The sequence below is a fragment of the Seriola dumerili genome, unplaced genomic scaffold, assembly GCF_002260705.1.
Source record: "Seriola dumerili isolate Sdu_G_001 unplaced genomic scaffold, Sdu_1.0 BDQW01000665.1, whole genome shotgun sequence".
Lineage (NCBI taxonomy): Eukaryota > Metazoa > Chordata > Actinopteri > Carangiformes > Carangidae > Seriola > Seriola dumerili.
Window position 1 is genome coordinate 1,129,762 of NW_019174920.1, and position 72,078 is coordinate 1,201,839.

Below are 72,078 nucleotides of genomic sequence, written 5' to 3' on the forward strand. Positions count from 1 at the left end.
TCAAATTAGCAAGCAAGAATGGGAGTCCAGTCAAGTATGAGATTTGTCGAGAACATTAATTTAAGCAGACAGGAGGAAAGTGCAAGCAGACTAGGACTTAGATGAACCATGGAGATTATGAAGTCTATACTCGCTATGGTGCAAGACCAGATTTAGGGGCTGCAACAGACAGAAAGAGGTTGAAAGAGCACACAGTTAAGTTAAGTCCACGGCAAAGGGAAATGGAGAAATTAGTTAAGGAAAGAAGACAATTAAGAAAGCAGTGGAAAAAGGGCTACAGAGAAGAGGGGGAGATTAATGTGTCAAGAAAGCATTTGAGAGCAGGCTAGCAGTACTTAGAAGGGCTGTGTGAAAAAGAGGAACAAGAAGAGTGAAGAGATGCAAGACAGGCGCGTTTAACAGGGACCCTTCAAGTTTGTTTAAAGATTGTTTAACCAGGAAAAGGGAGGGCAGCTTAAGGCAAACAAAGTTAGAAGCTGAGAAAGTATCAAGAAACACGTATATTCAGATTTTGAAGCGCAGGATGGAGTAGTAGGCCTTTCCACCCGACATGCCACCATTAGGAAAGATAGATCATGAGATGGATGTGTTAGAACCACCCAGTGGAAGGAGGTTGACGGAGTAGTCAGGTGTGCAAAGGCTTTCTCTCGGCCCAGGGGCCAGAATGGAGTCCCCTACCGGGTTTATAATAAGCGCACCTATATCCTAAAGTTTTTTTGGAGGCAATTAAGAATAGTTTTGGAGAAACAGGTTATTCCTAGAGCATGACGATAGGGCAGCGAGGTGTTTTTATTCCAAAGGATAAGAATCCTTCAGACCTGAGTCTAGTTTCGAATGATTTCTCTCGCTAAAATGTAGAAGGAAGATCTTCTTTCAGCATAGTCGCCACCGGACGATTCCAGCTAGTTACTAGAATAGGAATAGCCTAATAGAGTACTGCAGTACAGAAGGCATGCAATACCAGGTTTTGCTAGGTGTGTTAGAGCACACTAGATATGATTGGCATCAGATTCAGGCACCAAGCGAGCAGAGAAAAGAGACTTGCATGTCATCATTATTTGTATTTAGCAAATCGCGTTTGGTTGCAGTGCCACATAGCCTTATTTGGGAGGCATTTGATCTATTTTAGAGTGCCTTGGAGTAGTGGTTAATTTAGTAAAGTCCGTTATTTCCGAAGATATTAGACTAGTGCTTAAGTACAGCAGGTTTTACAACAGGGTGGCAGAGGCTAGAAGATAGGCATTATGGCAAGGGTGCACGATTTTCTCCATTGCACTTCACAATGGGCGATGGAGGGTAATCATTAGAGCTTCTAAGTGGCGTTGTAGGTGAGGGCTGTCGGAACAGTGACAGGATGGGATGCCCTTACACCAATTAGGGCCTACATGGATGACATGACGTTTGGATAACTACAACGGTGCCATGTGATGAAAAGAGTACTTGAGAGACTTAATAAAAAACTTAAAGTGGCTAGTATGAAAATCTAAGCCTAGTAAGTCTAGAAGTATCTCAGATAAGTAGAGCGGAATGTTAAGTGATAGGAAGTTGTGTAAAAGACGAAGAGGAAATCTCCAATAATTACGGGGAAAGAATCATAGTAAAGAGTCTAGGTAGGGTGACAAGGCAGACTTGAATGACGGAGAACAGGAGTGCAGTTTCGGAAAGATTGTTGCGCCTGAGGGACTTGGATAGAATAAATAAATCAGGGCTTCCAGAAAGTTGAAGTTGTTGGTGTTTGCAGTTCGGTTATTTTCCCAGGTTGATGTGGCCGCTGTCTGTATATGAGATTCCATTTATCTGCTGCAGAAAAAATGGAAAGATTAGTTAGCTTTTACATTAGGAAGTGCTAGTGTTCCTAGATGTTTAAGTACGGCGTGGCCACTGTATGAAAGCATACTTCAGCTCCCAGTAACTAGTCTAGTGGAGGAGTTTAAATGTACTAGGGTTAGACAGAGCTCCTGTTATCTGGAGTAAAGATTGTGGTAGTGTTAAGGTGGTTCCCAACCCAATCAAGGAAGAAAATGGAATCGCAAGAATTGCAGTGCAGAGGCGGAAGGCAACGCTCAGGCATACAGAGATTGTAGGGTAATTCGCCAAATAGGCCGGGAGGCTTGGGCTTGGCCCAGGCAAAACCGGTGTGGAGATAGAGCAGTCCCAAAGAGAAAGAGAAAGTTAGTTGTGGAGCAGGTTCGTAGACGGAGGAAATATTAAGGGTGCAAAGAGCAGTGGCCGAGGCAAGCAGGGACAGTGGTTGAATTTGGGAAGGTGTAGACAAGAAAAAGCTGTAGCTGGAAAGAGCTGTGGAGTATCGGAGGGAAAGTAGGACATTAGATTCTTGATAGGGGGCAACATATGATCGTATTGCCCAACTCCCCAGACCAATAAAAACTCCTGGGTAAATGGCAGACCCGCTATGTTAATTGTGTTCACCGTACTGCAACTTTAAAGCACATTTTGTCAGGCTGTAAGGTTAGTCGTCGCAAGGCCGGTATACGGCGACATAACCATGGTTTTTAAAAAGCTTCAGCTGCAGGAATTGAAGATTTACAGAGGCAAGGCCACATTTAGGAGGCCTATAAATAAAAGAGAGTTGCAATCAAGTTTGTTCAAGAGGGAGAGAAAGTTGGTAAGACAACAAGGAGGGCAAGGCAGCTTAGACGATGACTTGTCTGATTGGAAATGAGGGTAGATTTAGGAGGAAAACTGTGTTCCCAGGAAATAGCCAGTACAAAGCTAAGGCCTGACATAGTCCTTGTGGTCTAGGAGTAGAATGAGAGTATATTTCTGATAGGCTGACGTGTCCGTTTTAAGTGGGGGGTGATGGCGTGTAGTGAGCCTCTTTATACCATGCGGTAGTGGTCCAGGTTGAGTCTGGCCTGTGATTGTTTGTTTGTATTCATTTTGATGGTTATGTGGTGTGTCTGTTGATGTTGTGAGTGATTTTGTTTTCTTTAATGGTTGTGTATGGTGAGTAATGTTGTACTGTCTGGAAGATGTGGGGAAGTAGGGGAGGTATGAGCACAGCCTAAATCCGGCGGGGGAGAGTTAGTGGCCCACAAGAGGCACTCTTCCCTGACTCTACCTTCCTCATTCAAATTGGCCGCCACTTTCTGGGTGTAAAAAAAAAAAATCTAGTGCTACACATAACAGAACTAGAACTGCTGTTTAGGGAGTTTTTGTTGGCCTGAATCTGCTAGTGTGGTTTTGTCCGAGTTGATGAATAGTGTTGTTTGTGGTAGCATAGGCAAGATAAAGTGAGAAAATATTGTGGTGTGAGGAGAGTACGCGATGTGCTGGCATTAGGCAGTGACATCTGAGACACCAGTGAATCACTGTCTAGCCTCCTGGCAGGTGTCGTGGGACAACTAGACGAAACACTGGTGAAAAGGAGGTTCCCACCGTGATGACCCCAAAGACTGTTAGTTATCACTGCTCATTAGTCTGTATAGCTAAATTAATAGTTATCATAGGACTTAGGATGTTAAGCTTAGGGAGCTATTCACTGAGTCTTCCATTTTCTGTACACAAAGTTTCTTGTGTTTAAAAATCAAACAACTGAAAGAACTGTGTGTAAAGTCTTTTAACACACTTTGTGCCCAAGTTGCAGGGCATCAAAGGTAATTGACAACTTGGCTACCAAATGTTTCTTGGATTGGAGTGTCGTAAGGATGGATAAGGTGAGCAGTGCTAGACCAGTTGAAGCTAAAAATAGACATCTTTTTAGAATGACACCTAAGTGAAGATTATATCTTATAGGACTAAAGTTATGTGTAATAGAGGACGTGGCCTCTTTGAGTGACAGTGCGGTGAGTGTATGCTTGCCACAAAACCGGCATGAACCAAAGTTTCACACTCCGTACATGACCCTCCTCTTGCCCACTTTGAGATTAGCTGGGAGTGTTAGGAGTGGAGTCAGACTACTGCCAAGATGGTGATGGTGCAGCAACTCACTCTGAGCTTCAAAAACCGCTCATCAGAAACCTGTTGTTGCATCATGGAGGTACATCCATCTTTATTTACAGTCTATGGTTCTGTCCCATAAAGCGTTCTGATGCCTGTTTGCATTCATCTTGCAATTTACTGTCCACTTGTGGCAGCAGGCATGTGAAAAAAATGTTCCTTTCACAAGCTCACTGTGCCATGAATGTGCATGTCATTGCCAACACACCACATTTTTGTTAATGCTGTGTGTAAGATTATAATTTAGATGAATATAGATTTAAAAATATCTGCTCTGAAATATTTTGGGTAATTTCCTGTTTCCATTGGAGAAAGGTGAGCGGGCATCCCAAACCATGTATTTTATCACCCTCCCCCTTGATTAAGAGTCCCTCCACAGCGAGTGTTCTGATGTCTGTGGTTTGAAGACTAAACTTTGGGCACGTGTGTGTCACAGGTGGTTATATCTGTACACACAGTTCTGTCTATATTGATAATAAACCTGCTCACATTAAAAGCTGAGCTTTAATTAATGTAGAATCGAATGTTTTATTTAAACATTTAAAGAAAACAAGAAAAACATGTAACTGTCCAAATAATTATGTTTAGTCTGTAAATCTACAAGTTACCTTTCCAAATTCAGACTCTGCTCATCCACACAGGTGTTTTCAATTTACTTTGATTAATTAGCTCCCCCAGTCAGGTGTGCTAGTAAGTTGGCGGAGCTACGCTGGCAGTATCATGATGTCACCAAACTCTAGGTAGTAATAAAGAATGATAAGGGTCTTTGTCCCTCTGAGCAGGGGAGGGAGCTGCAGGTCAGTCACATGAATGAAGGTGTATGGATGGACTGAGGGTAAGTGAGACACATACACATTAAAATATGAATGCCACATCATGATTTCAACTACCAAACAGTATATTAATAAATGGATAATTAGCGTGTGCTCCACCTCGACCAGCTACACTCATTAGTAAGTACTCTGCACAAAGAGCTTTTTCTATCTGGTGATACCTACAAGTACATTTTATTGATAAAAGTCAAATTTGAATGCAGGACTTTTACGTGGAACAGAATATTCTACTTTTCATTCAGTAATGCATCTGAATGCTTCCTCCCTCCACTGGCTATAACAGGGAACCAGTGCAGAGAACTGGTTGCGGACACGGGGGCTCCAGTCACCTGATGGTCTCTTTAGTGAAGATGGAGCGGCCGCTGGCCATGTTTGGTGAGAACTACAGTTTCTCATCATGTCTGTTTCCTGTTAGACCACGAGACAGTCCAGGAGTATGAGGGAAGAGGTGAGGGAGTCACTCCTGTCATTGTAAGGAGGCTTTGATCTTAAACTGAGGACTGAGTGGTTCTGGAGTTCTGGAGGAAATATGCAGACAGTCACTCCTGGTTTCTGAAGATTGAGAGATCCGGTTGGTTTATGTAGTCTTTATTATATCTCAAACCACTCACCCACACTTTTACACATATTCTTTTTATGACTCTGCACTGGCGACAGCTAGGCTGAAGCCATATTGTTTTTCAGGTTGTCCATAAGTGGACCTCACAGGACTCACAAAATACTTTTATAGCCTATAACTCAAGACTTACTCAAGCAATTATCACAAAGTTTCACACAAATGATTGATATTTTATTTGACTCTGGATAAACATTATGTACCTGAAAACTAGTCTGAGTGGAGCAGACAACCAGGAGGGAGGTGATCATAAAGGTCTGTCAAGATGAAAGTATGAGCAGAGTTTAGAGGAGGGAGGGAAGAATAAACTATTGATTAAAACAGCTGCACTGGTCAGTTTCATTGTTTAGAAATAATGATTCAGAGTGATGCCCCATTAATACTGTAACCATCTCTGTATGAAAGCACTGGTTCAGACACTGAGAGCGCAGCAGTGCAGTGACATCTGTGATATGAAGCAGCTCGTACAGACTTAGCAGGAGTCTGTCTGATTCACTGTGAAATGAGCAGAGAGTCACAGAACCAGGTGTTCACAGTGTGAGTGAGAGGCTGCAGCTGAGTTGTTCATACACGTCTGTTAGCGAGGGCTGCTGCATCTACAACCAGAGACAAAGAAAAAAAACATGGCTCCTCGATTCATGTTTCACTCACTGTCTCTGCGTTCAGGTCTGAACTTGTGCCTTTTAATGAATACCTGTGGAACAGTATCACAAAGCTACACACACACACACACACACACACACACACACACACACACACACACACACACACACACACACATATACACATACACATACTTTCATATATATATATATATATATATATATACATACATACATGTCTACACACTCACATATATAAACATATATATATACATATATGTATATATGTATATATATACATGTCTACCACACAGTGTGTAGACATTGTCATTCTGGTTCTTGTGTAGCAGTGTCATCTGTTATAAGTGGTGCCCACAGTGAGGAAAGGCATGTGGAGCATGTGGAAGAAAGTTAATTTTCTGCAGCGCTGCTCCGAGCAAACCCAGGTAACATTGACACAGGCACATTCATTCAGGAAGTATAAAGTGTGCCAAGGGTTACATACCTGCTGTTTGCTTCACCTGCAGCTAATCCTGAGACTAGTGAGCAGAAAGAGTCACTGCATCTCACTCCTCCGTTAACTGTCACAAAACATCTGGAGGATAGTTCAGTTTGTCTGCTTCACTGTGAAGTAACAGAGATCCAGAGGTGAGACCAGAATCAGGGCTTGGTTTCATATACAAAACCTTGGATCATTACTAAAAAAATGTGTTGATCTATATGAAGTACTCTGACTTTGAATCAGAGCTCTTAGTCAGTGAAGGAATTTTCTTTAATTTTCTAAAATGTGATAGGCCATACACTGTTCATCACAGTGGCTCCAGTGATTCCTACTTGGGCCCTGAGAGCTCAACACACTGCAATTTATGAAAACACATGCAACCAGACAAAACACAAATTCAGAAAATACCTTTATCAGTATGACAACATATATGCTGAAATACTGACATCACAACCAAGTGTCACACAAATGCATTGTGTTGTGAGTATGTTGTACAGTATGTTGTCTTAAAATGTAGCTATAGAGCTAATGCTATAATGATACTACAGTATAATAGCTGATTGAAGGATATGAATTTGAATGGTAAGGCAGCAGTGGTGGAGGAAGTATTCAGATCTTTACTGAGGTAAAAGTGCTGATACTACACTACAAGTCCAGATACTGCTTTCAGACCCTGACTGAGCCTGAGTAAAACTATTATCAGCAAATGCACATAATTTCCCAATGAAGAAAGATTCAAAGTCAGTGCTCACCTTGAAGCCAGGACACTAAAACCTACAGAACAAGCCAGGAATCTTGGTGTAGTTATGGACTCGGACCTAAACAGCCACATAAAGACCATTAAAATCAGCCTTTTACTATATATCTAAAAAAAACTTTGCAAGAATGAAAGGATTTCTGTCTAAGCAGGACACAGAAAAACTTATTCCTGCATTTCTTTTCAGCAGGCTGGACTATTGTAATGGTGTCTTCACAGGTCTCAGCTGCAGCTCATCCATAGTCCTCACTATAAGAGGAGCATGTCACACCGCTCCTTAAATCACAAGTCTGGCTTCCTGTGTGTCAAAGATAGATATCAGAATCCTACTACTAGTCTATATGTAACAGAGTTAAAAATGCACTTTATTGATTATTATTTCCAATTCATGTTTGCGAATTTCATTTATCATTTAATGATTATTTTTGAGTATTTGTGAATTTTACCTCAATGATTTATTTTTATTTACTGTTATTTTATTAATTTTTCCTGTGGAAATTACCTGCTTGCACCCTGCCTTTTCCGTACCTCCTCTGACTGTGAGGACGTGGTTAGAAAAATTCCTTCTAACAACAATGTGTAGAATGTAATTTTACTCTAGTGGTGACATTTTAAAATCATTGCTAATGTTTGTCTAACTCCACCTGTTGTTAAGACCATGATTAGTTTCATGAACCATGAGCGAGTGTGGTCCCAGACTCCCAAACATCCATCAGTGTCTGTTCACCACACATGCATTTGATTGTGTGGTTAAGCTTGTTTATGTGACTAGCTCCAAAATATCTGGATGTTTTTGCAAATTTAGGATATAGATGTGGCACTTTGTAAAATGTGATCACATATTGGGTTTAGACAGGTCTGTGTCATCACAAAGCTGCGGGCCTCACTGATCTGCATGATACTGATCAGACTGTAGGATCGTGCAGAGCAGCAGGTGTCAGAGGTTCTATCTCATGGTATCAGTCACTCATACAGTAATAATACTGACAGTATACTGTATGTGACACATGTTGATTATTAGACGTGTTGATACTGGAGCATGTGATCACCTCCTCTGTACCACTGTCCTCTTCAGATCTTCAGAACCAGTTTCCTTTGCGCAGAAGCTTTGTTCAAACAATTCAAACATGACAATGTGATTAAAAATGTCTTATTGCTCTGTACAGTATATACAGTTGTTGTCTTGTTTAGCCACTGTTATACAATAATGCCGTTATCTGTGTGTAATTGAATGTGACTGTTTGAATTGGTTGTTGTTGTAACAGAGAAGTGCCAGTCACACAGAGGAGTCCTGATACAGTCTCAGCTCATGTGTTCAGGGAACGCTGTCAAACTGCATTCCTGTCAAAGTGTTGAGCAGAAATGTTTCATTTCTCACTGTTTCAACCTGCAACACACACACATACACACACACACACATATTTTATTCACTGAAGGTAAATACCGTGCAGTTTAATGTGACAAAGGAACCAGTTCATCTGTGCTCAGTGTCGTTACATTCCAAACACTGCACATTGATTACATAACACAGAACTGGAGAATCATAAATCTGTCTTCATCACATCTGCACAAGTACGTACAAATCAATCATGTTCAAGATCTAATCACAAATCCATTTTAAACTCTACATGTGACATCATAACAAAGGTTTATAACATCTGTTTACAACAGATGTACAGATGTTTATGACAGTAAAATGTAACCCATTTATGTAATTCATTTCAAATGCATCCTTCTTTTCCTGGACAATGAAGGATGCATCCTTCATGGTCCAACCTATCCCAAGATTCATTGTGTGCCAGTAATGACACCAAACAACAGTGACAGAGAGCCTGAGGACTGCATGTTAAATGTAAGTATTGTGTTTCAGCTCAGTTCAACAGCTAACAGTACAACTGTTAAAACCAAGGACCTTAAAACCTCAAGTCTTTGTAAAAAACAGCAACAGGAGCTGCAATTTGCAATGCAACAGTAAGGGCACAGCTGGTGCTTGCCCTGTAGTCCAGACCATCTCATTTCTGTTCAGCCTTCACGGTCTACAATGGCCACAAAGGACCACACCTTTGTAGACCATGTCCTCTGAAGGATGTGGAACCTAATTTGCGACACAGATGTCATTGACTGTCCCTCCACTTCCCTGTCATTTCCCTTCTGTCTGTGCTACAATTGAGGCTGAAAGTTCTGTTTACAACCATGAAAAGTAGGAAGGCTACAAAAGTAAACTAAGTGATGTATTCTGTCTGTCGACCTATATCACAGTGCAGCAGCCATCACTAGCCATGTTTCGATTGCAGTTTTGCACAAAATAGCAGCATTTTTTATTTTTAGAAACGTAACAGAACACAATAGTGAATGTTCTGTGTTTCCATTGAGTGATGTTATGTGAATAAAGTTGGGTTTTCTCCCCTCGTGATATCGTTTTAATTAAACATGGCGACAGATTTCCAGCAGTCTGCCTCTCAGTTAGGACTGGCTCCATGGGCCATGAATGTGAAAAAGTGTTTCAATTCCAATTTTGTGAAATATTACTTTGTGGAATAGTCTGAAAAACCACTTCATGTGAGCGTATAATTTTTTTTCAAAATTCACGTTCCCATTACTAGTTTTCTAGTTCGCAGTTTCAAAGTGCACATTAACACATACAGAATGACCTGAGTGGTCTATCTTTACACCCTCCATCACATGTTCTGGTCCTGCACAATGTTGTTGCAACTCAGCCCTGACCCTGAAACTGCAGTCTGTGGTGTGGGCCCTGGTGAGATGATGGTATCTGGCGTCCACTTAGACGCCATAGCCTCTTCATCTCTACTGGTCCTATGCCTTATTTTACTTCTCAAGAAACCAGCGACCCCTCCGACACACAGATGCTGGGTTGGGCGGATGATGGTGCATTTAAAGCCTGAGAGGTTGAAATGCTCAACCAGGGGATCAACCCAGGGATTTATAGAGTCTAGGAACCGTTTTACTGTGGCTTGGAGTTCCGTGCTAGAAACACTGATACAGGAGTATGACTTAACCATGGCTTAAAGTTCTCCAGCACTCTGGCGGGGGCTGGGGCCATTTTAGATTCAAAAATAGATAATTATATGTCTATGGAAAATATTCTTGCGTATTTTTTTGACTGTCTATATATCAAATTCAATTGCCTATATATATATATATATATATACACACAGCCATAATATATACACACAGCCATAAGGAACCCTATATTTTGTATTAATCAAGTGGACCTACTTTATTAATAAAAACCTTTGGTTACACTTTGGCTCAGTGAAGTGTCAGCTCAATAATGCATGTGACCGTGCTACTTTGAAAAAGCACTGCAATAAACAGGCTATTCATTTTGTTTTCATATCATCATCAATCTTTTGGACTAATTTGGAAATGGTTTGACAACAGTAGGCCTGTTTTGCCACATACACTGTTAAGAGACCAACGGAGGCTGAAAAGTTTGAAAGATAATCGTATTGGATAGGCTATTCTTTATAGCTGTGAAAGTTGTGCTTGGACTTGGATGCAATTACCAGACTACAGCTTCTGAGGAAATGGGTGAGTAGATAATGCATTTTTCTTCCATTTGGGGCTTTCAAGTTAACGAGAGGATTCACATTGAGAAACAATTAGATTAGGTGTTCTTGTCTTTCTGAAACAGGTCACAACATGGGCCACAGCCGTTGTCCGTGTGGCTTGCAGCCTACACTAACCCCTGCAAACATTTCAGACACAGAAATTTTTCTTACTTAAGATTGTCAAATCAGTTAAGCCCTGCTTAACTGATTTGACAATCTCCGTAAAATGTGCAACAGCTTGTATTTTCTATGTTATTACTGTCTTTATATCTTGTGGATGCCGTGTGTCTCGTCGATAATTTGTATTATTTCTTCTTGTAATTAAAAAGCCAATAAAAACATTTGGATGATGAAAATGGGCAAAAAAGTGATTTAAGGTGAACAGATAAACATTACATAAAAAATTATCTACAGATTTTAATAGTGACAGAGGAGGTGCCACATCCTATCAAATAGATGCCGGTTCCGGTCTGGGAGGTCCCGGATCCTGTTCCTGCAGGATTAAGTCCTGTTTGTGGCGTCCTGCATTGTTCTACAAATGTTTTTCACAAGATTGTGAAAAGGTCAAATCAATAAACATCATAAAGTAGAGAACTGGGGTTAAGACAAAATCCCCTCAGACCTTCACCTGTCCTCCCAGAGTGTTAGAGGACAGGTGAAGACACATGTGTCAGGCTGAGGAAGTCACTGAGGCCACTGCTCCTTGAGCAATAGTAAGTCAGGCTGGTTAAACTATGTCTGGTATCTGAATCAGCTCAGGTATTCTGTCCCACAGCAGCATTGAGCAATAACTAATGTAATAAAATTCCCTTCATACACATCCGTCTTTTTCACAACAGCAAACATGGTGGAGATGGTAATAGCCTCCATGACATCACCCAAAGGTTTCTGAGGAGTGGTTTTGAAGCTCAGAGTGAGCTGCTCTACCGTCATCATCTTGGCAGTGTCTGACTCTGCCCTCAATTCTCCATTACTTAATAAAATGTAAACAGGTGAGTTATGTAAATTGCAGAGGGGTAAAAATATAGTATCATTAAACAGATATACTCAAGGACAAGTACCTCAAATTTGTACAGGAGTTGAGTAAATGTACTCAGTTACAATTTCTCACCATTGCTGCACCTCTAACGTGGAGAGCCAGAAAGTATATTACCTTTAAAAATATCTGAACTGGTTTGTTGTGTTTATTTTATATTTCTGTAATATGTCTAATGAATTATAGTGACAGTCAGGGGAGGATGACAGAACATCACTCAGGGGTGGGGACTCCTCCACAAAGGGTTGTAGATGCTATTTTTGGGGGTAAATTTGTGGACTTTATCACCCTAGGGGAGTTTAAAATCAACACTTCAGATGTATACTGTAGACAGCTGAGCATTTTATCTGCTGATTTCACTATTTATAGATACAGTAAACAATTTGATCTGATATGTTTGTTACTCACATAGATGCAAGTCTTCACACCCCCTCGATGCTTTCACATGTTATGTTGCAGCCTTATGATGAAACATTTGAATTCATTCTTCACTGAATACCCCTTAATGACAAAGTGAAAACAAAACCTGAAGTATCACACTGACATAAGTATTCAGACACTTTCCCCAGTACTCTGTTGAAGCACCTTTGGCAGGTGGGTCTGACGTGAGGAGCTTTGAACATCTGGATTTTGGGATTTTCTGCCGTTCTTCTCAACAGATCCTCTCAGGTTCTCGAGTTGATGATGTCAGTGGACAGACATTTTCAGGTCTCTGCAGATGTTGGATTGGGTTCAGTCAGGACATTTCAACAATTTTAATTTGAGGCTGCAACATAACAAAATGTAAAAAAGCGGGGCATCCTTGTGGCCGGGTGGTGAGGGCATATACCATATGGGCATACCAAGGAGCCCTGAGAGGCAGGTCCCTGGACCCTTTGCTGCATGACTCCCCCATATTCCCTGTCTCTCTCCGCTTTCCCTATTAAGTAAAGGCATAAGAAAAACAAAAATAACAAAAATTTGAAAAAAAAAATGACACTAGAATTAGGGCCTTATGGTTCTCTTCCTCCTCCACTCAGACTGGTTTCAGGTTACCTCCTTGTTTATTCAGAGTCAAAACATGAACCATTTGTGTGAAATTTTGTCATATTACTGTGAAGTCTTGAGTAACGGCTAAAAAGTGTTTTGTGAGGTCACACTGACCTTGACCTTTGATCACCAAAATCTAATCAGTTCATCTTGGAGTCCAAGTGAATGTTTGTGCCAAATTTGAAGAAGTTCTGTCAAGGTGTTACTGAGATTTCGTGTCCATGAGAATGGGACAGACAGACAACCTGAAAACAATATGCCTCCAACTGATGGTAGGAGCAATAAAAAGTGAAGGGGTCTGAAAACTTTCTGAATGCTCAATAAAACCTGCGGCAGGATTATAAGAACAAATCTGATGAGAGATTTGCTACAACCTGACACTATAATTACTAATTTCTTTAACAGAGTTGATTCAGTTCAAACCCTCAGCAGTGAAGAGCCGCTGCCGGTTTGTTGTGTCTTCAGTCTCACCACCACATTCTTCAGCTTCATGCAGGTAGAAGGTTTTCAGTAAACACACAAGTATGCATTGTTTATTTTTACAGCCGTCTTACTATGTGACACATTCTTTAACTGATTAACTGCTGTGCTGAAGCAACAGACAACAGCTGTGATGCAAACACTCAGCATGTGTGTAGTGAAGGAAACTCAAAACCTCAGCCAGGATCCACTCAAATCAAAAGACAGTTGCTTTATTTAAACATATACATTAAAACATATACAGAAACAAGTAGATGAGAAATCATTGACATACATGTTGTATTTAAAAGCCCCACCCCCACCCCGACCCAACACCCACCACCACAGAGCGCTCAGCACTCAAACATTCAAAGCATCATCAGAAGCTGGTGATTAGGTGAGAGTCTGTCTGAGCTGAGCTGGTCAGCAGGTTTTCTTTGACTGGAGACATGGGCTTTGTCTTTCCCTCCTTACAGGAAGTCATCTTCCGACTGTCTCTGAAAAACACAAGCAGCACGGTGTCACAACTGTTCCATCACAAACTACAGACACTGATCAACACAGACATGATGCAACAACATCAGATAGTTTAAATGTTCCTTTCCTTCTCTGACAGTGTGTTTCGATGATGTGAATCTGCTGCGATCAATGTGTTAAACAGCTATTATCATGAAATTGACTGGTTGATTGATTGATTTTTCCATGAGAATATACTGAACTCAGTGATACTCAGTGATCACGACAGATAACATTTTTAAATGAAATAAATATTTATTGGTACCACTTTTTACACAGTATTCATAAGCTGTATAAATGCATGACAGATCATTTACTTTATAGATCATTTATAAGTTATTGATTAGAAAAACGTCTGGGTTGGAAGGATGTGAAAATCTCTGATAACTGAGAGATTGATAGTGAATACTGTACGTTGGTACTGTGAGAGAGGGTCTCACTGTCTGATAAAACCACATAGTCTGAAGATATAAATATTAATTATATATATATATACACACGCACTGTATATTAATAATATATATGAATAATATTATATATTATAATACATATTTTCTTTTAATTAAAAGATTAAAAGTCAACAGCAACATTTAGTGACAAATCAGTGACTGTTAATCAAACCCATTACTCATACTGTGATTGTCAAATCACATCTTAATAAGTAAGTAATGGATTAAACAGTGTGTGCGTGTGTGTATCTGCTCTAATATAAACTATTAGCATGTCTCACTGACTGGATTAGCAGCCACAACAGTAATCAAGTAGGTCCAAGGCCAAGAAGCACATCAGTAACTAAAGAGACAAACAAATCCACTGTAGTTTCTCTACTCTACTGCCTGGGTCTGGTCCTGGATGAGACTCTATCAGAGTGCAGGTTAGCATTAGCATCTCAGTCCTGCTCTGTGCTGGGTGGGGGAATCATTACACTCCAGCCAAACTTCACATTGGAGACATTACATTTAATAAAAATACATGAGTTAGTGCTGGAAACAAACTGTTTGAAAATATCAGCAACAGAACAGAACTCTAACCAGGAACCAGGGTTGTATTAGAATGACATAAGAGTCATTGTTCCTAATCAGAACTAACTACACTGCAAGAATAGTGTTATTTTATTTTTTATATGCTTTCTACATGAATTCTTCTACTGCTGAGGATGCTGACTTAAGCTGGGGACATATTTGTGCATATCTGAGATTGCAACTGATTGCAGCATTTTACTGGGTTCTTGGTTTTAAATAAGGAAACATTTATAAAAATAAATCAATAAATAAATTTAAAAAAAAAAAATCAGCTTGAGATGATGTTATGAATGATGTTAGCTTAAAGTTATAATTTTCAGCTCTATTTTTGAACCAGATGAAGGATTTTCGTCATCGGACGTCTGGATCTGAAGTTATCAGAGAAACAAGCTGAGGAAATGTGCGACAGCTCAGCTCCCAGCTGCTGGAGACGTCCTGTCCTGTGTCACTGAATAGCGTCAGTGAATCTCTGGTTTTTAAAGGTAAACTGCTTTATACAGTTGTGTTCAAAATAATAGCAGTCCCACATCACTAGCAAGATAAATCACTGTTTTTGTTAGAATTTCAACTTCTACGCTGCAAGTAAGTTTCTAGAAGGTTTAGTAAAGGTATAGAAAACCAACAGACCCAACAGGCATGATGTGCATGCTGCTGATTCTGTAAAACTGAATCATTTACTGAAAGGGGCGTGTTCAAAAAATAGCAGTGCCGAGTTCAATTAGTGAGGTCATTGATTCTGTGAAAAAAATAGGCGTTAAACAGGTGGCCCTTATTTAAGGATCAAGGCAACTGATGCTGCATTTGCTGGCTGTGCATTTGTCCTTGAAAAACAGAGGAAAATGGGTTGTTCAAGACACTGTTCAGAAGAAGAGCGTTCTTTGATTAAGAAATTAATAAAAGAGGGGAAAAACCTATAAAGAAGTGCAGAAAATGATAGGCTGTTCAGCTAAAATGATATCAGACGCTTTAAAATGGCAGCCAAAACCAGAAAGGCGAGGAAGAAAAAGAAAAACGACTATTCGAATGGATCGGAGAATAACCAAAATGGCAAAGGCTCAGCCAATGATCAGCTCCAGGAGGATCAAAGAAGATCTAAGATTGCCTGTGAGTACTGTAACAATCAGACGACGTCTATGTGAAGCCAAGCTACCAGCAAGAAGCCCCCGCAAAGTCCTATTGTTAAAAAACATACATGTGCTGAAGCGGTTACAATTTGCCAAAGAACACATTGACTGGCCTAAAAAGAAATGGTGTAATATTTTGTGGACTGATGAGAGTAAGATTGTTCTTTTTGGGTCTAAGGGCCACAGACAGTTTGTCAGACGTCCTGCAAACACTGACTTCAAGCCACAGTACACAGTGAAGACGGTGAAGCATGGTGGTGCAAGCATCATGATATGGGGATGTTTCTCGTACTATGGTGTTGGTCCTATTTATCGCATACCAGGGATCATGGCTCAGTTTGAGTACATCAGAATACTGGAAGAAGTCATGTTGCCATATGCTGAAGAGGAAATGCCCTTGAAATGGGTGTTTCAACAAGACAATGACCCCAAACACACCAGCAAGCGAGCAAAATCATGGTTCCAGACAAACAGAATTCAAGTAATGGAGTGGCCAATACAATCCCCGGACCTTAATCCCATAGAAAACTTGTGGGCTGACATAAAAAATGCTGTTCATGAGGCAAAACCAAGAAATGCAGAGGAATTGTGGAACATAGTACAATTGTCCTGGGCTGCAATACCTGTTGACCGGTGCCAGAAGTTGGTCGACTCCATATACCACAGATGTGAAGCAGTTATCAGAAACCGTGGTTATGCAACTAAATATTAGTTTATGATTCTCAGGAAAGTTGAATCTTCAAGCATTTCTTGGTTTATACAGTACATTTTTGAGTTTGTAAAGAAAGATGTCAACACTGCTATTTTTTTGAACATTATATTTCTTGACTTTCTGTAAAATATTATCAAATTCAATTACTTTTTCCAATTTTCTTGCTTTGAAATAGAATGTGCAGTGTCCCCAATGCATTTGTGTTCATTAAAATACAATTTATTTGAAGAATTTTGAGGTTTACTCACCTTTTTAAACACACTGCTATTATTATGAACATATCTGTAGGTGTTTCTACTGGTTTTAATCCCCTGGTGTGTTCGTTATGGAGAGGAGATCACTGTGAATTATTCAGCTACCAGTTAAAACCTCCTGACGTCTGGTTCATAAGTTATTAAAGAATCAAAGGTAAGCAGTCTCAGTTTCCAACTATACGTCATGTGTCCACCGTCCAGCGTCGGTGAATCAATGATTTTTTAAAAGTTATCTTTAGGGCGTTGTTGCCTTTACCTACCTCTGTGGATAATTCATCTGCTGGTAAAAACCTGCTGAACATCTGCTATCAGAGAAACAATCACAATAAAGCTTAGCATCAGTCTCAGCTCCAACTCTTCCCTGAGTCTCTGTCCTCCGTACAGCGTCGCTCAAACACTGACTTTAAAAGTCAAACTGCTTTATTCAGTGTTTTTAATTGTTAGAATCACCGGGTCTGTTTGATTTCCTGAACCACTGACACTGAAGGAATCCAAACCGGGAGGAGCTTACGGTAATGGTGATGAAGACAACAACTCCCATGATCCCACGCCATTTCATGACGACACCCAATGCAGTCTTTTGTTATTGTTTTGATTAGAGAGCCCTAGAGGCAGAAGTTACAGTTACAGTGCGTTTTACTGGCTAACTTCAGGTGAGAAAATCAACAGCTGTCACCTGCGAAGCTGCTTTTCCACTTCTGTGTTATCATGGTAAGCTGCATCTGTGGAAAGACTGACAGGTGAACAGTTACAGGAGGGTGGGGCTTAGTGAATAAGCAATTAGTCGTTAGGAAATGGATTTTGGTCCAGATGCTTTGTGACTCTAGTGGTCAAAGGTCAAACAGTTCATTGACCTGAGGAACAGAAGCAGTGTCATCCTGACAGAGAGACTGTTCACACCCAAACTGTGTTCTCATTAATGGCCTTTCATAACTGCACTATGAAGAATTAGTACATTTATGAAGTCATTAATTACTACTTGTAAACCCTTTATAAAGGGTGATTTTTATCTATTTTGAATTTCTGAGATATTCCAAATCGAGTTCACCAGCTGATCTCACTTGTTCACTAGCCGTTACATCACACAGCCCCACATACCTATTAATGTTCATTTCAGCCTTTACAGCAGATGATACTCTGATTTAATCCACTTTTAATAACAACTCCTTATTGAAATGAGCTGTTCTAATCCAGTCGACTGTTTATTGGTCGTATTTATTTATGGTCTTATGATTCTCAGGTCATTCAAGTGCTCAGTCAGACAGAGGGAGAAAGATATTAATGAAGATGAAAAATTAAACATCCAGCATGTCTGGGTCCTAGTGTTGTTTTTGGCGGCCTGTTTTAATTTTAGTTTTAGTCTAGTCTTTGTGTCAAGCTGTCATTTTAGTTTTTATTAGTTTTAGTCACGTTCATACTCTTTTTAGTCTAGTCAAGTTTTAGTCGACTAAAAGTCTGAGCATTTTAGTCTTATTTTAGTCAGAATCATCCATGACTATTTTAGTCTAGTTTTAGTCGACGAAAACTGATGACATTTTAGTCTAGTTTTAGTCAACGAAAATTTTATTTTAGTCTCTTTCTAGTAATGCAATTCTATTTAACCCAGTATAGTATAAGTACCTAGTAGTATGGACAAAACCAAAATTTTCTTTTAGCCAAACCCATTTCACAGTTCAAACAAGGTTACCTTATTATTATATTATTGTTACCTTATAGACTCAAGAATACATCCATTCCAGACACACAAGACGCTCTGATTTGAATTTACAACATATTTATTTTACCAACCAAACGTGTTTTCCTGTGGTTTTGTGGCCGCATTTCTCCCCATCTTTTTCCACAACACATTCTGGGTTTTTTTCCACCTCTATGTAATGAAAGTGTGTCCAAATGTCATTTCGTCTTTTTCTTCCAAAGAAGAACCCCGACTGGCTGCCGGCCATCGGTCCTTTTCTCTGTCGCGTTATGATTCTGAAATTGTCGTTCAACCGCAGCTGCAACTTCTAAATGCCGCCCGCGAGTGGGGATTGAGGAAGTGACGTCGCATGCGTCGGCGCAGTGCGACCTGATGATGTGAGACACAGGAAACAGAAATACTGCAAAATAATAATAACTCGACTAAACGAGTCGAAATGACGTTATAACATTTCATCTCGTCTCGTTTTAGTCAACGAAAATGAAGAGACATTTTAGCAGAGTTTTTATTTTGTAAACCAAATTTAGTCTCGTTTTTATTCGTCAACAATATTGCATTATATATTTAATTATAGTTATCGTCACATGACCAGCATTTACGTTGCGTCTCGTCTCGTTTTCGTCACGTGATAAAGGTTCGTTGACGAAGATATTTAGTCATAATTTTCGTTGACGAAAGCAACACTACTGGGTCCCTCATCCACAGATTAACACATCCATGATGAACAGAGGACTGAATTCTTAAAACTTCCATTATGTTCCATGATATTTACCAGCCACAGTCCTTTGAAAGCAGATTTTAAGACTCATGTAGACAAAGTGATTAGAGTTGCACTTCAGTAACTGGAGGGTTTCTCTTACTTTCTGAAGCTGAAGTTCTTCCAGAGGCTGCTGATGGTGGTCTGGACACCAGGGTTGTTCTCATTATTGGCAGAAGAGATCTTCTTCCCAGAGCCCAGAGACTTCTTCCTCAGTCCACTGGCCCGGGCTGGGCCCAACATCTGCACCTTTGCTGCTTGACCCGGGCTAATGGACTTCAGCTTTGACAGACCTGAGACCTGGAGGCAGACAGACCACGTACAGAGGACAAGATGAAAACACGGAGGAAAACACAAACTGCTGAACTGCTGTAAAAGGCATCATCATTTCTGAATTGTGAGTTTAATAATCCACTGCCATTCTAGCCGCTGTGTGTGTGTTGCAGGGGCTTTAGAGGCCTCAACACGGACTCCCACAATCCTCTAGTGAGTTGGTATACAGAAATATTTTAGAGACTTGGTTATTGGTTAATTATTGAGATTCAGCTGCATTAAAAAGTATTTGTGATGGGAGAGAGAACAGGGGGTTTACCTACCTGAGACTCTCTCACTCCCTCTATTTATTTGTATATACTGCAAGTTTAAAATCACTGTCATTAAATATTAATTTAATCTGATTTTTTTTTTGCTGTCTTTACTGGGGAGCAGACAGTACACAGACAGACAGGGTGCTGCTGTGATGTGGGATGAGTCTTAACCGTTTGGTTATCAAAACAGCACATTAAATATAACTTTTAACACAATGACAAGTAAATACAAGTATTTAAATACACTCAACGGCCACTTTATTAGGTATACCTTTTCTACTGCTCGTTAACGCAAATATCTAATACACCATGGCAGAAACTCAGTGTATTTAGGCAAGTACACATGGTCAAGACGATCTGCTGAAGAACAAACCGAGCAGCAGAATGGGGAAGAAAGGTGATTTAAGTCACTTTGAACGTGGCATGGTTGTTGGCATAGTATTTCCAGTTAACCAGTACGTCAGAAATTGCTGATCTACTGTGATTTTCACACACAACCATCTCTAACGTTTACAGAGAACGGTCTGAAAAAGAGAAAATATCCAGTAAGCAGCAGTTCTCTGGCCTCTGCCTTGTTAACGCCAGAGGTCATAGGAGAATGTTACAACTGAGGTATGCAGGAGAGCATCTCTGAACACACAACAAACCTTGAAGCAGATGGGCTACAGCAGCAGAAGACCATCACTGGGTGCCACTCCTGTCAGCTAAGAACAGGAAACTGAGGCTACAATTCACACAGGCTCACCAAAACTGGACAATAGAAGATTGCCTGGTCTGATGAGTCTTGATTTCTGCTGTGACATTTGGATGGTAGGGTCAGAATTTGGCGTAAACAAAATGAAAGCTTGGATCCATCCTGCCTTGTATCAATGGTTCAGGCTGGTGGTGGTGTAATGGTGTGGGGGATATTTTTCACACTTTGGGCCCCTTATTACCTTATGGCTACTTCCCACAGGATAACACACCATGTCACGAAGCTCAAATCATCTCAAACATTTCTTGAACATGACAATGAGTTCACTGTACTCAAATGGCCTCCATAGTCACCAGTTCGCGATCCAATAAATCACCTTTGGGATGTGGTAGAACAGGAGAATCACATCATGGATGTGCAGTTGACGAATCTGCAGCAGCTGCGCAATACTATCATGTCAATATGGACCAAAACCTCTGAGGAATGTTTCCAGCACCTTGTTGAATCTATGCCACAAAGAATTAAGGCAGTTCTGAAGGCAAAAGGGGGTCCAACCCAGTACTAGCAAGGTGTACCTAATAAAGTGGCCAGTGAGTGTACATTCACAAGTGAATTTCATGAATCAGGGATACGCTGAAAAAAAAAAAAAGACCTGCCATGTAAAACTAGTACAGCAGTGTAGAGACTCCTGAGTGAGAAGATGCAGGACATGAGTTGTAATTTAATGATACTATTGTATTTTACATTTCAGGTATAAGAGATGCTGCCACTAACCAGCAGTTCAAGGTTTCATTTGTCACATGACAAGGTTCAATGAACAGTAAGGAAAGCTCAGCAGTATGGCAAAAAAATTTCAATATTCAATATCATCGGCCAAGCCTAATAATAATAACAATGATAATAATATTCCAAATAAATGGAAAATCTAGTAAAATGTCTTTGTTTTCGGACGCTGGTAATTTAAAACAGCCAAAGCAATGGTTACCATTGGCTATATGAGAAGCCTGCATGAATTCATGAATTTTGCACTTTATCATTTTGTCCGCGTTCTTTATTCTTTCTTTGCCATGTGCTCCAAGAAACATTCTTTTAGTCCACACACGCGATCTTTTATTTTTATAAGCCAAGTCAAGACCAACTGAACCAAAACAACAGGAGTGCCTCAGAGTAATTTTTGTAACTTAATCATCACGTTTAATTTTTGAAGATTTTGACAACTTTAGAGTGATCTGGTCAACGCCAGTCTCCTCTAAAGTTATCTAGCCAAAGCGAAGTGCCTTAGACTTTATTTCGCATCAACCCACAGGAGACACCGGCAGATAAGACATCTGCGCACGACCGCCTGCAGAGAGGCCTACATGAAGCCAAGAATGCCCGAGACAGAAAGTCTCCTGGCAAACTCCACCAGAGCTGAAGCGCTGAGACACTGGCAGTTGTTGTCCTGTTGTTTTCTTTTGAAGTAGAGACTGGAGATCCATTGAATTCAGAGGTCACACCTTCTGATATGAGATTGATCGCGTTAATCAATGAAGTAATTCATTGTTGTCCTCCCCAAGGACTGGTGCCCCCTTTCAACGAGAGCAAATTCTAAATTGTGGTGTTCACGCTACACTAATGGATGGATGGTTTATATTATATATATTATACCTCATTACCACCTTATATCCAATGCTAAAAACCCATACTAATGAAATTCTTTAGTTGTTTGAAGCTCTACAAGGCAGGCTGACACAACACTCCTTCACTGTCCAATAGTAAAGAAGCAAAAATGTTGGATGTAACTGAAATACAAACTCACATTTGCTCTCAGAGTGCTGGGTTTCTTAGCTGGGTGTGTGGGACTCTGCTCTGGCTCTGAATCGCTGGGTGAATTCATTTCCTGACGAAACAAAGGAAACACACTTAAAAACACCAAACCAAGCCCCCAAAATAGCTTTCTGCACACATATTCATGAAACTCTGATGATGATGCATGTGTTGAGGCTGACCCAACCACAGGGGATATAGAGACATTTATAACGCTAATGGAGATTTGTATGTACGTACAGAAACTGCATCCTCCTGGTGGGAGGAGTGGAAACTTTCGGTGCGGACTTGCTCTTTGTGGCAGGATGCAAGGTATGGCTGGGACTGGGAGCCATAGGCACTATCCTGGGACGGAGGGGAGTCTGGGAGGTTGTACTTCTCCTCTGGGTCTCTGTCAGTGGAGGATGGACATGAGGATGATTCCTCTCCAGAGGGACTGTGGGTCTTTGCAGAAGAGGAAAAACTCTCCTTCTTATACTCAAAGTGCTGCAGGGCGGCGAGGCCTGAGTTGCCCTGAGGTGTTTTTGATTGTTCACTGTAAGAGGAGCTACCGGACCAGTGGAACAGCCTGAGGCCTTGACTGGCTGAACTGGGGGACGGAGTTCTAGGTGATGGAGATGGGATGGGGGGGTCCACAGATGGAACACTGGGACCATCACTGTCATCAGTCTGGGTGTTGGGAGAGGACTGGGACTGCATGGGGCTGACAGCTGTGGGCTCCACACTGTGATGTGAATCCTCCTGAGCAGAATGCTTAGGGCTCACACTGACTGTTGAACTGGAACTGAAGAATCTACATGTGGGAATAAACACAACCACATTAGGATAACATACAAAGGTAGCCTTAATGCTAACTAAAGCTGAATGACTGTGACAAAAATGATCACAGTATCATTTTTGCAGATGTTGTAATCACAAGTACAGAACGGGTTCAACATTTTGTGAAATACACCAATGTTAAACAAGAAGATGAATACCAGGAGATCCACTGTTACTCAACACATAGAAGAGTCAGATTCATCCAAAACAGAGGACAGAGGTTTGGTGGCAGGTTTGTTCAAGCCTTTAGATTCACTTTAAAACCATTGACACGACAGGTGTGCAATTATTGGAACTGATGATGTCACAGGTCTACACCGTTTGTGAGATTCAACAGCAACTAGAATCATCTCCTCGTGGTTGTCTGCCTCCGCCACTCAGAATAGTTTCAGATTACATTCCTGTTTATCCAGAATCATATAAAATATTAACATTTGACCACCATAATCTAATTAGTTCATCCTTGAGTCCAAGTGAATGTTTGTGCCAAATTTAAAGAAATTCTGTCAAGGTGTTACTGAGATATCACATCCACGAGAATGGGACAGACAGACGGACAATCCGAAAACAATAGGCTCTGGAGGCATAACAAACAATGCTAAGGATATTATGCAGACAACTTACAACCACTATCTGCTGAGAGTTCAGGCCTCTTTAAGCAGAAGTATGTCCCAGTATTTACTTTACATATTGAGTGCCTGTCTTCTACATGAGTTGCCTCCAGCTTGACTCCAAGTATCATACCCAGCCTATATAATAATATCCCTGCCTATATAATCAGCATTACATCCAGGAGAAGATGCATCTGTCTCACATCTTTGTTCAGCATAAAGCTGGAGTCAGGCTGTGATTAGCCTACCTCAGCATAAAGACTGGAAGCAGAGGGAAACAGCTAGCCTGCCTCTGCCCAAAGTTAAAAATTATGCCACCACACCTACATCTGTATAATTAACAGCAACCTGTGGCTTTAGGGGTAGTTACGACATGCTGGGACTATTTCTTGACAAACAGTAGTGTATCCATCCACCAAATACTTCTGTGCTGCATCTCTGGCTACAGGTTTTGGCTCTTGCACAGGCACGGTGATATCAAACCTGGCAACCTCCCTGTCTGAGATAGTTCCAACATGTAACTCTTAAAAGCACAAATTGTGGCTTTTACCATTTATAGGTTAAACAGATGAGCTACAATTTGAAGCCACATTCACATCAGCATTTAAAAATCTGTTCATTTTACTGTCGTTGCAGGACAACGTCGATCCACACAAGTCTTCTGAGAAAAGTTCAGCCTATGGAAACTTTGCCCTGTTGACCAATAACAAACTGCTATCATGGCCTGTTGGCTGTGTTAGACCACTCACTTTTATATAAACACAGTTCTGCCTGAGTATAAACTGCTCAATGAAAAAGGCCTGGTTTGTATTTATGAGACAGGAATCGAGGGTATGAACAGGTGTCTGTAACCATGCTAGCTCACTAACTAACAGCAACATAGCTAACTTGGAGAGCTATTGTGACTGAAGAGCTATAGCATGTGCTGGCTAGAATGTTAGCGTTTAATAGGCAAGTAACTGTTAGCATGTTCTGGTGTGACCAGGGCCTTAAAGATTGCAGAATCTTTTGTATTTCATTTGGTCAAATCAGCTTTTATCCCATTCTCCTAGTCTTTATGCTGAGCTGAGCTAACCACACCCTGGCTAACCCCAAGGCTAACCACATCCCGACTCCATACTTAAAGCACTGGCATGAGATTGTCAATCTTCCAATCTCACTCTCAGAAAGAAAGTGACAGATTATTTCGTCAAATCTAAAGCTATTTCCTTGAGTTAACTAGATGGTTTTACTCTGTTTTTGAACCATCACACGTCCCATTTTTTATGAGGATCATTTGTCAGATCAGTTGCTACATTTTCTCATTTAGACTTTTTCTGTCCTCATTTATATCATTCAAATAACAAGTAATTACTACTGTATTACCTGAGGTCCACCTACAACCTCCTTAAGAGGATGTTTTAAATCACAATAACTTCAAATTTCAGATGATTCATTTTTAGATGTTAAAACACTTCTTTCTCTGATCCTCCATTTACCAACTTACCTCCACCACACAAACTCAATAAATTATCTTGAGCCCAAATAATCAAATTAAGTAATAGTTTATTACTGTGAAAAGTGAACCCCAATCAGTGACACATTCAAATGCATTTAAAGGCATGCAATTCTGTGTTCTATGTGCATACGGTAGTACAGTTAAATTTGTTTACCCTAAAGCACTCTAAGTACTAAGTAACTTGTGTCTCTAGAATGGTGGGTAATGATTTAACTAAGGTCACCTGCTGCGTGTGGCCTGGCCATCCCCCTCAGCCTCCTGGTTCCTCCTCTGCAGCAGGGTAGCGAAACGGTTGCGTGGCAGGGAGGGACAGGTTAAGGTGGGCTTGTCAGGCTGCTGGTCTGACCGAGATCGTTTCTGACTGGAGGAGGAGTACTGCTGCAGCATATCCTGGTCTGAGATACTGGAGTCTATGGGAGGAAAAACAAGTTCAACTGTGATAAAAAATAAAAAAAAAATGCTTAAAACTGTACATCATATGAATAATCAACACACACATAATCAAAGAAACAATCTGTATTCATTATCAATGCATTATTTTTTACTTTTGTAAAATATCTTTTTTTTCTTTGTTATAAAAGGTTTTACACTGTTACTTTTTACTAGTATTTCTCCTTTTTGTATTATCCTCCTAGTACTTTGCTGCCACAGTGACTCAGTTTCCTTAAAGGATCAGTTACAGCACCAGCATATTTAATTAAAACAAACACTCCTGAGTTAGTTGAACCCATAATGACCAAAGCAATCTAGTTACATAAGACCAGACAAATAAGCAGATCTTTTTTATGTGTAGATGCTCTATAAAATAAAAACAATATTCAAGAAACATCTCCGGGATGCACTCTGGGACGCATCATCATTGTTGTGAACCCGAGGTCATCAGGCGTTTCGGGTCTTACAACATAGGCGACCCAGTCGGGGCTGATCAGACCCCGACTTGCGTCCCAGCAGCTACCCACGGATCAGCCCTCTTCAACCAAAGCCACCTAGTGGCTTTCTCTGCGGCTTCGCTGGCGGATTTTATAGCCCTCTTCTTTTCTGCTCCTGTGATGCCTAGCCGAGTGAGGACCTTGCAGAATGAGTGTCCTGCGAATCCTCTGCAGCCGACCTCTATGGGCTCATAGAAAGTTTTCCAGCCTCTCCCCCTTGACTGCTCCACTAGTTCCTGGTACTTAGCACGTTTCCTCTTGTTGGCTTCATCTATGCGCTCTTCCTAGGGCACTGTTAATTCCAGCATGATCAGGTGTTTCGTAGCCTCAGAGGTGATGATCATGTCCGGACAGAGCGAGGTTGTTGCAATATTCTGTGGGAATATCAGCCGCTTTCCCAAGTCAGCCTGCAACTGCCAATCACGGGCTGTATGGAGAAGGCCTGTTGTTTGTCTTGACCGAGCCTGTGGTTTCTCCCCAGCTTTGATGAAGGTGACTGCGTTTTTTGGTGGGCGGTGATGTTTGCCGGTGTTAATGGCTGAAGCTACACTCTCTGCAACTGCCCTGAGCACCTGGTCGTGTCGCCAACGATAGCGGCCATCTGCCAGGGCCTTTGGGCAGCCGCTGAGGAGATGTTCCAGTGAGCCTCTTCCAGAGCAAAGCGGGCATGAGGGTGTATCACTCTTTCCCCAGACATGGAGGTTTGCTGGGCTTGGCAGGGCATCATAAACTGCCTGCACCAGGAACCGGACGCGACCGAAATCCGCCTGCAAGATGTTAGACCAAGTGATCCTGCGCTGCAGGGTACTCTCCCACCTGGTCCATGCCAATTGTTGTATTTCCTTCCGTCATTGTCAAACATATCTGATCACTTTAGAGCCAGTTGATCTACTGAGAACATTTGTATTAAATAACATGTACAATCTAAACACAGAGGTAACAGCTCACCCCTGGGTCTCTTCACCTGCAGCTCTCTGCAGGGCAGCCTCAGGTCCTCTGGGCTGATGACTCTCACCTTCCCTCTGGTGGAGGGAGGCCTGTCTGGAGAAGCAGTTGAGCATGGTGGGGCAGCAGGGGCTGGCTTGAAGCCTCTGCTCCAGATACTCGGCCCACTGGGTGCTGGTGAGTCATTCCAGCGTTGACTGCGAGTTTTAGATAGCTGGAAAGACATTTGTAGAGGTGTCATACATAAAATACAACATAATTTTCATCATCAGGACTTCTTTAACTGATTGTAATCGTATACCTGTGGAATGGGTTTGTCTGGGCTGAAGTCATCTATCCTCTCCATTGTGTTGATGTCAAGGTTTCCTAAAGCCATCTGCAGGCCTTTGTCATCTCCTACATTACTGGATTCAGCATCGTCAAGGAAAAGACGGTGGAGGTTAGAACTGAACAGTTTCTCACTCCTTGATTAACTGTAACCACATTTACAGAGGTGACACTTCAGGACAGGAGGATACAGTCCAGCGTAGCTGAGGGTGGATGGGTCAACATGCTTTGGGTATGGGTTGAGGGGTACAACCTTCCTCCTGACAGGATCGAAGACCAGCTGGTAGAGGAAGGTGTTATTGGCTCTGATGAATCCCTCGATGTACTGTTCAGGAACCACCAGACTTATCTTCAGGTACTGGCCCATCTTTCTGATCACCTGACACAGCAAATGTGTAGACATGTATTCATGGGTGTGATTTTAATCACATACATACAATATATATTTTCACTCTCTTGGACTCAGTTGCTCCTCTCACCACCTTTCTAGACTTTTTCAGTAATAAAATAGATTAGACATAAAATCACCTCTTCTTCTCCAGCTTCTACAGAACCAGCAAAGCATTACAGTGAGTCCCTTTTAACTTCTCCTTTAACAAATTTCAAGACTCTATCTCTTGAAGCACTGTCTAAGCTGGTGTTGGCTTCTAAACCCACCACCTGTCTGCTGGACCCTCTACCAGCTGGGCTCTCCAAAGACCTTTGGCCAATCTTGGGACCTTCAGTGCTGAACATTATTAATTTATCACTCAAAGTAGCTGCTCCCAGTAGCTTTAAGACTGCTGTGGTGAAACCTTTACTTAAAAAACCGCACCTTGATCCAGGATCCTTGAATTATTATTGACCAGTCTCAGACCTTCCTTTCTTTTCTAAAGTACTGGAAAGAGTTGTGTCTCAGGAGCTTTCGTCTCATTTGTCTAATAATCTTTTTGAACCGTTCCAGGCTGCCTTGGCCCTGGCCTGTCACTCCGTTAAAGTCCTACTTATCTGACAGAACACAGTACATCTCCTATAATAACACTATATCAACATACTCTGCTGTCAAATATGGAGTACCCCAGGGCTCTGTTCTTGGCCCTCTGCTTTTCTCTCTATATATTTCACCTCTTGGTCAAATTATTCGCAGTCAATTAATCAATCAATTAATTTCCATTTTGATGGATGGTGGATGTCTCATAATTTTTCGCTCCTAAATTCAGACAAAACTGAGATGCTGGTCGTTGGCCTGACCCGACATAGACACCAGTTTGATCAAGTAACAATAACTTTTGATAACTGTGTTATTTCTCATAGTCTGATTGACAAAAATCTGGGTGTCACTTTCGATTCTTTCTTCTCCTTTGAACAGCACATTAAAGATATCACCAAGACTGCCTTTTTTCATACATAACAGCTACATAACATAGCTAGGATTCTGTCTTTTCTGTCTAAGACTGATGCTGAAATCTTAATTCATGCTTTTGTTTCATCAAGATTTGATTATTGTAACATTTTGTATACCGGCCTGCCACATGCTCATATTAAAAGTCTTCAAATGCTTCAGAATGCTGCAGCTAGAATTGTTACCATCCAGAAAAGTTGATCAGTTGGAGCACTACAGTTGCCATTACATTACTATTGCTGTTACTGCCACTACTATCACAACTATTAATATTGCTATCATTGCACATTGCACAACGTAGGGCCTTGTCAACATTGAGGTCCTTGGATGTTCATGAAATTGGATGGGATGATTCCACATATAATAAAGGATTTTTTCCATATTTTTTGAAATTTTTTAGCCAAACAGGAAGTGGGCTATTTTGGCAGCAATTTTCATTTTACGAACAAAGTTTTGAGGCATTTAGGATGTGCAAATACTCACAAAAACTTGGCAGACAAGTTTGTATGTTTGTACTTATGAACAGTTTTCTTGATAACAGCATTGGGCATGGGCATGATACGTCGGCCCTATAGCGCCCCCTAATGACTTTCAGAATTTTTGAGGGGCCAGCAGTGCTCCTACACCCCAGATTTGGTGCATGCATTCAATGTTGCCCAACTCGGTTAATGCAAGAGGAGTTTATCATGGGCATGACAAAACGGCCCAAGGGCGCCCCCTAGAAAATTTCAACCAAGTAGCCCCCCCAGCACGTTTGACCTAGATGTATGAAATTCGGTAGCCATGTCTACCATGTTGAGAGCAACAAAAAAGCCTCTTGGACCCATAAGCTAAACCCAACTGGAAATCCATGATTTTGAAGTTAGTGTGCAAGTTTGTAGCATTTTGTTGTAATTTTCAGGCTTCGTACTTTATACTATCAGATCACCTACATATTGGCTTCACACAATCTTAAGACCAGTGTGATGTTAACTAGCAAAGCTTTTTCACGGTCGTTGAACGGCATGTCCGTGGCGAATTTCGTGGCTTCGCCATGACAGAAGAATGTCATGTTTAACAGTAGCCCCTGCAGTAGAATTCACCTAGATGGATGAAAATTGGTAGGCATGTGTATCCCATGGAGTTCTACAAAAAAGTCTCTTGGACCCACACCGTAAACGTCAGACAATGACAAACTCCTCCTAGAGTTTGAGTTTGAGTAGTTGTGAGTTAAATGGGATGGCGGTGCCAACGCGGGGAGTTTTGATGCTTTGCCATTAAAGAGGAAGTTATTACAACTATAGTATACCTTGCCCAATCTGCCACACACTTCACAAGTTTAATGACTGTTCCACACTGAAGACAACTTCATGGTAATATCAAGTCAAACTCCTAGTGCCAACTACTGGATACAGGAAATAACCCTGGAGAGAATATCATCATTTGATGTACGTGAGATTTTCATGGTCTGGTCTGCACTTGATGTACAGCAAGATAATGGATGTGTGGTGCATCTTTCATGCAATACGCTTTCTCCGCCATATGGTCCAAGTGAGAAATCTTCCTCGTGAGCGTGATGGTCACGTCCAAGCAGGGCGGCTGTGGCTGGCCTACCACCAACGCCCCCGGCATCCGCAAGAGTGCGATGGCCCGCTTTTGAGTTTTCACTGTAGGAATTTGAATCCTTCGCCATGAAAATTCAACTCGCTATAACTCCAGCGTGCATTGTCCAAACAGCCCCATGGCTTATATGTATGAAAAGAGTCCTGCCCTGAACAGACCTATATGTCCATAATTAGTAATAGTCATAGCACCACCTCATGGCAACATGTGATATTATGATTCTTTTTTTAATTATTATTCCTATAGTTGACCTAGCCCTCAAAAAAAGGGTCAGAAATAAAATTTGTTGAAAATGCTGATGCTTCATGCATGTCAATTTTGAGTTTTCAATTAAGGGCGTGGTTCTGGTGGCGAGTTAAATACGAAACAGGAAGTCGCTTTATGTCCATGACATATTGTCCAATTCCAAGATCATTGTTGGTTTATCCTAATCTGCATACTGATATTATACTATAGTCACAGCGCCACCTACTGGAAACAGGAACTAACTCTTGTGTGACAATCATATGATTTACATGACATTTTCAGTGCAAGGTAAGATTTGTATTCTACTCTACAGATATTAATTTTTGTACTTACTGGATTCAATGTTTCTGTTCAGAACATATTGAACTGAACTGATATTTTATTTCAAGAGAGCCACTGTAACGTTTGTTGAACAGCATCATTTGTGGCAACAAGTGACAGTTATGTGATAATGATTCATTTCAAATGTACTGCAACAGTAGAGAAGAGTCATAAATGTGAATAATTTTAACTGAAGGTCCACCTACAAGCTTGGTGATAAGTGAGCTATCTCCATGACATTTGAGCAAACTGGGATGTGGCTGAAGCTCTGCAAAAAGTTAGTTTTGAGTTAGGGTTACACTATCTTATCCACAGTCAGATCGTCCTGTTGTCACCCTGTGAACCTACCAGTGGCTGATATGATCATGGGAAGGTGGGGGTGTTGAGTTTTACTTACAAAGAAAGCTCAACCACAAAAATCAGCTGCTAAGGAACCAAATTAAGTGACGTGTTTTGTCTGTCTGTCTGTATTGATTTCTGCAACAGCACCCACAAACAACAAAACAGTGCTAAATGACAGTCAGCTGATCGGAATGTGTGTGGAGATGGAGATGCTTTTTGCTGGTTGGTCTCTTCTTTAGGACTTTAGCATTCCAGGTAGAAGACAGTTGGCAACCTTCCTTTAACTAGTGAACTGCTCACCCATTCTTTGTCCCTCTGTTCACATCTCTGTTGTTCACTGAGCTGCTTTTCCTCCCAGCATCTTAATTTTTCTTCATCTCATTTTACAACCATTTGTTTATCAGTTTCAAACATTTATAACTGGCAAAAGGTTAAAACACATGACCAATTATTAATGAGTTACTATAAGGCACCTTTTACCAGTTATAAAGGGTAGTTACTCATTAATATTAACAAGTAGCAAGCATTAACTTGATCTTGCCAAATAGTGAGCCTGCATCAATGTATGAAAACTGTGTTATAGCTTAACTATAATTGTTAACGTATGATGTTGACTTATGGTAAGTGTTAACAACTGAATGAATAAACTAATTATAAACCATTTATAAATCCTTCATAAGGGCAGTCTTATTGTAAAGTGGTACAGATCATTTAATATGTAAATGGGAAAACAAACCAACTATCGTCTTGACATTGGAAAAGCTCAATGTCCATCAGCAAAACCCTATTTTCAATTAAGATTATTTTGTCAACCGACTATCTCCAAGGCCAAGAATTAACTTTCACAGTCAAGACTCATAAATTTAGTAAACTGACCCATTAAGTCAGTTAAAGAACAATATTGCCAACATAAGCAAACATAAGCGAGTGGTCATACCAGAATTGAGTAATTGTCGATTATTGCTTATGAATTGAACTTTTCATTTCCAACAGAAAGAATGTGTTCTCTCTTCTTTCATTCAGAGTCTCACTTTAAATCTGTTGGACGAGCTGATTGGGGAGACAGAAGAGATGTGTAGGTTTTAGTCTGATAACCTAATACTTTCCTCAGAAGCCGGTGTGCAGCGTCATTTGCCATATTGATCTATCCCTCTTAAAAGTGAGGAACCTTTGGAATCCCCAGTTCAAACAGTAGTTACCTTGCTAAATGCTTAATCCACTTTGACTCTTCTCACCTTCAAGATATCAGGGTCTTTGGCTAGCCGAAGCAGCTTGCAGGCTTTGCCCAGGCCGATGCCGTGCAGAGAGGCCAGATAGTCGCAGCCAGAGAGGATGCACATGTACCGAAACTTTTCCTCTGTGAAAACGTTGCCCAGGGCGCGACAGCGGCCCAGGTTACTTTGGTCTATCTCCAGGCCGTTGCCCTGCTTGTCCATTTTGAGGATCACCTAAATGATAGTGAAACACGATTGATTAGTAAATATTTGTCTCTATAAAACATGTTTTGCTGTAAACCTAACAAACCCTGCACAAACACTGAATAATAGTGATACATGTGTCGACCCATAACCCGAGGGTTGGCCTGGTTTGGGTTAGTTTACGAGGAACTATCACAGATTCAGACGGGTTAGGCCAAAACCACACAAAGGAGCATTCTGACTAACTTATAAATATCTTGCAGAAACATTTGTGCGACAGGCTAGGCTGTGATTACAAGTCCTTTCTCTGTCACACTCTCACACTCTCTTTCTATCTCAAACACACATGCACACACACTAGAGGGTACAGGTCTTCTTATGCCATGGTCTTCAATAATCAGCATTATTGAACTATAAAGTTACTTACATACTGTGTATCACACATATCTCTGCACCTAGACTATAATTCATACTGCATTAGGCCAGGCTAAAAAAGACTGTAGACCTACACATGTAGAGATGGGACCCGGAGAGAGATCTAATTTGAATGATGGGACCCAATAACATCACCATACATCATCAACATAACCTTCATCATACAACCATCAGATTTCCTGTCTGTTCAGACCAGACTGTAAGTGTTTGGACAGTCACAGTTTTTTGCTCTTCAGGCTCTGAGCTTCAGCACATTCAATGTGAAACTATGTAATGGATAGTTCATTTAAGTGCCATATCTCTCAGTCTTTAATGTGAGCAGGTTTACATCAATATAATGGCAGATATATACTTTTTAACATATAGTGTGCAAAGTTAAGGGGTTCAAAAATACAAAGGACACATTAAGAGACACATTAAGTCAAACTAAATCATCATATTTGATATTGTGTGGAAAATACTTTGCAGTCAATGAACCTGAAGTTTTCAGCCAGCAGACATCAGCATACTCTCTGTATCCCCCCTGGAGTCTCTGCCTTAAGTCTGGTCTTGAATAATGAGTGTTGACTGAATCTGAGCGTAGAGAATACTTCTGTATACCTCTGCATTCATCCTGTTGCTTCCATCAGTGAAATCTTTAATGAATGTACCAGTTCCATTGGAAACCATTAAGTTCCCAGGCCATAACAGAACCATCACCATGTTTGACCAATCCCTCATGAATATTGATCAACATATTGTTCCACAGTTTGACGGCGGATGGCTGCAGCATCGGTTTATGCAACAAACAGGACAATTTCCAAAACTAAACAAAGTGTCAAACATGGAGCTGGGGGCCCTCAAGTGCTTGATGCATCTACAAGCTTGAGAAATGTATATAGCTGATGGAAACACACCTTATATATCTAAAAAAACAAACAAAAAAAAACACAATAAATATGCATGAACTAACACTGAAACAACACACAGGTGCCCCTGAAACATTTAGCTACTAACTGTCTATTACTTGCGATGTGGGCACTGTGTGTTTAAATGACTACATCTCCCACACAGTTCTTTCTATATTGACAAAAACTAATCATATTAAAGCTGAGACATGGCTGTTTAATGTAGTATCCATTATTTTCCATTTCCAACAGAATGTGCTGAAGCGCAGAGCCTGAAGAACAATTAAATGTGTAACTGTCCAAATACTTACGGCCTGGTCTGTACACACACTGTGTATATTCAGGTCTAGTACTTGATACCTTTTTGCAGCCAAATGCCAGCAGGTCAGAGTCTTCTGTGATGACAGCCTGGGCAAAACCAGATTTAGTGAGGTAAGCTAACTGAGCATCAGCTTCATATGGAGCCACCACACAGTCCACACCTCTCGCCCTTGCAGTCTGGGTCAAGAAAACAGACACACACAAACATTTCCTGTTATACTTGACTTCACCAACATGCAACATTGCATGAACCAGAGTAAAAGAAAGACAGATTACCAGGCAGCATATGTACAGTATCTATTTGGGTTCAGGAAGCTAAATTAAAGATTTTCATCACATTTTTAACATTTCCAAGAAAAGTATGTAACTCTGAAAAGAGACTGGAGTGGGGCTCTACTTGAGTTAGTTATGTAAGTGCATTCAATCTCTTCTTCTGCAAATGAAAATCCAAAGACACTGCAGAGACTTCAAGTGGTTTAGCATTACCTACTGTCTAAAATGATCTCTTCAAGGCAAATATTGTTATAGCTTTGCCCCCCCCTCCCTGCTCCTTGGGAAGATGCTACCCAAGATCAAAAGCCTATCAATGATGCCTCTTTTGCTTCTCTGATAGTATCTCCAGGTGAAGCCCTTTCCACACCTGCAGTGTAGAGTTATAGATAACCTCCTTACCAAGAGCTATCAGATGGGAAATCCTGGGAACTCCCACCTTGTACTAGCTCTATGGACTCGCCTTCATGATCAGAGAGAATGAGGTCCATGTTGAAGAAAATCATATAATCCACATATTCAGTATGCAATCTGCCTGACTCCCAAAGTCCAGAAACCAATAATTTCTTCCCACAACATCTCAGCCACCAGGCTGCCTTGATTTTGGACCCTTGGCTGTTAACAACGCTTTCCAAAGGTTTCACTATCCAGCTCAGGTGTCTGCCCCCAAGGTTCAGTGAGGTCAGAACGACTGTTGTCAAAGACCCCCCTTAAAGTATCTGGTCTTCAGTCAGGAAATTTCTTTGCTTCTAAAGAAATTAAGGTACCCTCAATTATGTTAACAGTTCTGTTCAACTTACTTCTTTGTTCTGAAGAAGTACAGTGGCTGAACCAGTTCTTAAAGGATTTTTATTTTCACATTCTTCTCCAGTGTCAGAGGGAGATGACTTTACAAGCACTGACTTGAAGGATGCTTATTTTCAGAGGGTGGATTTCATTCTCAGCCTCATCTCTCCCTTTCAGAAAAGCAAACAAATGAAATTGAGTCCTCCAGTGGCTGGCCAAAGTGGTGGTGGCAATAACATACCACTAGGGCCCCTTTTATGCAGATTTGGCTAAACAGACTAAATTTAGGATGGTGACAGTTTCAAGCCAGTGTCTTCAGCCTCTAAAGCCTTGGAGAAGCAAGGCCCTCCTGGTTGAGGGGCTGTGTGGAAACACAGGACATTATTTCCAGCACATAAATGTGCAGTTGGTGCAAGGGTCAACACGCGGACCTGGATGCTCAGTTAGACTGTAGGGTCACATTCTCTGAAAGGTGCTCTGCAGTTCCAGCCCCCACATGTCATTTTATCTTCATGGGATTTGGATGGTTCAGGAAGCATCATGCTCAGCACCATCTGAACCCTTGGAACAGGCTGACTTCAGAGAGCTGTCTGGAAAGACTGGCTCTCTCCTCACATTTGCTACATGAGTTGGCTTGCCTTGTGCCTAGTCTGTTGCCAGAAGTGTTTGCATTGGAATTCTTATCTTGGTCTAGTCTCGGGTTGTCATGTGGCTCTTTCAGCTTCTCACATCAATCAGCCCATCAATTTAGCAGTTTTTGTACCAAAACAAAGGAACAGCATCCTGGAGTCAGTCCACTTTGTTCTCTTCAATTACTGAGACACCTTATAGACATGTAGCTGGGTTCTGGTGTGCTCTTTGTTTGTCATGAGGGCAACAGTAAGGGTTGTGCCTTGTGTACACAGAGACTCTATCACAAGTTTACAGGCTCAACAGGTCCCCTGAGTTAACTCTGTATCAAGGTGTCTCCACTTCATGGGCTGCTTTGAAGGTCATTCTACTGAGTAACATTCCTGCTTAGACAACTTAGGCTTCTTCCTGTATCTGTGTGAGCTTCCACAGGGTTAATGTGGCCACCTCTCATCAGCAGCTGAGGCATACTGAGTGCAGATTCCTCATGACCTTGTTGGTACAGGACATCCAGTATTACATACTGTCCAGGAGTCAGGAAGAATGAAAAAGAATGGAGGTTACAAATGTAACTGGGGTTCTATGAATTATAGATCTCTGCCATTGTTCAATGTCCCTCTGAATCTTGATGAGTAACTTCTGTAGGTGACTGTTTGGTGTCAGGCTCCTTTATCAGGATGCTTGTGTCTCCAGTGTCATACGCATGTACGTGATGCATAACCAGGCATTAGGTAACATCTCTGGTGGTCATCCTGAATTCACTCACCTTAATAAGATTATGAGCCATGGCTGGAGTGATGTTAACAGAGCGAGTGAAACAGTCTCTGGCCTCAGACAACTTTCCTTCACGTAGCAGCTGGCGGCCTTTTTGAAGGTTCGCTTCTCTGCGCCTGAAGGGTGCATGAATGAAACATAATTAATAACCCAACAAACAACACAATGGCTATATTTAATACAGTTAAAATAGTAAAATCTCAAGGTGTCTTAAAGCTCAGGTGAAGGTTGTTGTGTTGTGGCAAACTCAGATTCCTTGTCAAGGATTTTTTGATGCCTTTTGGTCTCTGATGTTAAAGCATTTGTTTGTGGGAGGGGTGTTTGGTCTCACCTGTCTACAAGTCTGTACATTCCTCTCAACACAACATTAACAGTGTTGTTCTGTCGCTGTTTTGGAATGCAGTCCTTTAAACAAACCAAGCATTGTCTGAGCGTGCTTGTTACCAGGTATGAACAACACTAGATTTTTGTGTTTGGAAGAGGCCATCAGTTTTTCTCAGAAACAAATGAAAAAGTCAGTGAACCTCTGAATGGCCTTGTTTTCTGCATTGATTAGTCATAAAATCTGATCTGATCTTCTGAGTCACAAGTAAAGACAAACACAATGTGATTGAGCTGATATCATACAAACAATTACAATCTTTTTAGTCTTTATTGAACATAGCCATTACTCATACACAGTGCTGGTGGAAACAGCCAGTGAACCTTGGATTTAATAACTGGTTGAACCTCCTTTGACTCCGATAACCTGCAACCAGGGGCCAGAAAATTCTGTGTAGATTCATGACTAAAACTATGTGTGCACACAAAACGAGAAATATACATGCACATTCTTTTCATCACCATTATAAAGCCGTGCGTTCGCATGGTTCCACCTTATAAATCTCACTCATCGAGAAATTTGGCACATGTGCATGAGCCTCGTTTCCACTCCCACAATTAAATAAATGGATGAAGACACTTTCTTAATCAATCAGTTTGCATAAAAGAAAAACATAATGTCTTTCCCACACATAGAAGAAAGATGAAAAAGAAGAATAACAGTTTCACACATCCATCCCATCCCATCCCATCCCATCCCATCCCAGAGGATGAATCCAAAGACATTGGTGATTCCTTTACATTTCATCAAGAACCACCCGCAGGTCAGTGTTTTTAATTATTCAGTAAAATATCTCAATCAACTCTTTTTTTGTACAGGCATTCAAGGTTACCAGATAATGTTGCCTTTGCTGATACCATGAGATTTCCTCGAGGACCACCTTGAGGTTCACATTTGTGGTTTTGAGTGAAATGTCTCAACAACCATGAAATTTGGTACAGACACTTAATTCTCCCTCTGGATGGTTGTAAACACTCCATCTTCCGTCCATCTTGGGCCATCACAAGGTTACAATTTCAGTTTTTTTGTATATGAATGTATGTATCCAATATAGACTTTCTCAGTGATTAGTCTCTCTGTTGAAATTCACACATTTAAACTGAAATGCAAAAATAACAAACCTGCCAAAGTAACTTCCCTTCTATTTTATTTCCCTTTTATTCCAGGAGGTTAGATGTCCTGGATGCATGTGTGTCCTGCATCCACACATTCATCCATAATCAAGGTAAATACTCACTCTCTGCGAGCCTTCTCCACCTCTTGTTTGGATGGCAGATTGCGTCCATCAAACACCAGCACTGGTTTGACACCGAAGGTCAACAGCATTTCCACAAATTTCATGCAGTACCACACATACCTAGGTAAAAAAAAATTAAAAGGCCTTCATTAGTTCTAAACATTCAACCCTTATTTCAGGTAGATTACAAGGTAAATGTTGATGTTCTTCTCAAAAGCTTTTCTTTTTTCATTCATGTAAAATAATAAATATGCTTACTGATCAGTTGGTTCTCCTTTCGCGAGCTTCTCAGCACATGAAAATGCTCCTTTATGCAGCCAGCAGTAGGTGTCCACAGCCACTGTCTGGCCTCTGTATTTCTTCACACTGATGGGCTCTCCTGCATCTTTGATGAACTGTAGCAGTCCAGAGATTCCCATGTTCAGCTGCTGATCTGGGTAACACTCAACCTGTCAAAGAATCCACCACCGACAGAGCTCATCGTTAATAACATAAAACCTTGAGACCATCTCCTGAGAGTAAAAAGGTCAGAAAAAAAGAACAATAATTATGTCTTGTCAACCTGAATCTTAAGTTAATATAAAATTGTCCATGCAGTGAGGGGAAAATACTTTGAAAGACAAGGTTCCAGCGTCTCCGCTTCTCATAAATGGGAGCCAAAGAACTGCAAAAGTCTGACAAACCATCAGCTGAGACTAAAGTGAGAAACCACACAACATCATGAGCAAATATATGATTTTACTCGGTTTATTTATTATCATATATGTTGTATTTTTGTACTTATATGTGCCTTCTTGTTCTGTTGTTTGAAAAAATTAAAAGAAACAAACAGCTGCATGCAGGAGCTCTATATCCACACATGCTTTCACAATTTGCACCTGTATATATAGTGTATCATTGTGCAGTGTATATTCAGCACATATAGTTTAGTTATGGTACTATACTGTATCTATGCTTTTATAATGATCTTACTATGGAAAAGGCCTGATCATGGTGGTAGATTTGCTGGGCTTTTTGAAGCCTTCACTGTCCTGCCCCTCACCTGTGGCACTCTGTGCCGAGAAACCTTAAAGCTTTATTTGAACTGATTGTAATTAGTTGTAATTGTTGTTTTCCATCTCATTTTATTGTTAAGGCTTTGGATGTTTCTATTTTCTGTAAATGTTAATGTCATAATAATTTATTGTCCTGCTCACTGAAAGAAACTGGATTCAACTCCTCATTCCTCAGATTTAGAGACACAGACTGTAGGACAAACACATAACTGGAACCATTTGTCACTGTCTCTAATAGATGGACACTTTAACACATGGAATAACAACTGGATATAACCAACTGAGATCTGATGTCAATGATCAGGTTTTACAAATAACCATCATCTGTTTCTGCTAATGGCTCATGCATTAGAGGAGGCAGCTCTCAGGGTTGGCAGGGGCAGGGATGGAAACTTTATTTTAACAAAAAGATCTGGACATTTTAACTTGCTGTACTAAATACTTCGTTGGCTTTTTGCACTTAGGACCGTATAGAAGTGATGTACCTCTCACTGATGCATCAAATCATCAAATCCCTGTTTTTAGGTTTAGTAGTTACGAGGCCATTTTCAACCACCAAAAAAAAAAAGCAAAAAAGCAAGGTGGAGCTAACGTTAAAGATAGCTAACAGCAGATTTCAGGTAACATTAATGGTAACTGAAGAAGCTGTATGCAGAATACAGCAGTCAACCGGGACAATTATAAATGTTATGTATGTTTATTAATAAGTAAGTCAACATTCAATTGGAGGTTTTAAATTTCTCTGCACACACACACAGACAGGTGACACAAACGTTTCTTTTAGTTGCTAACAGCAGAGTAAGGGAACAGTAACCGAAATAAGTGACCAGCAGCTGTTGTCGATGTTCGCGTAGACTGTGACTGAAAAGTTTAACACACTGACCGAGACAACACACACAAGTAATATAGTTAATGTAAAACTCATGGTACTTACTTTTATCCTGTTGTTTTATCCACTGAAACGGGCAGCTTGATGAGGTAGAAGCTGGAGCGAGTTTAGTTTTAGCGGCAAAAGACGTAGTTCAGTATGACCCGCTGCTATTGGTCAGATGGACCAAGGGGGCGGGATTGACAGAAAAAAAAGGGTTGCTCTAACACGTGACTTCTACAGGATGTTGATATGTTCACATCGCTGCTGTGCCAACCATAGACATGTGTCTATGGTGCTAACGACGAACGAATACGTTCTACTTGATTTCAAAGTGCCCACAGTAATACATGGATAGCCTATTAAACCGACCACGGCCGTCTGGTTTCCATATCGTGTTCACAGTGTCCCTTTTAATAATATAAACTTTTATTGAACAAATAACAGTAACAAACAAACAGTGAAAGAAAAATCACAATGACATCACAGTAACACAGTGGACAAGAATATTATTATTGGGTAGCATTATATTAATCAAATATTAAAGTAATATTAAATATTAAAAAAACATAATTTACCATTTTATTGACATAATTCATACCTTAGATAGATAGATAGATAGATAGATAGATAGATAGATAGATAGATAGATAGATAGATAGATAGATTGAGTGATTGATTGATTGATTGATTGATTGATTGATTGATTGATTGAATATATACATATAATGTCCCAGCTTTATGACAAGCCCTGAATGTATCATAAGACGTGTCTCATTACCCAGCATCCTCTGGACTTCCTGCTTCCAGCTGCAGCATTGACAGACGGACCGAAAACAAAATGATAGTTCAACTTCACTGATGAGCTGTGATCTAATGACAGCGTTATTATCGCATCCCGACACATTTCAGTGACTGCTGATTTAAATGTCATTTGTCTGGACCTGAGCCGTGTGGCAGTGACAGAAAACCAAGATGCAGTTCTCTCCCAACAACGGAGATTTCACGTTCGTCTCTTCGACTGAGGCTGAAGGTAGGCTAATGCTAGCAGCACTACACGGCTAGCAGGCCTTAAAACAGCTAACCACTGGCCTGTTTACGTGCGTTATTTTAGCTGTCATAAAGTAGTAAAATCACCTAGACACAAATGCAGTCAGTCGAAAAATGAGGTGTGTGTCGACGCTTTGCTATTTGAAATAGCTACTGTAACGTTACATTATTAAATGTTAAAGCTATCATTAGGTTGGATAACTAATTTCAGTACCAGTACAAGTTGTTCATGATGGCTTGAAAAGAACGTACCTGACAAACACCACTGGAAAACTGGAGGTTTTATTTAAGCTGTTTTTTCGTCTAAGTTATGAGGCCATTTAAAATAATACATAAGAACTGCTCTTCCAATATTGTTTACACTAGTGACACATAAAGTTTCCACATCCTGATAACATCCTATGGCGGATTGAGACCAGACATAACATGTCCAGGTGATTTAAAAGTAAAGCAGAAATACGTTTTCTGATAGAGAATGTTTTATTAAGACCAAATGGAAATTCACTAAAATAAATGAGGCAGATGAGAAACATATAATGAACATAAAACAGAATAATATAATATGAATAGAGCTATGACATTTTCTGTAATATTAATATATACAGAATACACAATGATAGTAGTGCACTGTAATGAAATGCACATTATTGCGTTGGTATTATTTAGCAGTACAGCAAGGCTTCAATTTTTTCCTTGAATATTAAATGTAATTAACTACACATTGGATATATTTGTAATAAATTAATTATGTATATACAGATGAATGATAAAGAAACACAGATTTCAAACAGCAGCTGAGTCCTAGATATAAAAGATGTGATGCATGAATAAGTAAATAAACACTTTTTCCACAGAGCTAAGCGGCACCATCAGTTCCCCAGACATTAAACTAAACATGGGCAGTGACAGTGGTAAAGACCCATATGCCACCACCTTTCTGAGGCAACGAGGCTACGGCTGGCTACTGGAGGTGGAGGAGGAGGACAGTGAAGACAGCAAACCTCTTTTGTGAGTATATGTTCAATCCTTTTTTAACTCGCACCTTTCTTTTAATCAGAGCTTTATCTTTTTCTGTACAAATAGGGCTGTTGTTAAATGTAACTGGGATAGTTTAAAACTGTTCTGGAAGAGAGGAAATTCAGTGTCTTGTTCTTCAGTATAAGAGAATCTACAACAGAAGTAGGTGATTTCTAAAACCAGCTATGATAGGTGTATCTGGCTCATACAATACTTTTAGTGGCTGCTCCTACCCATCTACAAAGGAGCAGGAACAGCTATCAACCTGATCACACATCTCTCAGGTACAGTTGCTGTGCAAAGTAGTACACTGAGGATATTCCTACCAGCTCAATCATGAGTGGACACTATCTTGTGGTGATATTACTCACATCTACTTTGTGTCTTCACCACTGACTTCATTCACACATCATGGCCAAACAGTTTGAAACATTATGGAAATGTCTTTTGAATGGGTTCAGATCTGACTTGAAGGAAACATCATCCTGATGATGTAACCATCCTACCTGTTGCTATTTAATACAGTTGCAAACAGATTTAATCCAGTGTGTGTAATAGTGTGGTCTTGTGTGTGAGCAGGGAGGAGCTGGACATTGACCTGAAGGACATCTATTACAAGATTCGTTGTGTACTGATGCCAATGCCATCACTGGGTTACAACCGGCAGGTGGTCAGAGACAACCCGGATTTCTGGGGCCCTCTAGCTGTGGTGCTGCTCTTCTCCATGATCTCCATCTATGGACAGTTTAGGGTGAGCAGGACATGAGAAATACAGCTGTGTTTCCACACTGTTCTAACACTGTCAGGCCTTTTCCCCAGGAACTTAACTACCTCTGACATGGAGGTCTTCATTGCTTTTCTACTGTGTTTTACAAGCTAGTCTGTTTTGGACATAAATCATAAAAAATCCTATAAAAAACCCTTTTGTGTGACATTGTAGACAGCGATGAGAGAAGAGGCGATATTGTCATTGATTTTCGTACATGTTGTTTCATACTGAATCCAGAGCACTGCTCAGGCTCACATGTCCATCAGCAAAACAGCACCCAGCATATGAGACCATACTGTGATTCTTAATCTTAAAATTATCTTTTTATTTTGTTACCTGCACTGTTTGGCTCTGTGGTCTGTTCCCATTTCTGCCAGATGGTGAGACATCTCTCCCCAAATACCAATGAGTCTGGACAAGTGGACTTGATTCTAACTTTTCAGTATTTTTTGTCCTGGTCCATGCAGATGCAGTTGTACAGTGGTGTTTTGTTTGTTTTAGTTATCTGTGTTGTAATGATCAGTTACAACAGAAAGTGCACTACTACCAACTACCTGAAAGTACCTGGAGCTTGCTCTGAGCCATGGCCCAAATTTAGTTCCTGGGATTCATCCCCAGATGGGGAAGAGATCAGTGGAAACATAAGCAGAACCTGTGATAACAGATACACAGTATGTTGCGTTAGTTTAGTTCCTGCTGTGGGAAAAGCTTTTAAGTGTCTCAGGGGCCTTTGTGTCCATCACATCCAGATTAAATTCAGGAGAAAACAATGAATGCTTAGATGTTTACACGTTAAGATGAATTTACAGAAGTAAAAATTCAGCAGCTTCAACAAGAATATATAAGAATTAATTTACAGACATTTATGGAGCTGTTTTAGTTAATATGGTAAATTATGACGATGGCAATGTATGACTGTCACATAATTGTTTTGTTAACTTCTTACAGTGCTCCGTGTTGACACTAAAATCTGCTTTTATCTAACAGGTCGTGTCTTGGATTGTCACCATCTGGATATTTGGGTCACTAACGATTTTCCTTCTGGCCCGTGTTCTTGGTGGTGAAGTAAGTGCAGCTGACACATAGTCATCTTCTTCAGACAGTCACAGTATCCTCAGACTTGACACTTCTACTTGTTATTGTAAAACAAAAACATGTTCTCATGGAGTCCTGTTGTTGTTCTGAGTAGGTTTCCTACGGCCAGGTTCTTGGAGTGATTGGATATTCCCTTCTTCCTCTCATCGTCATAGCCCCCCTGCTCTTAGTGATTGGGGGGTTCGAGGTTGTGTCTACACTAATCAAAGTGAGTCAAAGCCCACACAGACTTTTATCTGTCATGTGTAAAAACAAAACTTACAATGGATCGACAGTGTGTGTAATGACAGTTGATAGGAGGGAGAGTCCACCATTCAATATGTCTGAAATGCAAACCTTTTTGGGCTGAAGGTTGGGGTGGGACATTTTAATTTGTCATGTGCTTGTGGCTTCTTTTTTTTCTTATCTGTGCATATTTTTTATTTTTATAAATACTCAATATTTTTACTAAGGTTTTGTCTTCAATAAACCTGATCTATGATTATGAGAAATACTGTATTATTCACAGCATCTGCCCAGTTACAGCAGCCACACTAAGTCATGTCATATTTTATTTATAGAACCCAATATCACAAGTTTTGTAACAGCTGACATGATAAATTTGTTTTCCATGTAACAATCCCTGAACCATGGGACATCCCTTTTATAATAATAATAATAACAGTTGATAATAAACAGTAATAATTAGATTAGTCCACTTCCTTTGGCTGAGGTGTTGTATAGCCTGATGGCAGTGGGAACAAAGGATCTCCTGAACCTCTCTGTTCTGCAGCGCAGTGAGATGAGACGCTTGCTGCAGCTGCAGCTGCTTCTCTGTCCTGCCAGAATGTTGTGGAGAGGGTGGTTGGTATTGTCCAAGATGGCCTCCATCTTACATTGCATGCGTGTCTCCACAACAGTCCTGAGTGAGTCCAGTCTCTTGTCAAGCACAGACCCAGCCTTTTTGACCAGCTTGTCCAGTCTCTTTGTGTTCATGTCTGCCGCCCCAGCAGACCGCAGCATAAAAGAGTATACTGGTCACCACTGACTGATAAAACATGTGCAGCATTTCACTGCAGACATCAAAGGACCTGAGCATCCTGAGGAAAAAGAGCCGGCTCTGCCGCTTCCTGTAGATGGCATCCGTGTTCAGGGACCAGTCCAGTTTACTGTCCAGGTGCACACCTAGGTATTTATAAGTGTGCACCACCTCAATGTCCTTCCCTCAAATGTTGACTGGCTGAAGGGTGGGGCTAGACCTCCGACATTACTAATATTCTGGAAAAAGTAGCATGTTGAATTATCTGAGTGATATTTGTATACACTTACACCATGTCAGCTGAGGAAGTACACGTTCCAAAAACACAAGAAATTACTGTTTTTATTCTAAAACTTGCACCGAAACACAAGAACTACCCAGAATAGGTCAGTAAATAAATCAATGTATAGATGTGAATAAAAATGCTCCATGTTTTTGGTTGGAGAAAATGAAAACAGTTAGTAAAATCCAAACCATGATAATGACAAAGTAAGTTCTGAGTTATGTGTTATTTGTTAATCATCAATACTGATGGATAAATCCTGAGTGTAATGATGTTTCTGTCTGTTCTCATGTTGCAGCTGTTCGGAGTGTTCTGGGCTGCGTACAGTGCTGCTTCACTGCTCGTCGGAGATGAATTTAAAACGAAGAAGCCCCTTCTCATATACCCCATCTTCCTTTTGTATATCTACTTCCTATCACTATATACTGGTGTGTGATGGGTTGAGTTGAAACTTTGGACCTTTTAATGGACAGTGACCCAGGAGCATGGGGGTGAAAAGTCAAACTACGGAACCAAGATTTTTTTTTTTTTAAAGGTGTTTATTTCTTTTTTAACTCTGTTAAACTCTAGATGACGGGGAATGCCTGGAATATATATCAATGTATATAGTTTTATCCCTTTTGTCTTTGGTCAATAAAAAGCATATGTTCTTACAGCTTCAACTTGGGTATGCAGACTTCTCGTTCATTAGTGCAATAATCTCCATTGTTATTCGTAGTTCATGAAGCTGGAAATAATCAGAGTTCAATATTAATGTAATGATTTTTTTTAATTCGCTCTGAATAATGTGTTGCCAAGTATCTGTATTTATGCTGATGCTGAAGTAAGAATTTGAGCAGAGAGACAGTTGAGCAGAATGTCTTTTTGCACTGTAATGTACTATGAGAAATGTCTATTTATTTTTCATAGAGCTGTTTTATTAATTGAAGGATTTCAGCAGCAGAAGCAGACTGGAACAGTTACAGTGATATAAAACGTTGTCTACAAAATGTGGTGCCTTGTTTTCCCCTCAGTCCTGTTTGTCATTTGGTTCATCATTTGGTTAATAATTACAGTCAATTAATAGTCATTTCCCACCTAAACATTTGGTATTTACTGACTAATTACTGCTTTACATTCAGTCTATACAGCTGTTCACACAAATACAATAAAGAATGCTGTATATTGAAACATCTTTGAGATGGACTCACAAAATCTCATTCAAAACAGTAATTTGTAAACATGAGGTCAACAAAAGGGTTGTGCCCAGTTCTATACTACATGCTAATTCTAGACATTTGACATACAAGTGAGAAAATGAAGTAAAAGCTTAACACTAACATGCTGATCTTTAGCAAGTATATGTTCACCCTCTCAGCTGTTTTTGCAGGCAAATATTTTAAAAATAAACACACTTTTTTTATAATAACATGAAATGATACAGTCAAATGATAAGATTTTATTCTTATTTTAGTTTTTTAAGGTCTTTCTCAGCCTGTCACTGCTTTTATTTTCCCGCACTGGGATCACAGTACCAGCTGCTATTGTTTTCACCTTGTGAGTCTCTGTGTGTGTCATCATGGCAAAATTTGATACTTAAGACACTGACACATCCAGAGGTGGTTTTGAGTACTTCAGCAGTTGTCTGTCTGTCTGCCTGTGGACAAATCTTGTCACCGAGATAGCATCACAACCTGCAGGATGCAGTCATAAAACTTTACATGTGTAGTTTAGATCTACATGAAGGCTGAGTTCAAAAATGGATGTATCCAATCCATGAATATTGAGTACTCATGTATTAATGTGGTAATGACTTGAGTACACTGTCATTTAACTTGATTAACATAACTGACATTTTGTTTGAAACAGTGTTTATATTTTTGCCTAGCATTGCAGGCATATATTTATATTATATGCCTACAATGCAATAGCACTTTTCGAAGAGATTTGAGTAACCATGGCGACGTAAATGGCGATAAAAGGTGAAAAAATTCCCATAGAGAATGAATGGGGAGACATTTTCAAAATGACCAACTTTGGAGCTCTACTACTGCGTCATACTTCAGCATAGAAAATTGGTTGAAACATTAAGACTTAAGACTATTGGGTTAAATCAGTATTTTAAAAACTGTTACAGTTTACACAAAATCGCACTTTACGTTTTGTGTCGTTTTTAGACCGCTTCAGACTTTACAATGGCTGTGTATTACACAAAATGTTCAGAGCTAGTGGATAACATCATCGCTAGAGTGGGAGAAGCTCTAGAACTCCTGAAAAAATTCTGTGTAGCTCCTCTTCACGGCCACATATTTCAGTCTTCACACCTCTATAGTAGAGAAATAGTGCTGTTTCGTAGAAAGTGTCTACCTAAGCACAGAGACTTACAGAATTTAAACATGAGCCTCAAAGCAATGGTAGTACCCTCCACCTTTCCCATTGACTGCAATACAAATTCAGGAGCTGATTTCCCATGAAATGCAGTAGTGACATTTTTCTGTAACTTACTCCTGTGTCCACATTTTTTGCTCTAGAAACACAAAAGCCAACGAGCAAGCACACACACACACAGGCAGAAAGCTGTTTACAAGTTAGTGCTTATAGAGAGGTTACAGTTCAGACTGAACAGTGCAACAGTAAATACAGCAGCAGACATGTTGAATTTACTTTGAGCTTTGAGCTACAGGAAATGTTCAACCATCATAGCAGCTCTCCCATAGACTGCAATACAAATTCAGAAGCTGATAGCAAACAGCAGGTCTCAGGTCTCAGCAGGTGCTACTAACGCAGTATCCGGGCAGAAATGGACAAACCTGATTCTTATTGGCTAATTGGACTCATTAACTCTTACCCCTTTTACTCTCAAGTATGAGAGCAGGTATAAGGCAAATCAGCACTGTGTATGTGTATGTGCTTGTATGTGTATGTGGATGTGTACAGTTGTGCATTGTACTTTATTTTAGTGGGTATAATGTGGGTTTGCTACCCCCCCACACACACTCACACACACACACACACACACACACACACACACCGCCATCACCACCCTCCCATTTTTATTACTGAAAGTAGGCTATATGTGTATAGTGAATAATGTAATTTAAATTACATCCTCCACAGTGATTAATGAATCAACAACTATCTAAAACTATTTTAATAATAAATTGCCAGCTAAGCATATTAGTAATTATCAGGTGTATGCTCAGGCTCCAAAGTGCCTAACTACAATTAATTGGTTGATTTCATTGCTGTTCTCACCTGGGAACTGATCTGGTAATCTAAAGATAAAAATTTTATACTTTTATCATATATTATTATTATCACCCTATAACATGTTTTACCCCTCCATCCCAATTTTCAAATGTAACACAGTAACACATTTACTCAGAAACATTTTAACTGACTTACTTTGTTCTTTTATATGAGAACATTTTTACACAGTGATTTACTTCTACTGATGAATTTTCACTAATACTACTAACACCGTTCATGTGTTGACATGCTGTGGTGTCCCATCTCCAGTCAGTTTCTGTTACTGGTAGAGCGTATTGTTGCTCTGTCTGAACACAGTTAATGTTGCTGTTTTCTTCATCACAGTGTCTCACTACCTGCTGTACATTTAAACTTACACTAGTTCTACTCCAGCACTTAGAGCTCTCTGCTCCTTTTAGTGTCTTTCACTAACTCAGCAGTTGTTTACATGCTGTTCAGATCTGCTAGTTACTTTAGCTTAAAAGATAGCAGTAGCTTCTCTCTCTCTCCCTCTCTCTAGCTTGCTCATTGTGGTGTTGTAACTTCAGTGTAGAGGATTGTGATATTTATTACATCTTCAGCGATGTCTGCTGTCTTACTTTAGACACAGCTCCACTCGCTAACTGGAGCCAACTGTGCCCTCTAACTGCCATCCCTGAAAATTTTCCTCAAAAAAGTCAGACAAGCACTTTTATTACCCAGTTTTGGTCTCGTTCTGACATCTTTTACAGTTTTTGAGGAAGTGATGGGAGTACCCTCAACCTCTCCCATTGACTACAATACAAATTCAGGAGCAAGTGTTACTGGGCAGAAATGGGCAAAGCTGATTCTGATTGGCTAATTAAACTCATTGATTCTTAGCCTTTTAACTCAGGTATGAATCCAACTCTGAGCTAAAACAGGGTGTACTTTGCGTGTACCATGTGTGGTTCTTTGCATTTGTGTACATCTCTTTCTATAATTGTGAGGATAATTTTGGTTAAAACCCATTATTAGGTTAGGTGTTAGTTGTTAATTCATTTTGGCCAGTCCTGACAACTTCAAAGGTTGAAGGTTAAAAGACACACAAACTCCGTCACCACCATATGGATATTAAATGTATAAGTGTCTCAACCTGGTAACAGAAGCTTTTTAGAGGCTCTCTGGAAGACAGCTGTACTGCCACACACAACAATACTCACACACACATTGACAGACACACACAAACACCATCTTACTTTTTTGATATTCACCTTCAAAATAAGAGTCTCAACCAGGTAAAAAGAACTTACTGGAGGTTCTGTTGGGCAGCTCTACCGCTACACACACACACACACTCAAAAAGGTAAGAAGGTAGGTCAAAAAAGTTTGATTTTAGAAGCTATCGTCTTCATGGGGATATAGTGGTATAACTTGATTGCAGATCAACTTCTGTTAGGGTATGTACATGTGTGTATACATGTCTTGCTATCGTTGTGGGGACAAATTTGTGTTTGAAACCATCAGTGTGAGGTTATTTTGGCCAGTCGTGACAGCTTCAAAAGGCTTTTTCCGGGACACCTGCAGTGACTGAGATCAGTGTCAGGATAAGTCTCTACAACATGAATGAAAATTAAAGTAATGTCCTTTGTATAGATTGAAAAGTGAGGAGTGAAGTACACGCACCAAGCAGCAGGCACATACAAAATTTCTCCAGGAATTTTCTAGTCATGTGCCTGCAATGCAATACCATTGAAGGCATATATTATCTTATCTCTTCAAATCTTTATATATGCATTGCTGAATGAAGAAATCCCACTATATGTTGTGTTAGGTCGAAAAATGAACATTCCGTTTATTATCGGTGGGATTGATGAATGAAGCAATCCCACTCTGTTATTGTCAGGTCAAAAATGTTTCCCTTTATTGGTGGGATTGCTGAATGAAGCAATACATATAGCACTATATGTTATTGTCAGGTCAAAAAACAAACATTCCATTCATTATTCTTACCTCTTCTGCCTTTCCACGGTCTAACTACTCCTTCCTACTTTTTTCAAACTGAAACTGTTCAACTTCAAAACGTTCAGCTTGTTCTGTAGATTATCGAATGTATACAACTTTTTTTCTGCTTTTTATAATTTTCAAAATATTAAGCTTTTTATGCAATTTAAATGAATGGAGAAACTTTCAAATCCTTGAAAGCTTAAGCCTCTTCAACTACAGACTTCATTCAACTTTAAAATGTTTACAAGACTTTCAGCTATTAAACTTGTATTCAACTTTTTGATATCTTGTAGTTTTTTTGAATTATCAGTTTTAAGTCACTTTAGATCACTTGAGTTTATAATGGGTGTGTATTGCACAATTGAGGGCTAGAGTGGATGACATCGCTAGAGTGGGAGAAGCTATAAAATTTGTCAGAAAAAAAAAAAAAAAAAAAAAGTAACTTGTCCTTACTGCCACATATTTTGGTCTTCACACATCATTTCTTCATTAGTAGACAAATTTGTCCTGTTTCATACAAAGTGTCCTTAGCACAGAGACTAACAGAATTAGAAATGTGACCCTCCAAGTGATGCAAGCACCCTTCAACTCTCCCATGGACCACAATACAAATTCAGGAGCGGACTTCAGGAGAAAACCAGAGCTGATCCTGACTCCACATTACATATATGCTAATTGGTGGACTACTTTTGGACGCCATTCTGATTGGTGGATCACCTTTAACAAGTGTTGTCCAGGTGCTACCTTTTTCAGAAATAAAGAAAGGTAGGCAGCCAGACAGACAGCACTGTCACCATGGCGGTCTCTGAGTGCAGGGAGGGGATACACAGCTAGGTCAAATTACCTGATTAGAGACTCCTTGGATATCTGTGGTGTTTATCAACCACTTTACTGACATTTCTATCAAAATCCCGCTACAGACTGCTCCAATACTAAATACACACAATGATTTACAAACCTCTAAACTGTTTACTGGAAATATGTTTCAGTCCAGTTGTAGTCAGGAAGCATTCAGCACTTAATTTCAGTTTGTAATTCTAACTGACACAGAAACACACAAAAATACAGACAGGCAGAGAGGCACAGACAGAAGTGCACATAAACACACACACACACACAAATCTGTCTACACGTCAGTGCTCATAGAGGGAGATGACAGTTCAGACTTGATAGAACAGTAAATACAGCAGCAGACATACCAAATTTAACCTGCTCCACTGGTGTTATACTCCAGATTGTCACAACTGAACTGAACTGAAGACTTGAACCCAAATGCACGACTCCGAGACAAAGTACCAATTAACAATATTTTAATAACAAAGTAGCAAAGGAAAAATCACTCTACCAGAGGAATATATATTCAAAGTACCCAAATAAAAAAATCACTCTTTCGAGGAAAACCAACAAAAAATTCAGGACACAGGTAAAGACAAAGTATCAAAATAATCTACAGCAAGACTATGGCAAAACGTAACATCAAATTCAAAACCTGGCGTGGAATAACGTGGCTGGCGTGGTTCTCCGGCGACGCGAAAAGACGAACTGGCACAGGACAAAGGGAAACGCAGACTATATACACACACAAGGTAATGGGAAACAGATGGAAACAATCAGGGCGGGGCAGACAATCGGACCAGTGGGAAACCCGCAAGGGAAAAAGGAAGTTACCTGAAACGAGAGGAGAGTTAGGTTTTCAAAATAAAACAAGAAGTCACGAGACAGACAAAACTAAACATATCTTAACGTCTCTTCATGGACATGACACAGATCCTCCTTTTACTTTCCTTCGGTTGTTAACTACTCCTGCATACTTTGTGCTACATAAACCGTTCAACTATCAAAACGTTCAGCTTCTTCAGGAGATGTATCCTTTCCTTCAAATTTTTGATACAATTTTTGAAATATTAAGCTTTTTCTCTGCAAATTTTTTACAATGTAAGTGAATGGGGATGATGTTCAATTCCTTCAAAACCTCGTCTTTGAAATTCACCTACTCAAACGTACTCTCAGCTACAGACTTTATTCAAACTTTAAACTGTTCGCAAGACTTTCAGCTATTAAGTGATTTCTCAGCTTGTTGATATATTAAATTAAAGTTTCTACTGTTTAGGATGTCATCCATCTTTCTGTTACTAACACAAATGATTACTTCTTCACATTTTTATGGCATTTTACTCCTACTTCCACCTTTGGCAGTAAATAATTTGGCTTTCAACTGATTCAACAACATTCTTTTGAATTCTCATCTTTTGCAACTAATGGACTTCAGCTGCTCCAGGTTAACATCTTGACAACTAATTTCTCAAAGCACTGTTGACCAGTTTATATGAGCTGCTTTTTCAACTATTTTAGCATTATGTCAGTAATCTCCTTCAGGTGTGAAATTAAACATTTTGATTGTACATTTCTTCTTTCTTTGTTTTCAATTGAAGCCATTTAACTTTCAACTAACCTGTTTTAAATTTTGTATATTTTGTACAGTTTTGTGCTGTTTGTTACACCTTCTCTCAACAACTCAGGCCTTTTTCAACCATTTCAGGACATTAAACATCTATCTTATAAATTCTACTTTTAATCGTCAGCTATACTTTCAGCTACTCCAGCATTGTTCAGCAGTTGCTTCAGCTACTTCAGCATTGCTTCAGCTTCTTCAGCATTGCTTCAGCAATGTCATTCAGGTCTCAGCATTCACACACTAGAGTGGTTGACATCATCGCTAGAGTGGGACAGATAGGCAGGCAGACAGAAACAATACACGGAAAGACAGATAGAGACACACATCTTGACACACACAAACCAGAGACACACATATACACACACGCAGGCACACACACACACACACACACACACATACACACACACACACACACACACAAATGGACACATAGAAAGGTAGACAGGAAGACAGACAGACAGACAGACAGTCAGATAAACAGGTAAATAGATACCATTTCATTTGGAAAATTTGGCTGCTAATTTCAGTTTGAAATCTAACTGACTCCACATTACATATATTGTAATTGGTGGATTACTTTTGAAGCTCAATGTGATTGGTCGATTACCTTTGGAGCTCATTCTGATTGGTGGATTACCTTTAACCAGTGTTTTCCAGGTGCTACCTCTTTCAAAGAGAAAGACAGGTGGGCACCCAGTGAGACAGCATTGTCACCATGGCAACCTCTAAGTGGAGGGAGAGGACAAACATCTGGGTCACATAACTTGATTAGAGACTCCTCTGATATCTGTAGTGTTTATCAACCACTTTACTGACATTTCATTATTTACAAACATCTCAACTGGTTTCACTGGAAATATGTTTCAGTCCAGTTAATCAGGAAGCATTTGACAGTTAATTTCAGTTTGTCATTCTAACTGACACAGAAATACACATAAATACAGACAGAAACAGACAGGTACACAGACAGACAGACAGACAGACAGACAGACAGATAGATAGACACACACAAACACACACACACACACACACACACACACACACACACACACACACACACACACACTTCCTGATTACAGACTCCTCTGATATCTGTGGTGTATCTGTTTTCACTGGAAGTATGTTTTAGTCCAGCTTCAGGAAGCATTCAGCAGATGATCTGGAGGGATCATCTGTGTCTTCAACATCCAGACTCTCTCTTTACACAGCACAGCAACATTTACGAGCGATTGTGCACAATCCACAAATACACATTAGGACACACAACCACACACACGACACAGACACCATGTACATCACATCACGACAGACAACACACATACATACAAAACATTGTTACACCCACACACACACACACACACACACAGAAACGGACACATAGAAAGGTAGAAAGGAAAGTGGCGGCAAGTCCACGTAGCTCATAGTTTTTTGCAATATATTTATATTAGTATATTTTTTGTAGATATTTTTTATTCTATGTCGTTGTTTCGTCTGACAGTTGAAAAAATGTAAACAACGAAAGAATTCCTGGGTTTTAAGTTTACCAGATATGGAGTTAAACATCCCATACCTGCTGAGCTGAAGAAGCTGTACCATGAATGCAGAGCTTGGGCTAAGCTAAAGGCTAGGAGATGGAGATATAAGCCTTTTCTACCATTGATCCTCATGGGAAATGTCAGCTCCCTGGCTAACAAGTGTTATGAACTGGAGGCACTTGTGAAGAACCAGCGAGCATATCGTGAGTGTAGTCTCATGTGTTTCACAGAGACCTGGTTAAATGACTACACTCCCGACCGATGTGTGGATTTTCCCGGCTTCACTGCAGTACGAGCGGACAGAGACACCAGAGCAAGTGGGAAGAATAAAGGTGGAGGACTGGTTCTGCTTGTGAACAATAGATGGTGCAACCCTGGTCACATCACAGTGAAGGGGAAGATCTGCTGTCGGGATATTGAACTGTTGGCAGTTGGTCTTAGACCGTACTATGTACCGAGGGAGTTCGCACACATCGTCGCCATTGTTGTTTACATTCAACCATGAGCAGAGCCTGCAGTCACGTGTAACGTCATTCACAAGACTGTGGCGAGAGTACAGACCCAGCACCCTGATGCATTCATTGCAATATCGGGGGATTTTAACCATGTCACTCTCACCTCTCACCTGACTGGCTTCACTCAGTGTGTTGACTGTCCCATAAGTGAAAATAAGACCCTGGATCTGTGGTATGCAAATGTCAAGGAGGCTTACACTGCTTCAGCTCTACCACCACTTGGAAGAGCAGATCATAATCTGTTTTTTCTTGAGCCTTCCTACAAGCCCTGTGTACCGAGGCAGGCTGCAACCACCCAATCATTCAGGAACTGGACCCTGGAGGCCAGTGAGTCTCTAAAGGACTGTTTTGAGCACACAGATTGGAATGCACTGTAGGAGTCACAGGAAAATGATAAAAGCAAGGACCCTGACCTTGATAGAATGGTGGAATGTAACACGGACTACATTAACTTCTGTATGGACACTGTAATACCAGCAAGGACTGTAGACTGCTTTCCAAACAACAAACCCTGGATCACCAGTAACATCAAGACCCTCCCTCAACCAGAAAAAGGAGGCCTTCAGGGATGGAGACAGGGAGAAGCTCAGGTGTTTGCAACATGAGCTGAGGATGAAATTAAAGCAGGTGAAGGAGGACTACAAAAAGAAAGTCGAGAGGAAACTGCAGCACAACACCACCAGAAAGGTGTGGAAGGGGATGAGAACCATCACTGGCTATAAAGAGAAGAAGAGCCAGGCAGGTGATGTGGACAAGGCCAATGAGTTCAACCTGTTCTACAACAGGTTTGACACAGCTTCACCTCTTCTCTCTCCCATTGCTTCAGCTGCAGCTTCTCCTACGGCATCTCCTTCACAACCTGACACTACAGCTGCAACTCCCTCCACACTGGGGTCAAGTCTCCTGTCCTTTACAGCTCAAGGGGCTACGTCCTGCAAAGGCAACAGGCAGATGATGTGTGTCCGAGGCTGTCGAAGGACTGTGCAGCCCAGCTGGCTGAGCCTCTCCAGAGGATCTTTAACTTAAGCCTACAAACAGGGAGGGTCCTGGTCCAGTGGAAAACATCATGTCTTGTTCCGGTACTTTAAGTAGGATGACCAGCTGAGATAAATGGCTACAGACCGATAGCCCTCACATCACACATCATGATGACCCTGGAGCGGCTGTTTCTCCAGGCCACACGCACTAGACCCCCTACAGTTTGCCTTCAAAGAACAGTGGATGATGCCGTCTTTTACATGCTCCACCGGGCCCATTCTAACTTGGATGAGCCAGGTAGTTATATAAGGATTATGTTATTTGATTTTTTCAAGTGCATTTAACACCATCCAACCCGCCATTCTTAAAGACAAGCTGAAAGGGATGGAGGCTGATCCCTGCTTCACATCCTAGATTGTGGATTACCTGACAATACAACCACAATATGTCAGCCTGAGTAACTGTGTCTCAGGGCTGTCCCAGCTGCACTGGGGCTCCACAGGGGACTGTTCTGGCTCCATTCCTGTCCACCCTGTATACGGCCGACTTTAAATACAAGTGTTAGTCCTGCCACATCCAATACTCGGATGACACAGCTATTGTGGCGCGTATCAGGAACGGACAGGAAGAGGAGTACAGGGATCTGACAGTGGCCTTCAGTAAATGGAGCGACAAGAACTTCCCTCTTCTGAACACCTCCATGACCAAAGAGATGGTCTTGGACTCTCGGAGGTCTTGGCCCACCCTTCAGCCAGTCAACATTCAAGGGAAGGACATTGAGGTGGTCCACACTAATAAATACCTTGGTGTGCACCTGGACAGTAACTTGGATTGGTCCCTGAACACGGATGCTATCTACCACAAGGAGTAGAGCCGTTCTTTTTCCTCAGGAAGCTGAGGTCCTTTGACGTCTGCAGTGAAATACTGCACATGTCAGTGGTGGCCAGTGTACTCTTTTAAGCTGCAGTCTGCTGGGGCAGCAGCATGTCAGACATGAGCACAAAGAAAATGGACAAGCTGGTCAAAAAGGCTGGGTCTGTGGCTTGGCAGGAGTCTGGACTCACTCAAGACTGTTGTGGCGAGACGCATGCAATCTATCTATCTATCTATCTATCTATCTATCTATCTATCTATCTATCTATCTATCTATCTATCTATCTACCTGTCTATGTGTCAGGGCCCGGGTAGTTTTGTAATATATTTTGGTAGGTTTAGCGTTTGTGTCTTGTCTACTTCCTGTTTTATTTTGATGTGTGTTCTTCCTTGTACTGTCTAACTTCCTTCCCTCCTGTTGATTGCCTCCCTTCCTCTAATGTGATACACCTGTGTCTCATTATCATTCAGTGTATATATGTGGTGAGATTTTTCCCTTCTGTGCCAGATCGTCTTGTCGGATTCCTGTCAGCGGTCCAGTGTCTGTTTCACGTATATATCTATATCTATAGCCCTTGTGTATTTGACCCGTTTTGCCTTTTGGATACCGAGTACTCGCCTAGTGATTTTGTACCTCTGCCCTGTGGATTGGATTTCCTGGTATTTTTGAAATTGGACTGAATTAAACGACTTCCGAACTCTCCTTCTCTTTGTCCCTGCCTCTGCATTTTGAGTCCTACTGTTCTGTGTCTGATACTATGTACATACCCTAACAGAAGTTGATCTGCAATAAAGCTATACCACTATATCCCCATATAGACAATAGCTTCTAAGATCAAAAATTTATTACCTACCTTACCTTTTTGAAACTCTTATTTTGAAAGTGTCTTCCATGTTTTGCAGTATAAATTGCATAAGGTTTTGTACAACAGAGCCAATAATTCCCTCTTACCATGTTGAGACTTTTATTTTGAAGGTTAATCCAAATCGTGGCGATGCTGTTTCTGTCAATATGTGTATGTGTGTGTGTGTGTGTGTGTGTGTGTGTGTGTGTGTGTGTGTGTGTGTGTGTGTGTGTGTAAGAGAGAGAGTCTGGCTGTTGAAGACACAGAGCTCATAAAAATCTATGGGAGGAATGGGTCAGCAAACCTCTCAAACTCCTGCCATTGAGTACAAAACAGTACACAATATGAGCAAAATTATCACATGGTCAGTGCCACAAGACTCTCCTGAACACCTCCATGTGGTTTTGGTGTTTCTGGAGGCAAAAATGTAGAAATAGGAGCGAGTTACAAAAAAGGATCAGTTCTGGTTTTCTCCTGAAATCCACGCCTGAATTTGTATTGCAGTCCATGGGACAGATGGAGGGTACTCCCATCAGTTTAGAGGTGACAGTTTAAATTCTGTTAGTCTCTGCTAAGGTAGTCACTTTATATGAAACAGGACAAATTTGTCTACTAATGAGGAAGAAATGATGTGTCAAGATTGAAATGTGTGGCTGTAAGGACGAGTTACACAGATTTTTGTCAGACAAATTTTAGAGCTTCTCCCACTCTAGTGATGATGTCATCCACTCTAGCCCTGAAAATTCAGTGCAATACACACCCATTATTAACTAAAGAATGATCTGAAAAAAGCATGAAACTATAACTGTTATAATTCAAAAACTGTACGAGATGTCAAAAACTTGAAAACAAGTTTAATAGCTGAATGTCTTGTGAACATTTTAAAGTTTGAATGAAGTCTGTAGCTGAAGGTATGCTGAAGTAGATGAAGTTTAAAGAGGCAAAAAATTCAAGGATTTGAACTTTCTCTCCATTAATCTGAATGGCAAAAAAATTGCAGAAAAAGTGTAAAATTTCGAATATTAAGAATAGTAGAAAAAATTATAATACATCCAATAATCTACAGAACAAGCTCAATATGTTGGTAGTTGAATGGTTTTTGTACGAAAAAGTATGGAGTAGTTAGCGACCGTAGAAAGGCGGAAGAAGTAAGAATAAAATATAAAGATTTGAATAACAATGTGTGAATGCTGCAGTATTCACACTAATAATAATAATAATAATAAAGATTTGAATAACAATAATGTGAATGCCACAGCAACCCCTAGGGCATAAATAATCTATCTATCTATCTATCTATCTATCTATCTATCGCAAGCACATAATTATCAACTTTATAATCACATTCAAGCAGAAAATTAATTTAACCTATCAAATTAAAAAAATGTTTAGGGAACGTATTCCAAATATTTTCTTTTTTCCTTCATCAAATTAGTTAACAATTTCATTTTGAAAGTATTATTTAACATATCAAAACTTAGTACCTCCAGACCACCATTTCTTTTACTGTTGCATAACGAATCTTTTTTTAGATAATGACATCTGTTCCCGCGAATGAAATCAAACAAAACATTATGTAATTGCTGTTGATGTTTGTTGCAGAACTATCATTTTGTTGTTCCTATTATTTTGTCCATCCGTTTGTTCTCACTTGCAATTCGTGTTATCGCGGGAGGTAGCGGAGACATACGCTAGCTCCGTGTACCTATCGTGTAACTGACATAGAGCCCAGCCTGGAGTTCCTTAGCGCTGATGGTGAATAGCCACTGCTGCGGTAACGGGCGGAGGAGAAGAAGCCGCAGAAGGAGTCAGGAGTGGCAGCGGAGTGATAATTCGGAGCTGGTCTTTTAGATTTAGAAGTATTGCGTGTATCATCGGACCATCACAAACCCCAAAAAGGAAGGGAAGGGAAAAATAAGGAAAGATGGCGGCCGCGGCCTCGCCGGGCTCCGGCTCGTCCACCTCCTCAGACTGGATTGTACTGAGAGACGGTTGCCTGCGTTGCGACGAGGAGGGCCTGCGAAGCCTTTCCTACCACCCGGCCCTGAACGCTATCTTGGCCGTTACCAGCCGCGGCAGTATCAAAGTTATTGACGGCACTTCGGGGGCCATTCTCCAGGCTTCAGCCTTGCACGGTATGTACCAGAGCCCAGTATAAGGCCCTAACACCAATAGTTTCTGTTTTGACAAACCAACCACTGATTGTCAACAGACACTAAACACGACACAGGCTGAGTCGTAATCTTAGCTAGCTAACGTTAGCTGTTCCTAGCAAGTTATATTCAGGCCTAACACCAGTTTGATTATGTGTCAGACAGGATCCGTTCAGTTGGTCTGTTCTGCTTGTGCTAAAACACAGTATTCGGACATTGATCTGTTTTAGGCTAAATTTAAAATAGTGCTTCTTTAGCGCCAATGTTTTACTGTTTATCACATTTGCAACATGACATATCTACCATGCAAGCTAATAGCTAGCTAGATAACTTAGCACAATGCTAGTCAGCCGGGCAACCTTCCTTGTCAGTTTCCTATTTTCTAGTGGTCAGTCACGATAACGATACGTCGTTATAAGTGCGGTTCATATGTTGGTCACTTGGAGTAGCACACCTACTGTTGCTTTGTTAATGTAGTACAATGTGTTAATGTAAATTGCTGTTATAGCCATAAAGCTAGTTGGCGGCTCTAGCTGCTTGTGCGCACCGTCATTTGGAGGCATTGGTGTGATGTTGAAAGTAAACTGACTTGATGTTGTAGAATTGGTGTACTGGGGCCTTTTTCCGCTTGCTGGGCTGACATGGATAATTTAGTCAAATAACCAGCTGAACACTTGTGTTGTTGGTGTTGCATGTAAGCACGTTATGTTCTGTCACGATGAACGTACAGGACATAAAGTTTCTGCAAGAGTTTGCAATATATTTATCAAGCTGTGCTCCACACTTACCTGATAACTGCACCGTTGATGGTTGTCCTCCTTGTTCACACATAGTAGCAGGTGTCATAGAGTTTATAAGAAAGAGAATTACATGAATACACTTGGGTTGGGTGGGCTGGCTTATAGACAGTAGTTTGGTACGAGTTGTTTACATCTTAAATTCTGTTAATCAGTTGATGGCTGTCTGGTCTTTCACTCTGACGTTTATTACTGAATAAAAGTCATACACTTTAACATTTATTAAAGCAACACAGATTTTCATGAGCATTTGTTTCCATATGAAGCATTTATGGTGACCTAGTTTTTGTGAGTGGGGCTGTTAACTGTAAACAGTATTTAACAGTATTTACTACACATGCAGTCTCTCACATAAATACTGTAAAGTTGCAAAACTGCATTATTTAGCATTGGCCATTGTGTTTGAAATGCTGCAGCCCATCTGAAGAGTGTTTCAAATGACTGAAGATCAAGCCTTTTTTGGGAAGTCTGGCTTTCAGGAGATAGACACCTCTTCGTCTTACAACCACCATCATCATCGACCATAGGCTGTCATGATTTAATTAATTTCAGTTAATTTTCAGCTGAGGCTCTCTGTGTCTGTCACCATCAGATGTCTGTTAGTTGTTAGAAGGTTCAGCCCAGTTGATGTCATATCCAGATCCGTTTTGGGAAAAATGGTGGCAAAAATTGGTACTTTGCTGTCTATATGCCTGACATAATGTTTGGATGGTTGAATGGTTTTCAGTTCTGATTTTTGTTGAATTTACATGGTATACTTTTTCTCCTTTGAAAAAACAACATTATGGTCATAGCCTTTATGGCATATTTACTCCTCTTCTATGCCCACTGAGTTCATGTTCCAAAATTACCCAGCAGATGGAAATCTGTCAGACAGTGTAAGTTTGCTGTCAGATTGGCGTGAGTGCTTCAGCTCCTCTGCTAACCATGCTCACAGAGCACAGCAGCTGATACATGAAATCACTGACTATGGGCAAATTGAATATTACTGCTTCAGAGAAAACCAGCAATTTGTTATTAAATCAGAAACAATTTGGATATGTGCTTGTAATATATTCCCTGCTTTGCATGCTAATTACCAGCTGTGACAGTGGCTGGTATTATTTTCACCTTGACTGTGTGTGTGTGTGTGTGTGTGTGTGTGTGCGCGGGCATGTGTGGGCGTGTGCGTGCATGGTCATGACAAAATGTGGTCCTGGAGTGGAGACACCTACTGTAGCAGCAACTACCACAGAGGTGGTTTTGAGTACTTTGGCAGTTTTTATTAGTGTTGTTCACACTCTGCAAACCGTTTAACCATTAACTGACAATAAGAACTTAGATTAACATTATCAGTTGAACAGTTAAAATATCCTGGGACATCAGTACCATCTGAGCAGGTATTATCCGCTGCAGGTCTCAGAGCTAACAGACTATGGACCAGACTAACCCCACAGCATGTCCGCATGTTGCTTGCTATCTCTGAATAAAAACCAGTAGACAGTAGACTCTGCTCTGCAGAGGACTGACCTAGGTTGTGCCTGTTGATTTTATTTTGAGGTCTGAAAAATGCAACTTCACAGTGTGTTTTTGTTTTGTTGATCTGTTTTTGTTCATTATAAAGTGTGGCTTGGTTAACAGTTAATGGTCTGTGAACTATCTGTCAGAAAAAAAATTCTAAATGATCACCCCAGTTTATATGTCTGTCTGTCTGAGGACAGATTCTGTCAACATTATAGTGTCACAAAACTTTACAGATGTGAAGTTGAGATCAACATGAAGGTTGAGTTCAACCATGGGTGTGTGACCGTCATGTAATTTTGTAATAATGACTACATGAATAGGGTAGATTGGGGAGGGTTTTTAACATTTTTGACATTTCTCTCTGTATCTTTTAAGTCTGTGTGTTCACAGTTTAATTCAAACTAGTTACATGTGTCTGCTGTTAAATGGTGTAGGTGTTATCTCTGCAACACAAACAGAAAATGTGTGGTTTAGTCTCAAATACAAGGAGTGAAATGTTACAATTTCCCTCATAGTCTGGGTTAGCTGTAACATTATGATACAAGGATTATGACAAAAACTTGATATTTATAGCTTTTTATTCAACACTCGTGTGTCTGTGTATTGTTGTTACAACTATCACAGACTCTTGTAGACATGAACTAGCTTACTTTAAGTTTGAAGAGTTTAACTACAAAGCAGGCAGTACTATTACAAAAATAAATAAAGTAAAAAAAAAAAACCCCAAAAAACAAAAAACCTTTTTACATCCAAAATTAGTTTTTCCTTCCAAAACATCCAAAATCTGTGTCTGTCACAGGGGGCTACTTACTCACATGTGGAATAAGGACTAAACTGAGCAGTTATAGAGTTAATCGGGTGATTCAGAATTTTTCCTGATTGGAGTTGGAGATTGGAAATTGGAAGTGTTACAACTGACCTGTGTTACAACCATCCCCGGTCTCCCCTACACTGACAAAAATAAATACAAAATTCAAAATACATAGTTGAATATGCTCATCATATGAACATTCGTAGATCTAGACCGAGTCTAGTAATGAGCCAGCTGAATCTCTGTGTCTGTTCTGATCCTGACAGTGTGCCTCAACTCTCACTGTAAAAGGACTAGTTCTGTGTAGCTACAGAGAACAGAGCAAATATCATTTCATCAAAAAAATTGATTTAAATCCAGAAGTTCTATTAAACCATCAGGATCTACAGGGTTAAAAATGTGTGTTCAGTAACTGCTTAATGATGTCACCTCCCCTCGGATCAAGACTCTTGTTAAACCTATGAACCTGAATGTAGGTGGGGCAGAATTTCTTCTGAATGAATCTTTCTACACATCCAGACTTAGATTTGATGCCATCTCTTTTTTATGATGATTTTGACATTTTTTGGATCCTTGACTGAAGTTTCCTCTGACAAGCTCACTGCTGAAAAGGACTTCATGTTAACAGGCTGTGTGATAGTCGCTGTGATATCCAGGACCACAGGGTATTTTGTAGTACAGAGTCCCAGATGATTACTTGAGTGATCTGCTGTAATATATTGTGAAGAGAAGACAACTTGGCCTCTATATGACCAAGTTTTTGTCAATATTGGAAAAACTGATACAGTAACCGTGATGCTTAGTGCAGATTACTGTTTCCAAATGTCTGATGAAGATGAGAACAAGTTACTGGTACTCTAATTTAGGAAATATGGAAGATTTATTTTGGCGAAGCATTGCAAAACAGCTTCTTAACAAAAAAGCAACCCACTTCCTTAAATCATGAACTCCAGTTATTAGAAATGCAGAGAGTGTGCCTCAACAGTCGAAGGGCTACACCACAGAGCCACAACGATTTCAGATATTTTCATGCTTGCATAATGTATATGTTTACGTCCAGTACATCTGTTATTAGAGGAATTTACAGGTTGGCTTTTAGCCAGCTCTGCTCTTTACTGTGTACACGTTAAGGATGTGCTGATAGCGTACGTACGGCCCCATGCTGATTTTGAGTGATAACTGTGAATCCTCTGATTGCTAAATGTAAATAATTTATTGTTTGTGATGACAGTTTTGTTTAGTTTTAACATAGTCATAAAATGTATTTATCATCCTACTGTGGCTGTGTTCAATCCCAGAAGTTTTAAACTCAGTACATATGGCAGCCCTCCTAGGGGCAATCATATTGGGTATTGGTAATATCACAAGGTGACAATAGGACGATAAGACTATTGATAAGATCACCCAGTCCCAGTGCACATTTGTTTTTGTTGATCTTAGTATGTGGCATTGATGACGCAACAGTCACTTTTATCTGAGACACTGATTGAATTTGTTTGTGTTCATCATGAAATGATTTGATAAGGCAGCCTATTAAGAGTCATAAATACTCCATTTACCAGTCAGTACCAGTGTGTAAAATGTGTAAAGAGGTATGTAAAACATGACCAGTCAGGTTTGTTAATTAGAACATGTTTGGTTTGATTTGTTTGGTTTAAGATGGCAGAACAAACATGGTGAATACCTTAGGTTTTAAGATAAGAAGATTACACTCCACCAAAGACAAATGGAACTGTCATGGTGTTTTTCAGGCTGCACTTTTGGACCTGTCTTCTCCTTCAAACCTCCTGACATTGTGTGTTGTCCTCTGTTTCTGTCCCAGCTAAACCTGGTGGCCGTGTCAGATGTCAGTACTTTCCTGCAGTGGACAAGGTGCTTTTTGTGGATGACTATGCAGTGGGATGCAGGAAGGACCTGAATGGCATCCTGCTCCTGGACACAGCTCTCCAGCCTCCAGTGGCGAAGCCTGAGGACATGGTTCAGCTGGAGCTGCCGGTGACAGAGGTAAGAGAAGGCTGTGCTGTGGCCGCTTTCCACTATTCACAGACACCAGGAAGCATCCAACAGAGAGGGTTATAGCTGTTGTGGTAATAGCTTTTCCATGCATTTTTTATGTTACACATTAACTATTTCATTGATATAAAATTTACTGAAAATTGAACTGCTTTCAAATGCTTTATTGCTTACACTATAACTGACAACTCATCTCTGGCCCTGTTCACACCTTTCATTAACATGCATCTCAGGTGATCTGATCTGTGAGTTGAGTTGAGTTGAATTGAATCTGTTCACAAGTGGACACTTGAGACACACGCGGAGACACATTCTAATGCAGGGCCTGTTGGGATCTCTTACTCATCAGCTTGCACCTCACATGTCTTTAATTTCATCTCATTTTTCACCTAAAACTTCATTGCTGTAATGAGAGCAGCACAATTAATTTATATATAATCAAAATAGCAATATGGTCCAGTGCAATATCTGAATCATAGGAGCTGTAGTTTTTTTGATGAATGTAAAATGTGTCACATTGTTGAGCATTGTTAGCACCATGAGAGTTGTGGTGCTACAGAGACTCCTCGGCCTACAAATCATATTCTCCAGACCAGTGGCGGCTGCTGGTCTTATAAGGAGGGGAAGCTCATTTTCGGCCTACATCTTAAAATGTGTCCGTTTATTTATATGTGAATTTGCAGAGTGACAGAAGAGAGTTGCCAAACACAACGCTAGTCGTTTTTAACAAAGACAAAGTCGCTGAGGATCAGTAACGTCTCCAGATCAACTCCGAACAACAGAATGAAAAACTTGAAAAATGCTCCGGTGGATGCTTATACTTCAAGATCGCTGATTCGCTCATTTCGCTGTCAATCAAAAAGGGACTCAGCCTCAGACAGATCATCCAATCATCATGCAGAAGCCGAGCGTCCGGGCCAGCCCACTGCCCCATAGACCCCCAGAACGCTGACAGTCAATGGCGGACACAAAGCCCAGCATTTATCCAATGACCGTCTAGTTTCGCTGCAGTGGAACAACCCACTCTGTGCTTCCCCACTGAAGTCAGTAGACGCTCGGCGTCTACACTGTGTAAAGCTCTGTGGCGCTGCGGGGATGAATGAGAAGGAAGTCGTGTCGGTTACCTGTGATAAGTAGCTGATTCTGAACAAAAGATGAACGTGTTCTAGCGCATATTTAGTCAATGAAATGTACACACAACAGTACATATAAGACCACTTATTTTGTTGACATTTTAGGGGAAGCTGAGCTTCCCTTGCAGAGCAATCGCCACTGCTCCAGACATTAAGGAACATGTTTGTTTGGTATAGACCCAGCAAAAATCACATCAACATCATTTTTAGATTTTTTTCAGTGAAAAGGAAATTCAAAAACAATCATTCCAACTAAAATCTTGAATCATATTGCCGAAATAACTGCATTAAGATTTTTTTTATTTTAAAATCTCTGTTTATTACATTTTTTAAATAAGCACACAAAATAAATGTATACATACTTAAAAAACCTCCCATCACATACAAAGTAAGTAGATAAGTAAATCAAATCAATCAGAGCAGATATTTGATATTAGGACAGTACTGCTATCCTATAGGGTTCTCATGGAACTCCAGACCCTCTGCTACATATCCGAGAAAAGTCTCCACATATTACAGAATTTACCAGGTGAGCCTTGCAGTGATGATTTTTTTTGCACATTGTTGAGCCCTAGTTGTAATAAACATTCTGCAAAGGTTAAACATATCATCTGTTTTCATTTAATACTAATACTTGAACTGACACCTGGAGTCCACCTGAAACTGACACTTCAAACCTGATCAGTTCTTCATTTTCTTTTTCTTTAGTTTTTTATCGGCAGCTTAAGGATTTATGAAAGACAATTCCAAATATTTCACTTCACATCTGTTTTGACATTTATACATCACAACAACATGAAGTGCTTCAGGGAAAGAGACAGAAAGCAGGCCAAAAATACAACAACACATTAGAGCTGTCACTTTTTCTAAAAAATAATATCAGATGAATTCGAAATGACCTGCAATTCATTCGAATGCGTCCCCCTCCCCCGCGTACTCACGCCTGCTCCCTCAAAACACCACAACAATTCATTATTTTCGTTAGTTTATTACCATTCTTCCAGCAATCAAATGTTACATTTTTAATGGCTGTATTAAATTGTTTTCTTTATGTCTGTCACTTCTACCTTGCTCTCAATAAAACGTTTTTTAAAAACGTGCCATACTATTCATTCAGTGAAACTCAAAGTCTAAAAGTGCTACAGTAACATAGAACACACAGTAAGACATACAACACGAGGGGGCTCCAATACCTTTCAACTAAAAATGTAGCAAGGTAAAACATGGAACTGATAGTCAAGCCTAACGGTCCCACCTAATTTCTCATATTATTTGCCAGAAGCACAAGTCTATCAACATGATCTGGATCAAGTGCGGCTCTCTTTTTATTAACCATATCACCTGTTGATGATCTGATGTGCTTATAAAGGCTGCAGCCTACATTTGAACAGATCATTACAGCTCAAATATGAACTTTTCACCCCATGTTTGAAAGAATATCCCAATTTCAAATAAAAAGTGACAGCCTTACAATGCATCATCAAGGCATCCATCTCTATTATCTGAGGAAATCTTTTTTACTGAACTTCTCCTTTGCAGTCTCAAAGTCACACTTTATAAGAAAACTTGCACTTTTACTTGTTCTAAAACAAACATAATAAAACAGTAAGATGAAACATGTATCAGGTTCCCTCCTCATTGTCGATATTTGGCAGCCATCCACTTCTGGTACCAACAGCACAGAACGCCTGGGTAATATTCAGGTTGTCTCACTCAAAGTCTTGTGTTTGGGGTCTGATCACGCCGATCCACCTCAACCATATATTGTATGTAAAGTGTGTTGAAATGCATTGAAGTGTGAAGAGGGTAGCACCCGCCCCCCTCAAAATCATCATTTCCTCTTTACATCTGATTTTAAAGTTTGCCTTTTGTCATTATAGAAAAAATGATCAACCTCTTATATGGATCAGAAAGCTTGGGACAGAATCACTGCTATGCAAATGCTGTTTAATCAATTAGCTTATTGTAATGAGGTATTCTGCTTACAGTGTTCATGTTGGGTCTTTACATATTTGACAACATGTGGAACAAGAATAAAAAACTGTTGTAGCCTCCTGCTGCAGCTTTCATATGCTGAGACTCTCTTTTAACTTCTTTGTAAGAGGTTTTTGGATACACAGTGTGTAATGTTAGATGGTGATCTGCCTGTGAAAAATAATTTAGTTATTATAATCATCAGCTATTATTCTGTCATTTGCTGATTTCGGAAAAAAAGACTAATAATCAGTTTGAAACAGTACATATAACCTTCCTGTATTTCAGTAGACTGTCCTTAGAAACATCAATTCAATTCAAAGTCACATCTCTTCCTTCACCCTTTTAATGGTCTATTTGGCCCATTTCCAATGTCCACCCTCACGTTTCACTTAGACATGTGCAGTGAGGATGCATTAATCTGATCACTCAGACCACATTGGGAGGTGGTCTGGGCCACCCGTGGCCAAATTGAAGGACCACCTACCCAACTGATGTCCCCCACCTTAAAATATTTTAAGGTATATCTAAAGTAACCTTAAGGTGGAGCTGTAGAACTTTGGAGTCATATTTTTGTGAGCATGTTCCTGATGTGTTAGTATCTTGTGCAAACATGCTCAAGGATGCACAGGTGACACACTGCTCTGTGATCTACAGTTGGAGGCAGTAACTTAAAATGCAACCAAAAGCCAGTAGATATGGATTTAAGCAATGCATGTTTCAAAGTATGTTAAAATGACTTTTATTAGGAAGAGAATGTATTTAATGTGTTTGTTAGAGCTCAAGGACACTCACAGGGAGCAGAGCTACAAGACACAAGACTGTGAACATAATGTTGTTTGTTTACGTCGTGTACATGGCAGTAAGTGCTGACAAAAAAAACACAATAACACAAAAACCCACAACAATCAATATTCAATAAGAAGAAGAAACAAAGAGTACATTTTGTGCTTACATCACATGCAACTGCTCAAATAAGGATTGTTGTTGTGAAATGTACAAACTGTCCTGACACACCTGATGGTATTAGATATTTTTATTGTTGGATGTGATTCTCAAATCCTACTGTCTCTCCTGGTACAGTTTACAAACCTTGGGTTGTGGCAGATGCCGAGCATTGATCCCATACAGTGTGTCTCAGTTTGTGGGTGCGTGTTTGCATGCGGGTTTGTATTTGTATGTGTTTGTGTGTCAGGGATTTAATCTAGTACTTGTCCTTTTGATTGTGGGTGCTTGACTATTGTTATTACTTGTCTGCCATCCAAGTGATACAGATGAATTGATATTTAGACATAGATACATTGGATAGATCTATTGTCTAACCATACCCAGTTAGTTACTTGTCCTTCAGAGTTGTATGAGCCTGCTACACACTGATCTGTGCCGTTTTCTACTATCCAGCTGTTCTGTTCAGCCACAAAACCACAGTGCTACCTGAGGCTACGTCCACACTACTGCGTTTTCATTTTAAAACTGTTTTAAAATTAAAACAATCTCTGTCCAGACTAACACACCTGAAAACACATACATACATGACCATTCACATACACTGAGCATGTGCGAGCCGGTGTTAACAGGAAGCAGATTGTCTTCTTTGCTGTTGGTTAATCACATAAAATCCTCTGAATGAGGAACAACAAAGACAGCTGCATTGTTAAAATACAGAATGTAAGTGAACAACAGCTGCTTGACACTGACATTTAGGAGCACGTCCAATCACACCGCTGCCTTCATGACCCTCTGACCAAATGAAAACAGATCTGAAATTTGTGACTGCAGACTAAACAGTACATCATACGATGGTGAACGCCATAGTGCAATCAAATATATATATATATATATGTGTGTGTGTGTGTGTTCATCTATAGCTAATGGGTGTGTGTTTGTGTGTGTTAACAGGCCCAGCAGCTGCTGTCAGCCTGTCAGGAAAAGATTGACGTGTCCAACACAGAGGGCTACGAACTCTTTATCACCCAGCTCAAAGAGGGCCTGAAGAATACCTCACATGAGACAGCAGCCAATCACAAAGTGGCCAAGGTAAGTCTGACAGCTGCAGAAAATCTGCTTTTATTTGATTGTGACAACCTGTATGAACAGAGGTCTACCTTTTGTTCTCATGTTAGCTGTGCAGCAGTGACATATCAGGGATTTTAAATGTCACTGCCAGTGTTTCAGCATGTAGGGCGTCGTGTGAGAGGAGGCTGTCAGGGAAGACAAAGATGCTTCCTCACTCTGGTTCATTCTCATAATAATAATTCATTATCACTGTTCCTTTTGATTCTTCTTCTCACTCAGTCCTGCTAGTTCTCTAATATCATGTGGGCAATGATGTGGGGTTAGAGCTGTCTCAGACCTGAAGATTTTTGACCACCTGTATCGTCTGATGCAGCTTGTGTTTAATTATTGTTGACACTGGTTGTCAGTGGTAATTTTACAGGATATAGTTTGTCAAGGTTTTGGATTACATTATATTCTACAGGTTCTGTGGTCCTGGGTTCTTGCCCTGTATTTAAAGTAAAAAGAATAAATACTGACAAAGTATTCCAGGAATGTGATGTATCAAGGTTTCACGCTATGATTATTGGCAGAAATATTACAGCAAATGGTCTCTTCAACTACAACTTAAATTGTGTTAGCACATCAGTCAAACTACAATCACCGTTTTTAGTGTCTACCAGGTCATCAGAGCATTCTTGGGAATATGGGGTGGGGGGTGGAGGGGTGCCAGTATTAACAACTTTGAGAGGATGAAGTTGAACTTTCCTTCTGGTCACAGAAAGAGAAAAAAAACTGCAGCAAACAGAGTCAACTGCCAGAACAACAATCAGGTGAACTCTCTATAAGTCTGATGTCAGTAAATAACAGTAAGCTAAGTGTAAGCAGTGCAGTGCATCACTCTCTGTTTGTCTCTCTGACTGAGCTGGACGGTGCATCTCTGTTTGTGTCTCACCAGCTACTTCCAGGTCTGTTCTGTGACTTTGATTCTGACAAAAGTCAGAGGGAAACACAACTATTTATTATGTTTGATAAACACCAACAGGCAGCAGCGTTTATAAACTGCAGCTTGGGAAAGATTATGCTGTTGTGTGTTCCCCAAAAATGAAACTGTGCTTTCCAGCTGCAGCAGCCTCTGTGGGCATCAGTCCAGATGATATATGGGTGTCATGGCTCCATATAATTTAAAAACAAGACAATGGAAAACTAAGCGGACTTGACTTACTGCACAGTAGTGTTTTATGAAGTTGCCCATCTACTGAGGATGTCCTCTGTCTGTTCTGTCTGATCAGTGAAGTGTTAATGTGTTTCTTCATCAATTATGTTGCTAATATTTGTCAAACACTGAAGATGAGTCTCTGCTGTCTGCTTAATAGGACACAACTTCTCATCTGAACACACACACACACACACACACACACACACACACACACACACACACACACACACACACAC

General features: G+C 40.3%; 3 protein-coding genes across 13 annotated transcripts in view; 2 read left to right on the top strand and 1 right to left on the bottom strand.

Moving 5' to 3' along the window:
- Positions 1 to 13,711: 13,711 nt before the first annotated feature.
- On the bottom strand, positions 13,712 to 39,114 carry exo1 (exonuclease 1). The gene is made up of 13 exons (XM_022765159.1): positions 38,954 to 39,114; positions 38,696 to 38,815; positions 37,069 to 37,192; positions 34,656 to 34,793; positions 32,791 to 33,003; positions 27,855 to 28,042; positions 27,638 to 27,740; positions 27,340 to 27,550; positions 25,686 to 25,872; positions 22,775 to 23,327; positions 22,527 to 22,607; positions 19,551 to 19,747; positions 13,712 to 13,863 (listed from the first exon to the last, which is right to left on the bottom strand). Exons 1-13 carry the CDS (start codon positions 39,112 to 39,114, stop codon positions 13,746 to 13,748), a joined length of 2,394 nt encoding a protein of 797 aa, XP_022620880.1. The 3' UTR covers positions 13,712 to 13,745.
- Positions 39,115 to 41,417: 2,303 nt separating this feature from the next.
- yipf4 (Yip1 domain family member 4) lies at positions 41,418 to 46,512 on the top strand. The gene is made up of 6 exons (XM_022765135.1): positions 41,418 to 41,651; positions 42,523 to 42,676; positions 43,265 to 43,436; positions 44,442 to 44,519; positions 44,644 to 44,757; positions 46,149 to 46,512. The coding sequence occupies exons 1-6, from the start codon at positions 41,594 to 41,596 to the stop codon at positions 46,284 to 46,286; spliced, it is 714 nt and encodes a 237-aa protein (XP_022620856.1). The 5' UTR covers positions 41,418 to 41,593; the 3' UTR covers positions 46,287 to 46,512.
- A 13,443-nt stretch (positions 46,513 to 59,955) lies between these two features.
- Positions 59,956 to 72,078, top strand: part of birc6 (baculoviral IAP repeat containing 6) — a 136,251-nt gene continuing 124,128 nt past the window's right edge. For all 11 annotated transcript variants that reach the window (XM_022765140.1, XM_022765149.1, XM_022765143.1 and 8 more), the window contains exons 1-3: positions 59,956 to 60,379; positions 65,331 to 65,512; positions 70,528 to 70,665. In XM_022765140.1, coding sequence (XP_022620861.1) covers positions 60,169 to 60,379; positions 65,331 to 65,512; positions 70,528 to 70,665 — 531 coding nt within the window. In that variant the 5' untranslated portion in view covers positions 59,956 to 60,168. The remainder of the gene's footprint in view (positions 60,380 to 65,330; positions 65,513 to 70,527; positions 70,666 to 72,078) is intronic.

Bases quoted from the DNA above. Each gene is read 5' to 3' on its own strand.
- yipf4 (XM_022765135.1), top strand. From the start codon at position 41,594: ATGCAGTTCTCTCCCAACAACGGAGATTTCACGTTCGTCTCTTCGACT. The intron at 42,677-43,264 runs GTGAGTATATGT...GTGTGTGAGCAG, and splicing joins GAAGACAGCAAACCTCTTTT to GGAGGAGCTGGACATTGACC. The intron at 44,520-44,643 runs GTAAGTGCAGCT...TGTTCTGAGTAG, and splicing joins CCCGTGTTCTTGGTGGTGAA to GTTTCCTACGGCCAGGTTCT.
- exo1 (XM_022765159.1), bottom strand. From the start codon at position 39,114: ATGGGAATCTCTGGACTGCTACAGTTCATCAAAGATGCAGGAGAGCCC. The intron at 34,794-37,068 runs GTGAGTGAATTC...TTCTTGACCCAG, and splicing joins TGGCTCATAATCTTATTAAG to ACTGCAAGGGCGAGAGGTGT. The intron at 13,864-19,550 runs GTAAGAGAAACC...TGTGTTTTTCAG, and splicing joins AAGAACTTCAGCTTCAGAAA to AGACAGTCGGAAGATGACTT.